Source organism: Hordeum vulgare, chromosome 2H (assembly GCF_904849725.1).
Source record: "Hordeum vulgare subsp. vulgare chromosome 2H, MorexV3_pseudomolecules_assembly, whole genome shotgun sequence".
Taxonomy (NCBI): domain Eukaryota; kingdom Viridiplantae; phylum Streptophyta; class Magnoliopsida; order Poales; family Poaceae; genus Hordeum; species Hordeum vulgare.
In genome coordinates this window covers 40,228,791-40,300,879 of record NC_058519.1, presented here as the reverse complement: position 1 = coordinate 40,300,879, position 72,089 = coordinate 40,228,791, and positions in this window count along the sequence as shown.

Sequence of the window (72,089 nt, the reverse complement as noted above, 5' to 3'; positions counted from 1 at the left end):
TTGCTGTAACCCTCTCAACTTTCGCGCACATGCTATGTGGGTGAAATGATGATACCATGCCAACTTGGAACCTTTTTAGAGTTCATTTCAAATGGTTTTCAATTTCATGGTCTTATAGCTCAAAATAATCAGTAAATGCATGAAAAATAACAAATGAAGTCAGAAAGGGTTGTAAATTTATGATGTGGCTTTGAATGGTGCATTTTGAACACAGAAAAACTATGGAGTTCAAATAAGTTCAAAAAATGAAATCCCTTTGTAACACACGAGTTTCGGTATGAAACCCTGATACTTCGAAAGAGATTGTCCGTTTTGTACACGAAGTGCATCAAGTTTTTGCCGTAACCCTCTCAACTTTCTCGCACATGCTATGTGGGTGGGTGAAATGATGATACCATGCCAACTTGGAACCTTTTTAGAGTTCATTTCAAATGCTTTTCAATTTCATGGTCTTATAGCTCAAAATAATCAGTAAATGCATGAAAAATAACAAATGAAGTCAGAAAGGGTTGTAAATTGATGATGTGGCTTTGAATGGTCCATTTTGAACAGAGAAAAACTATGGATTTCAAATAAGTTCAAAAAATGAAATCCCTTAGTAACAGACGAGTTTCCGTATGAAACCCTGATACTTCGAAATAGATTGTCCGTTTTGTACACGAAATGCATCCAGTTTTTGCCGTAACCCTCTCAACTTTCTTGCACATGCTATGTGGGTGAAATGATGATACCATGCCAACTTGGAACCTTTTCAGAGTTCATTTGAAATGCTTTTCAATTTCATGGTCTTATAGCTCATAATAATCAGTAAATGCATGAAAAATAACAAATGAAGTCAGAAAGGGTTGTAAATTGATGATGTGGCTTTGAATGGTGCATTTTGAACAGAGAAAAACTATGGAGTTCAAATAAGTTCAAAAAATGAAATCCCTTTGTAACACACGAGTTCCGGTATGAAACCGTGATACTTCGAAAGAGATTGTCCGTTTTGTACACGAAGTGCATCAAGTTCTTGCCGTAACCCTCTCAACTTTCTCGCACATGCTATGTGGGTGAAATGATGATACCATGCCAACTTGGAACCTTTTCATAGTTCATTTCAAATGCTTTTCAATTTCATGGTCTTATAACTCAAAATAATCAGTAAATGCATGAAAAATAACAAATGAAGTTAGAAAGGGTTGTAAATTGATGATGTGGCTTTGAATGGTGCATTTTGAACAGAGAAAAACTATGGATTTCAAATAAGTTCAAAAAATGAAATCCCTTAGTAACAGACGAGTTTCCATACGAAACCCTTATACTTCGAAAGAGATTGTCCGTTTTGTACACGAAGTGCATCCAGTTTTTTCCGTAACACTCTCAACTTTCTCGCACATGCTATGTGGGTGAAATGATGATACCATGCCAACTTGGAACCTTTTCAGAGTTCATTTGAAATGCTTTTCTATTTCATGGTCTTATAGCTCAAAATAATCAGTAAATGCATGAAAAATAACAAACGAAGTCAGAAATGGTTGTAAATTGATGATGTGGCTTTGAATGGTGCATTTTGAACACAGAAAAACTATGGAGTTCAAATAAGTTCAAAAAAATGAAATCCCTTTGTAACACACGAGTTGTCGTATGAAACCCTGATACTTCGAAAGAGATTGTCCGTTTTGTATACGAAGTGCATCAAGTTTTTGCCGTAACCCTCTCAACTTTCTCGCACATGCTATGTGGGTGAAATGATGATACCATGCCAACTTGGAACCTTTTTAGAGTTCATTTCAAATGCTTTTCAATTTCATGGTCTTATAGCTCAAAATAATCAGTAAATGCATGAAAAATAACAAATGAAGTCACAAAAGGTTTTAAATTGATGATGTGGATTTGAATGGTGCATTTTGAACAGAGAAAAACTATGGATTTCAAATAAGTTCAAAAAAATGAAATCCCTTTGTAACAAACGAGTTTCCGTATGAAACCCTGATACTTCGAAAGAGATTGTCCGTTTTGTACACGAAGTGCATCCAGTTTTTGCCGTAACCCTCTTAACTTTCTTGCACATGCTATCTGGGTGAAATGATGATACCATGCCAACTTGGAACCTTTTCATAGTTCATTTCAAATGCCTTTCAATTTCATGGTCTTATAGCTCATAATAATCAGTAAATGCATGAAAAATAACAAACGAAGTCAGAGAGGGTTGTAAATTGATGATGTGGCTTTGAATGGTGCATTTTGAACAGAGAAAAACTATGGATTTCAAATAAGTTCAGAAAAATGAAATCCCTTTGTAACAGACGAGTTTCCGTATGAAACCCTGATACTTCGAAAGAGATTGTCCGTTTTGTACACGAAGTGCATCCAGTTTTTGCTGTAACCCTCTCAACTTTCGCGCACATGCTATGTGGGTGAAATGATGATACCATGCCAACTTGGAACCTTTTTAGAGTTCATTTCAAATGGTTTTCAATTTCATGGTCTTATAGCTCAAAATAATCAGTAAATGCATGAAAAATAACAAATGAAGTCAGAAAGGGTTGTAAATTGATGATGTGGCTTTGAATGGTACATTTTGAACACAAAAAAACTATGGAGTTCAAATAAGTTCAAAAAAATGAAATCCCTTTGTAACAGACGAGTTTCCGTATGAAACCCTCATACTTCGAAATAGATTGTCCGTTTTGTACACGAAGTGCATCCATTTTTTGTCGTAACCCTCTGAACTTTCTCGCACATGCTATGTGGGTGAAATGATGATACCATGCCAACTTGGAACCTTTTGAGAGTTCATTTCAAATGCTTTTCAATTTCATGGCCTTATAGCTCAAAATAATCAGTAAATGCATGAAAAATAACAAATGAAGTCAGAAAGGGTTGTAAATTGTTGATGTGGCTTTGAATGGTGCATTTTGAACACAGAAAAACTATGGAGTTCAAATAAGTTCAAAAAAATGAAATCCCTTTGTAACATACGAGTTTCTGTATGAAACCTTGATACTTCGAAAGAGATTGTCCATTTTGTACACGAAGTGCATCCAATTTTGCCGTAACCCTTTCAACTTTCTCGCACATGCTATGTGGGTGAAATGATGATACCATGCCAACTTGGAACCTTTTCAGATTTCATTTCAAATGCTTTTGAATTTCATGGTCTTATAGCTCATAATAATCAGTAAATGCATGAAAAATAACAAATGAAGTTAGAAAGGGTTGTAAATTGATGATGTGGCTTTGAATGTTGCATTTTGAACACAGAAAAACTATGCAGTTCAAATAAGTTCAAAAAATGAAATCCCTTTGTAACACACGAGTTTCGGTATGAAACCCTGATACTTCGAAAGAGATTGTCCGTTTTGTACACGAAGTGCATCAAGTTTTTGCGGTAACCCTCTCAACTTTCTCGCACATGCTATGTGGGTGAAATGATGATAACATGCCAACTTGGAACCTTTTCATAGTTCATTTCAAATGCTTTTCAATTTCATGGTCTTATAACTCAAAATAATCAGTAAATGCATGAAAAATAACAAATGAAGTCAGAAAGGGTTGTAAATTGATGATGTGGCTTTGAATGGTGCATTTTGAACAGAGAAAAACTATGGATTTCAAATAAGTTCAAAAAATGAAATCCCTTAGTAACAGACGAGTTTCCATACGAAACCCTTATACTTCGAAAGAGATTGTCCGTTTTGTACACGAAGTGCATCCAGTTTTTTCCGTAACACTCTCAACTTTCTCGCACATGCTATGTGGGTGAAATGATGATACCATGCCAACTTGGAACCTTTTCAGAGTTCATTTGAAATGCTTTTCTATTTCATGGTCTTATAGCTCAAAATAATCAGTAAATGCATGAAAAATAACAAACGAAGTCAGAAATGGTTGTAAATTGATGATGTGGCTTTGAATGGTGCATTTTGAACACAGAAAAACTATGGAGTTCAAATAAGTTCAAAAAAATGAAATCCCTTTGTAACACACGAGTTGTCGTATGAAACCCTGATACTTCGAAAGAGATTGTCCGTTTTGTATACGAAGTGCATCAAGTTTTTGCCGTAACCCTCTCAACTTTCTCGCACATGCTATGTGGGTGAAATGATGATACCATGCCAACTTGGAACCTTTTTAGAGTTCATTTCAAATGCTTTTCAATTTCATGGTCTTATAGCTCAAAATAATCAGTAAATGCATGAAAAATAACAAATGAAGTCACAAAAGGTTTTAAATTGATGATGTGGATTTGAATGGTGCATTTTGAACAGAGAAAAACTATGGATTTCAAATAAGTTCAAAAAAATGAAATCCCTTTGTAACAAACGAGTTTCCGTATGAAACCCTGATACTTCGAAAGAGATTGTCCGTTTTGTACACGAAGTGCATCCAGTTTTTGCCGTAACCCTCTTAACTTTCTTGCACATGCTATCTGGGTGAAATGATGATACCATGCCAACTTGGAACCTTTTCATAGTTCATTTCAAATGCCTTTCAATTTCATGGTCTTATAGCTCATAATAATCAGTAAATGCATGAAAAATAACAAACGAAGTCAGAGAGGGTTGTAAATTGATGATGTGGCTTTGAATGGTGCATTTTGAACAGAGAAAAACTATGGATTTCAAATAAGTTCAGAAAAATGAAATCCCTTTGTAACAGACGAGTTTCCGTATGAAACCCTGATACTTCGAAAGAGATTGTCCGTTTTGTACACGAAGTGCATCCAGTTTTTGCTGTAACCCTCTCAACTTTCGCGCACATGCTATGTGGGTGAAATGATGATACCATGCCAACTTGGAACCTTTTTAGAGTTCATTTCAAATGGTTTTCAATTTCATGGTCTTATAGCTCAAAATAATCAGTAAATGCATGAAAAATAACAAATGAAGTCAGAAAGGGTTGTAAATTGATGATGTGGCTTTGAATGGTACATTTTGAACACAAAAAAACTATGGAGTTCAAATAAGTTCAAAAAAATGAAATCCCTTTGTAACAGACGAGTTTCCGTATGAAACCCTCATACTTCGAAATAGATTGTCCGTTTTGTACACGAAGTGCATCCATTTTTTGTCGTAACCCTCTGAACTTTCTCGCACATGCTATGTGGGTGAAATGATGATACCATGCCAACTTGGAACCTTTTGAGAGTTCATTTCAAATGCTTTTCAATTTCATGGCCTTATAGCTCAAAATAATCAGTAAATGCATGAAAAATAACAAATGAAGTCAGAAAGGGTTGTAAATTGTTGATGTGGCTTTGAATGGTGCATTTTGAACACAGAAAAACTATGGAGTTCAAATAAGTTCAAAAAAATGAAATCCCTTTGTAACATACGAGTTTCTGTATGAAACCTTGATACTTCGAAAGAGATTGTCCATTTTGTACACGAAGTGCATCCAATTTTGCCGTAACCCTTTCAACTTTCTCGCACATGCTATGTGGGTGAAATGATGATACCATGCCAACTTGGAACCTTTTCAGATTTCATTTCAAATGCTTTTGAATTTCATGGTCTTATAGCTCATAATAATCAGTAAATGCATGAAAAATAACAAATGAAGTTAGAAAGGGTTGTAAATTGATGATGTGGCTTTGAATGTTGCATTTTGAACACAGAAAAACTATGCAGTTCAAATAAGTTCAAAAAATGAAATCCCTTTGTAACACACGAGTTTCGGTATGAAACCCTGATACTTCGAAAGAGATTGTCCGTTTTGTACACGAAGTGCATCAAGTTTTTGCGGTAACCCTCTCAACTTTCTCGCACATGCTATGTGGGTGAAATGATGATAACATGCCAACTTGGAACCTTTTCATAGTTCATTTCAAATGCTTTTCAATTTCATGGTCTTATAACTCAAAATAATCAGTAAATGCATGAAAAATAACAAATGAAGTCAGAAAGGGTTGTAAATTGATGATGTGGCTTTGAATGGTGCATTTTGAACAGAGAAAAACTATGGATTTCAAATAAGTTCAAAAAATGAAATCCCTTAGTAACAGACGAGTTTCCATACGAAACCCTTATACTTCGAAAGAGATTGTCCGTTTTGTACACGAAGTGCATCAAGTTTTTTCCGTAACACTCTCAACTTTCTCGCACATGCTATGTGGGTGAAATGATGATACCATGCCAACTTGGAACCTTTTCAGAGTTCATTTGAAATGCTTTTCAATTTCATGGTCTTATAGCTCAAAATAATCAGTAAATGCATGAAAAATAACAAACGAAGTCAGAAATGGTTGTAAATTGATGATGTGGCTTTGAATGGTGCATTTTGAACACAGAAAAACTATGGAGTTCAAATAAGTTCAAAAAAATGAAATCCCTTTGTAATAGACGAGTTTCCGTATGAAACCCTGATACTTCGAAAGAGATTGTCCGTTTTGTACACGAAGTGCATCCAGTTTTTGCCGTAACCCTCTCAACTTTCTCGCACATGCTATGTGGCTGAAATGATGATACCATGCCAACTTGGAACCTTTTTAGAGTTCATTTCAAATGCTTTTCAATTTCATGGTCTTATAGCTCAAAATAATCAGTAAATGCATGAAAAATAAGAAATGAAGTCAGAAAGCGTTGTAAATTGATGATGTGGCTTTGAATGGTGCATTTTGAACAAAGAAAAACTATGGAGTTCAAATAAGTTCAAAAATATGAAATCCCTTTGTAATAGACGAGTTTCCGTATGAAACCCTGATACTTCGAAATAGATTGTCCATTTTGTACACGAAGAGCATCCAGTTTTTGCCGTAACCCTCTCAACTTTCTCGCACATGCTATGTGGGTGAAATGATGATACCATGCCAACTTGGAACCTTTTCAGATTTCATTTCAAATGCTTTTCAATTTCATGGTCTTATAGCTCATAATAATCAGTAAATGCATGAAAAATAACAAATGAAGTCAGAAAGGGTTGTAAATTGATGATGTGGATTTGAATGGTGTATTTTGAACATAGAAAAACTATGGAGTTCAAATAAGTTCAAAAAATGAAATCCCTTTGTAACACACGAGTTTCCGTATGAAACCGTGATACTTCGAAAGAGATTGTCCGTTTTGTACACGAAGTGCATCCAGTTTTTGCCGTAACCCTCTCAACTTTCTCGCACATGCTATGTGGGTGAAATGATGATACCATGCCAACTTGGAACCTTTTCAGATTTCATTTGAAATGCTTTTCAATTTCATGGTCTTATAGCTCATAATAATCAGTAAATGCATGAAAAATAACAAATGAAGTTGGAAAGGGTTGTAAATTGATGACGTGGCTTTGAATGGTGCATTTCGAACACAGAAAAACTATGGAGTTCAAATAAGTTCAAAAAATAAAATCCCTTTGTAACACACGAGTTCCGGTATGAAACCGTGATACTTCAAAAGAGATTGTCCGTTTTCTACACGAAGTGCATCAAGTTTTTGCCGGAACCCTCTCAACATTCTCGCACATGCTATGTGGGTGAAATGATGATAACATGCCAACTTGGAACCTTTTCATAGTTCATTTCAAATGCTTTTCAATTTCATGGTCTTATAGCTCAAAATAATCATTAAATGCATGAAAAATAACAAATGAAGTCAGAAAGGGTTGTAAATTGATGAAGTGGCTTTGAATGGTGCATTTTGAACACAGAAAAACTATGGATTTCAAATAAGTTCAAAAAAATGAAATCCCTTTGTAACAGACGAGTTTCCGTATAAAACCGTGATACTTCGAAAGAGATTGTCCGTTTTGTACACGAAGTGCATCGAGTTTTTGTTGTAACCCTCTTAACTTTCTGCACATGCTATGTGGGTGAAATGATGATACCACGCCAACTTGGAACCTTTTCAGAGTTCTTTTGAAATGCTTTTCAATTTCATGGTCTTATAGCTACAAATAATCGGTAAATGCATGAAAATTAAAAAATGAAGTCAGAAAGGGTTGTAAATTGATGATCTGGCTTTGAATGGTGCATTTTGAACACAGAAAAACTATGGAGTTCAAATAAGTTCAAAAAAATGAAATCCCTTTGTAACAGACGAGTTGTCGTATGAAACCGTGATACTTCGAAAGAGATTGTCCGTTTTGTACACGAAGGGCATCCAGTTTTTGCCGTAACCCTCTCAACTTTCTCGCACATGCTATGTGTGTGAAATGATGATACCATGCCAACTTGGAACCTTTTTAGAGTTCATTTCAAATGCTTTTCAATTTCATGGTCTTATAGCTCAAAATAATCAGTAAATGCTTGAAAAATAACAAATGAAGTCACAAAGGGTTGTAAATTGATGATGTGGCTTTGAGTGGTGCATTTTGAACACAGAAAAACTATGGAGTTCAAATAAGTTCAAAAAAATGAAATCCCTTTATAACAGACGAGTTTCCGTATGAAACCTTGATACTTCGAAACATATTGTCCATTTTGTACACGAAGTGCATCCAGTTTTTGCCGTAACCCTCTCAACTTTCTCGCACATGCTATGTGGTTGAAATGATGATACCATGCCAACTTGGAACCTTTTCAGATTTCATTTCAAATGCTTTTCAATTTCATGGTCTTATAGCTCATAATAATCAGTAAATGCATGAAAAATAACAAATGAAGTCAGAAAGGGTTGTAAATTGATGATGTGGATTTGAATGGTGTTTTTTGAACACAGAAAAACTATGGAGTTCAAATAAGTTCAAAAAATGAAATCCCTTTGTAACACACGAGTTTCCGTATGAAACCGTGATACTTCGAAAGAGATTGTCCGTTTTGTACACGAAGTGCATCCAGTTTTTGCCGTAACCCTCTCAACTTTCTCGCACATGCTATGTGGGTGAAATGATGATACCATGCCAACTTGGAACCTTTTCAGATTTCATTTGAAATGCTTTTCAATTTCATGGTCTTATAGCTCATAATAATCGGTAAATGCATGAAAAATAACAAATGAAGTTGGAAAGGGTTGTAAATTGATGATGTGGCTTTGAATGGTGCATTTCGAACACAGAAAAACTATGGAGTTCAAATAAGTTCAAAAAATGAAATCCCTTTGTAACACACGAGTTCCAGTATGAAACCGTGATACTTCGAAAGAGATTGTCCGTTTTCTACACGAAGTGCATCAAGTTTTTGCCGGAACCCTCTCAACTTTCTCGCACATGCTATGTGGGTGAAATGATGATAACATGCGAACTTGGAACCTTTTCATAGTTCATTTCAAATGCTTTTCAATTTCATGGTCTTATAGCTCAAAATAATCATTAAATGCATGAAAATAAAAAATTGAAGTCAGAAAGGGTTGTAAATTGATGAAGTGGCTTTGAATGGTGCATTTTGAACACAGAAAAACTATGGATTTCAAATAAGTTCAAAAAAATGAAATCCCTTTGTAACAGATGAGTTTCCGTATAAAACCGTGATACTTCGAAAGAGATTGTCCGTTTTGTACACGAAGTGCATCGAGTTTTTGTTGTAACCCTCTTAACTTTCTGCACATGCTATGTGGGTGAAATGATGATACCACGCCAACTTGGAACCTTTTCAGAGTTCTTTTGAAATGCTTTTCAATTTCATGGTCTTATAGCTACAAATAATCGGTAAATGCATGAAAAATAACAAATGAAGTCAGAAAGGGTTGTAAATTGATGATCTGGCTTTGAATGGTGCATTTTGAACACAGAAAAACTATGGAGTTCAAATAAGTTCAAAAAAATGAAATCCCTTTGTAACACACGAGTTGTCGTATGAAACCCTGATACTTCGAAAGAGATTGTCCGTTTTGTACTCGAAGGGCATCCAGTTTTTGCCGTAACCCTCTCAACTTTCTCGCACATGCTATGTGGGTGAAATGATGATACCATGCCAACTTGGAACCTTTTTAGAGTTCATTTCAAATGCTTTTCAATTTCATGGTCTTATAGCTCAAAATAATCAGTAAATGCTTGAAAAATAACAAATGAAGTCAGAAAGGGTTGTAAATTGATGATGTGGCTTTGAATGGTGCATTTTGAACACAGAAAAACTATGGAGTTCAAATAAGTTCAAAAAAATGAAATCCCTTTGTAACAGACGAGTTTCCGTATGAAACCTTGATACTTCGAAACATATTGTCCATTTTGTACACGAAGTGCATCCAGTTTTTGCCGTAACCCTCTCAACTTTCTCGCACATGCTATGTGGGTGAAATGATGATACCATGCCAACTTGGAACCTTTTGAGATTTCATTTGAAATGCTTTTCAATTTCATGGTCTTATAGCTCATAATAATCAGTAAATGCATGAAAAATAACAAATGAAGTTGGAAAGGGTTATAAATTGATGATGTGGCTTTGAATGGTGCATTTTCAACACAGAAAAACTATGGAGTTCAAATAAGTTCAAAAAAATAAAATCCCTTTGTAAAAGACGAGTTTTCGCATGAAACCGAGATACTTCGAAAGAGATTGTCCGTTTTGTACACGAAGTGCATCCAATTTTTGCTGTAACCCTCTCAACTTTCTCGCACATGCTATGTGGGTGAAATGATGATACCATGCCAACTTGGAACCTTTTCAGAGTTCATTTCAAATGCTTTTCAATTTCATGGTCTTATAGCTCAAAATAATCAGTAAATGCATGAAAAATAACAAATGAAGTCAGAAAGGGTTGTAAATTGATGATGTGGCTTTGAATGGTGCATTTTGAACACAGAAAAACTATGGAGTTCAAATAAGTTCAAAAAAATGAAATCCCTTTGTAATAGACGAGTTTCCGTATGAAACCCTGATTCTTCAAAAGAGATTGTCCGTTTTGTACACGAAGTGCATCCAGTTTTTGCCATAACCCTCTCAACTTTCTCGCACATGCTATGGGGTGAAATGATGATACCATGCCAACTTGGAACCTTTTCAGAGTTCATTTCAAATGCTTTTCAATTTCATGGTCTTATAGCTCATAATAATCCGTAAATGCATGAAAAATAACAAATAAAGTTAGAAAGGGTTGTAAACTGATGATGTGGCTTTAATGGTGCATTTTGAACAGATAAAAACTATGGAGTTCAAATAAGTTCAAAAAAATGAAATCCCTTTGTAACAGACGAGTTTCCGTATGAAACCCTAATACTTCGAAAGAGATTGCCCGTTTTGTACACGAAGGGCATCCAGTTTTTGCCGTAACCCTCTCAACTTTCTCGCACATGCTATGTGGGTGAAATGATGATACCATGCCAACTTGGAACCTTTTCAGAGTTCATTTGAAATGCTTTTCAAGTTCATGGTCTTATAGCTCATAATAATCAGTAAATGCATGAAAATAACAAATGAAGTTAGAAAGGGTTGTAAATTGATGATGTGGCTTTGAATGGTGCATTTTTAACACAGAAAAACTAAGGAGTTCAAATAAGTTCAAAAAAATAAAATCCCTTTGTAACAGACGAGTTTTCGCATGAAACCGAGATACTTCGAAAGAGAGTGTCCGTTTTGTACACGAAGTGCATCCAGTTTTTGCTGTAACCCTCTCAACTTTCTCGCACATGCTATGTGGGTGAAATGATGATACCATGCCAACTTGGAACCTTTTCAGAGTTCATTTGAAATGCTTTTCTATTTCATGGTCTTATAGCTCAAAATAATCAGTAAATGCATGAAAAATAACAAACGAAGTCAGAAATGGTTGTAAATTGATGATGTGGCTTTGAATGGTGCATTTTGAACACAGAAAAACTATGGAGTTCAAATAAGTTCAAAAAAATGAAATCCCTTTGTAACACACGAGTTGTCGTATGAAACCCTGATACTTCGAAAGAGATTGTCCGTTTTGTATACGAAGTGCATCAAGTTTTTGCCGTAACCCTCTCAACTTTCTCGCACATGCTATGTGGGTGAAATGATGATACCATGCCAACTTGGAACCTTTTTAGAGTTCATTTCAAATGCTTTTCAATTTCATGGTCTTATAGCTCAAAATAATCAGTAAATGCATGAAAAATAACAAATGAAGTCACAAAAGGTTTTAAATTGATGATGTGGATTTGAATGGTGCATTTTGAACAGAGAAAAACTATGGATTTCAAATAAGTTCAAAAAAATGAAATCCCTTTGTAACAAACGAGTTTCCGTATGAAACCCTGATACTTCGAAAGAGATTGTCCGTTTTGTACACGAAGTGCATCCAGTTTTTGCCGTAACCCTCTTAACTTTCTTGCACATGCTATCTGGGTGAAATGATGATACCATGCCAACTTGGAACCTTTTCATAGTTCATTTCAAATGCCTTTCAATTTCATGGTCTTATAGCTCATAATAATCAGTAAATGCATGAAAAATAACAAACGAAGTCAGAGAGGGTTGTAAATTGATGATGTGGCTTTGAATGGTGCATTTTGAACAGAGAAAAACTATGGATTTCAAATAAGTTCAGAAAAATGAAATCCCTTTGTAACAGACGAGTTTCCGTATGAAACCCTGATACTTCGAAAGAGATTGTCCGTTTTGTACACGAAGTGCATCCAGTTTTTGCTGTAACCCTCTCAACTTTCGCGCACATGCTATGTGGGTGAAATGATGATACCATGCCAACTTGGAACCTTTTTAGAGTTCATTTCAAATGGTTTTCAATTTCATGGTCTTATAGCTCAAAATAATCAGTAAATGCATGAAAAATAACAAATGAAGTCAGAAAGGGTTGTAAATTGATGATGTGGCTTTGAATGGTACATTTTGAACACAAAAAAACTATGGAGTTCAAATAAGTTCAAAAAAATGAAATCCCTTTGTAACAGACGAGTTTCCGTATGAAACCCTCATACTTCGAAATAGATTGTCCGTTTTGTACACGAAGTGCATCCATTTTTTGTCGTAACCCTCTGAACTTTCTCGCACATGCTATGTGGGTGAAATGATGATACCATGCCAACTTGGAACCTTTTGAGAGTTCATTTCAAATGCTTTTCAATTTCATGGCCTTATAGCTCAAAATAATCAGTAAATGCATGAAAAATAACAAATGAAGTCAGAAAGGGTTGTATATTGTTGATGTGGCTTTGAATGGTGCATTTTGAACACAGAAAAACTATGGAGTTCAAATAAGTTCAAAAAAATGAAATCCCTTTGTAACATACGAGTTTCTGTATGAAACCTTGATACTTCGAAAGAGATTGTCCATTTTGTACACGAAGTGCATCCAATTTTGCCGTAACCCTTTCAACTTTCTCGCACATGCTATGTGGGTGAAATGATGATACCATGCCAACTTGGAACCTTTTCAGATTTCATTTCAAATGCTTTTGAATTTCATGGTCTTATAGCTCATAATAATCAGTAAATGCATGAAAAATAACAAATGAAGTTAGAAAGGGTTGTAAATTGATGATGTGGCTTTGAATGTTGCATTTTGAACACAGAAAAACTATGCAGTTCAAATAAGTTCAAAAAATGAAATCCCTTTGTAACACACGAGTTTCGGTATGAAACCCTGATACTTCGAAAGAGATTGTCCGTTTTGTACACGAAGTGCATCAAGTTTTTGCGGTAACCCTCTCAACTTTCTCGCACATGCTATGTGGGTGAAATGATGATAACATGCCAACTTGGAACCTTTTCATAGTTCATTTCAAATGCTTTTCAATTTCATGGTCTTATAACTCAAAATAATCAGTAAATGCATGAAAAATAACAAATGAAGTCAGAAAGGGTTGTAAATTGATGATGTGGCTTTGAATGGTGCATTTTGAACAGAGAAAAACTATGGATTTCAAATAAGTTCAAAAAATGAAATCCCTTAGTAACAGACGAGTTTCCATACGAAACCCTTATACTTCGAAAGAGATTGTCCGTTTTGTACACGAAGTGCATCCAGTTTTTTCCGTAACACTCTCAACTTTCTCGCACATGCTATGTGGGTGAAATGATGATACCATGCCAACTTGGAACCTTTTCAGAGTTCATTTGAAATGCTTTTCAATTTCATGGTCTTATAGCTCAAAATAATCAGTAAATGCATGAAAAATAACAAACGAAGTCAGAAATGGTTGTAAATTGATGATGTGGCTTTGAATGGTGCATTTTGAACACAGAAAAACTATGGAGTTCAAATAAGTTCAAAAAAATGAAATCCCTTTGTAATAGACGAGTTTCCGTATGAAACCCTGATACTTCGAAAGAGATTGTCCGTTTTGTACACGAAGTGCATCCAGTTTTTGCCGTAACCCTCTCAACTTTCTCGCACATGCTATGTGGCTGAAATGATGATACCATGCCAACTTGGAACCTTTTTAGAGTTCATTTCAAATGCTTTTCAATTTCATGGTCTTATAGCTCAAAATAATCAGTAAATGCATGAAAAATAAGAAATGAAGTCAGAAAGGGTTGTAAATTGATGATGTGGCTTTGAATGGTGCATTTTGAACAAAGAAAAACTATGGAGTTCAAATAAGTTCAAAAATATGAAATCCCTTTGTAATAGACGAGTTTCCGTATGAAACCCTGATACTTCGAAATAGATTGTCCATTTTGTACACGAAGAGCATCCAGTTTTTGCCGTAACCCTCTCAACTTTCTCGCACATGCTATGTGGGTGAAATGATGATACCATGCCAACTTGGAACCTTTTCAGATTTCATTTCAAATGCTTTTCAATTTCATGGTCTTATAGCTCATAATAATCAGTAAATGCATGAAAAATAACAAATGAAGTCAGAAAGGGTTGTAAATTGATGATGTGGATTTGAATGGTGTATTTTGAACATAGAAAAACTATGGAGTTCAAATAAGTTCAAAAAATGAAATCCCTTTGTAACACACGAGTTTCCGTATGAAACCGTGATACTTCGAAAGAGATTGTCCGTTTTGTACACGAAGTGCATCCAGTTTTTGCCGTAACCCTCTCAACTTTCTCGCACATGCTATGTGGGTGAAATGATGATACCATGCCAACTTGGAACCTTTTCAGATTTCATTTGAAATGCTTTTCAATTTCATGGTCTTATAGCTCATAATAATCAGTAAATGCATGAAAAATAACAAATGAAGTTGGAAAGGGTTGTAAATTGATGACGTGGCTTTGAATGGTGCATTTCGAACACAGAAAAACTATGGAGTTCAAATAAGTTCAAAAAATAAAATCCCTTTGTAACACACGAGTTCCGGTATGAAACCGTGATACTTCGAAAGAGATTGTCCGTTTTCTACACGAAGTGCATCAAGTTTTTGCCGGAACCCTCTCAACATGCTCGCACATGCTATGTGGGTGAAATGATGATAACATGCCAACTTGGAACCTTTTCATAGTTCATTTCAAATGCTTTTCAATTTCATGGTCTTATAGCTCAAAATAATCATTAAATGCATGAAAAATAACAAATGAAGTCAGAAAGGGTTGTAAATTGATGAAGTGGCTTTGAATGGTGCATTTTGAACACAGAAAAACTATGGATTTCAAATAAGTTCAAAAAAATGAAATCCCTTTGTAACAGACGAGTTTCCGTATAAAACCGTGATACTTCGAAAGAGATTGTCCGTTTTGTACACGAAGTGCATCGAGTTTTTGTTGTAACCCTCTTAACTTTCTGCACATGCTATGTGGGTGAAATGATGATACCACGCCAACTTGGAACCTTTTCAGAGTTCTTTTGAAATGCTTTTCAATTTCATGGTCTTATAGCTACAAATAATCGGTAAATGCATGAAAATTAAAAAATGAAGTCAGAAAGGGTTGTAAATTGATGATCTGGCTTTGAATGGTGCATTTTGAACACAGAAAAACTATGGAGTTCAAATAAGTTCAAAAAAATGAAATCCCTTTGTAACAGACGAGTTGTCGTATGAAACCGTGATACTTCGAAAGAGATTGTCCGTTTTGTACACGAAGGGCATCCAGTTTTTGCCGTAACCCTCTCAACTTTCTCGCACATGCTATGTGTGTGAAATGATGATACCATGCCAACTTGGAACCTTTTTAGAGTTCATTTCAAATGCTTTTCAATTTCATGGTCTTATAGCTCAAAATAATCAGTAAATGCTTGAAAAATAACAAATGAAGTCACAAAGGGTTGTAAATTGATGATGTGGCTTTGAGTGGTGCATTTTGAACACAGAAAAACTATGGAGTTCAAATAAGTTCAAAAAAATGAAATCCCTTTATAACAGACGAGTTTCCGTATGAAACCTTGATACTTCGAAACATATTGTCCATTTTGTACACGAAGTGCATCCAGTTTTTGCCGTAACCCTCTCAACTTTCTCGCACATGCTATGTGGGTGAAATGATGATACCATGCCAACTTGGAACCTTTTCAGATTTCATTTCAAATGCTTTTCAATTTCATGGTCTTATAGCTCATAATAATCAATAAATGCATGAAAAATAACAAATGAAGTCAGAAAGGGTTGTAAATTGATGATGTGGATTTGAATGGTGTTTTTTGAACACAGAAAAACTATGGAGTTCAAATAAGTTCAAAAAATGAAATCCCTTTGTAACACACGAGTTTCCGTACGAAACCGTGATACTTCGAAAGAGATTGTCCGTTTTGTACACGAAGTGCATCCAGTTTTTTCCGTAACCCTCTCAACTTTCTCGCACATGCTATGTGGGTGAAATGATGATACCATGCCAACTTGGAACCTTTTCAGATTTCATTTGAAATGCTTTTCAATTTCATGGTCTTATAGCTCATAATAATCGGTAAATGCATGAAAAATAACAAATGAAGTTGGAAAGGGTTGTAAATTGATGATGTGGCTTTGAATGGTGCATTTCGAACACAGAAAAACTATGGAGTTCAAATAAGTTCAAAAAATGAAATCCCTTTGTAACACACGAGTTCCAGTATGAAACCGTGATACTTCGAAAGAGATTGTCCGTTTTCTACACGAAGTGCATCAAGTTTTTGCCGGAACCCTCTCAACTTTCTCGCACATGCTATGTGGGTGAAATGATGATAACATGCGAACTTGGAACCTTTTCATAGTTCATTTCAAATGCTTTTCAATTTCATGGTCTTATAGCTCAAAATAATCATTAAATGCATGAAAATAAAAAATTGAAGTCAGAAAGGGTTGTAAATTGATGAAGTGGCTTTGAATGGTGCATTTTGAACACAGAAAAACTATGGATTTCAAATAAGTTCAAAAAAATGAAATCCCTTTGTAACAGATGAGTTTCCGTATAAAACCGTGATACTTCGAAAGAGATTGTCCGTTTTGTACACGAAGTGCATCGAGTTTTTGTTGTAACCCTCTTAACTTTCTGCACATGCTATGTGGGTGAAATGATGATACCACGCCAACTTGGAACCTTTTCAGAGTTCTTTTGAAATGCTTTTCAATTTCATGGTCTTATAGCTACAAATAATCGGTAAATGCATGAAAAATAACAAATGAAGTCAGAAAGGGTTGTAAATTGATGATCTGGCTTTGAATGGTGCATTTTGAACACAGAAAAACTATGGAGTTCAAATAAGTTCAAAAAAATGAAATCCCTTTGTAACACACGAGTTGTCGTATGAAACCCTGATACTTCGAAAGAGATTGTCCGTTTTGTACTCGAAGGGCATCCAGTTTTTGCCGTAACCCTCTCAACTTTCTCGCACATGCTATGTGGGTGAAATGATGATACCATGCCAACTTGGAACCTTTTTAGAGTTCATTTCAAATGCTTTTCAATTTCATGGTCTTATAGCTCAAAATAATCAGTAAATGCTTGAAAAATAACAAATGAAGTCAGAAAGGGTTGTAAATTGATGATGTGGCTTTGAATGGTGCATTTTGAACACAGAAAAACTATGGAGTTCAAATAAGTTCAAAAAAATGAAATCCCTTTGTAACAGACGAGTTTCCGTATGAAACCTTGATACTTCGAAACATATTGTCCATTTTGTACACGAAGTGCATCTAGTTTTTGCCGTAACCCTCTCAACTTTCTCGCACATGCTATGTGGGTGAAATGATGATACCATGCCAACTTGGAACCTTTTGAGATTTCATTTGAAATGCTTTTCAATTTCATGGTCTTATAGCTCATAATAATCAGTAAATGCATGAAAAATAACAAATGAAGTTGGAAAGGGTTATAAATTGATGATGTGGCTTTGAATGGTGCATTTTCAACACAGAAAAACTATGGAGTTCAAATAAGTTCAAAAAAATAAAATCCCTTTGTAAAAGACGAGTTTTCGCATGAAACCGAGATACTTCAAAAGAGATTGTCCGTTTTGTACACGAAGTGCATCCAATTTTTGCTGTAACCCTCTCAACTTTCTCGCACATGCTATGTGGGTGAAATGATGATACCATGCCAACTTGGAACCTTTTCAGAGTTCATTTCAAATGCTTTTCAATTTCATGGTCTTATAGCTCAAAATAATCAGTAAATGCATGAAAAATAACAAATGAAGTCAGAAAGGGTTGTAAATTGATGATGTGGCTTTGAATGGTGCATTTTGAACACAGAAAAACTATGGAGTTCAAATAAGTTCAAAAAAATGAAATCCCTTTGTAATAGACGAGTTTCCGTATGAAACCCTGATTCTTCGAAAGAGATTGTCCGTTTTGTACACGAAGTGCATCCAGTTTTTGCCATAACCCTCTCAACTTTCTCGCACATGCTATGTGGGTGAAATGATGATACCATGCCAACTTGGAACCTTTTCAGAGTTCATTTCAAATGCTTTTCAATTTCATGGTCTTATAGCTCATAATAATCCGTAAATGCATGAAAAATAACAAATGAAGTTAGAAAGGGTTGTAAACTGATGATGTGGCTTTAATGGTGCATTTTGAACAGATAAAAACTATGGAGTTCAAATAAGTTCAAAAAATGAAATCCCTTTGTAACAGACGAGTTTCCGTATGAAACCCTAATACTTCGAAAGAGATTGCCCGTTTTGTACACGAAGGGCATCCAGTTTTTGCCGTAACCCTCTCAACTTTCTCGCACATGCTATGTGGGTGAAATGATGATACCATGCCAACTTGGAACCTTTTCAGAGTTCATTTGAAATGCTTTTCAAGTTCATGGTCTTATAGCTCATAATAATCAGTAAATGCATGAAAATAACAAATGAAGTTAGAAAGGGTTGTAAATTGATGATGTGGCTTTGAATGGTGCATTTTTAACACAGAAAAACTAAGGAGTTCAAATAAGTTCAAAAAAATAAAATCCCTTTGTAACAGACGAGTTTTCGCATGAAACCGAGATACTTCGAAAGAGAGTGTCCGTTTTGTACACGAAGTGCATCCAGTTTTTGCTGTAACCCTCTCAACTTTCTCGCACATGCTATGTGGGTGAAATGATGATACCATGCCAACTTGGAACCTTCTCAGACTTCATTTGAAATGCTTTTCAATTTCATGGTCTTATAGCTCATAATAATCAGTAAATGCATGAAAATAACAAATGAAGTTAGAAAGGGCTGTAAATTGATGATGTGGCTTTGAATGGTGCATTTTGAACACAGAAAAACTATGGAGTTCAAATAAGTTCAAAAAAATGAAATCCCTTTGTAATAGACGAGTTTCCGTATGAAACCCTGATTCTTCGAAAGAGATTGTCCGTTTTGTACACGAGGTGCATCCAGTTTTTGCCATAACCCTCTCAACTTTCTCGCACATGCTATGTGGGTGAAATGATGATACCATGCCAACTTGGAACCTTTTCAGAGTTCATTTCAAATGCTTTTCAATTTCATGGTCTTATAGCTCATAATAATCCGTAAATGCATGAAAAATAACAAATGAAGTTAGAAAGGGTTGTAAACTGATGATGTGGCTTTAATGGTGCATTTTGAACAGATAAAAACTATGGAGTTCAAATAAGTTCAAAAAAATGAAATCCCTTTGTAACAGACGAGTTTCCGTATGAAACCCTAATACTTCGAAAGAGATTGCCCGTTTTGTACACGAAGGGCATCCAGTTTTTGCCGTAACCCTCTCAACTTTCTCGCACATGCTATGTGGGTGAAATGATGATACCATGCCAACTTGGAACCTTTTCAGAGTTCATTTGAAATGCTTTTCAAGTTCATGGTCTTATAGCTCATAATAATCAGTAAATGCATGAAAATAACAAATGAAGTTAGAAAGGGTTGTAAATTGATGATGTGGCTTTGAATGGTGCATTTTTAACACAGAAAAACTAAGGAGTTCAAATAAGTTCAAAAAAATAAAATCCCTTTGTAACAGACGAGTTTTCGCATGAAACCGAGATACTTCGAAAGAGAGTGTCCGTTTTGTACACGAAGTGCATCCAGTTTTTGCTGTAACCCTCTCAACTTTCTCGCACATGCTATGTGGGTGAAATGATGATACCATGCCAACTTGGAACCTTCTCAGACTTCATTTGAAATGCTTTTCAATTTCATGGTCTTATAGCTCATAATAATCAGTAAATGCATGAAAATAACAAATGAAGTTAGAAAGGGCTGTAAATTGATGATGTGGCTTTGAATGGTGCATTTTCAACACAGAAAAACTATGGAGTTCAAATAAGTTCAAACAAATAAAATCCCTTTGTAACAGACGAGTATTCGCATGAAACCGAGATATTTCGAAAGAGATTGTCCGTTTTGTACACGAAGTGCATCCAGTTTTTGTTGTAACCCTCTCAACTTTCTCGCACATGCTACGTGGGTGAAATGATGATACCATGCCAACTTGGAACCTTTTCAGAGTTCATTTCAAATGCTTTTCAATTTCATGGTCTTATAGCTCAAAATAATCAGTAAATGCATGAAAAATAACAAATGAAGTCAGAAAGGGTTGTAAATTGATGATGTGGCTTTGAATGGTGCATTTTGAACACAGAAAAACTATGGAGTTCAAATAAGTTCAAAAAAATGAAATCCCTTTGTAACAGACGAGTTTCCGTATGAAACCGTGATTCTTCGAAAGAGATTGTCCGTTTTGTACACGAAGTGCATCGAGTTTTTGTTGTAACCCTCTTAACTTTCTGCACATGCTATGTGGGTGAAATGATGATACCACGCCAACTTGGAACCTTTTCAGAGTTCTTTTGAAATGCTTTTCAATTTCATGGTCTTATAGCTACAAATAATCGGTAAATGCATGAAAATTAAAAAATGAAGTCAGAAAGGGTTGTAAATTGATGATCTGGCTTTGAATGGTGCATTTTGAACACAGAAAAACTATGGAGTTCAAATAAGTTCAAAAAAATGAAATCCCTTTGTAACAGACGAGTTGTCGTATGAAACCGTGATACTTCGAAAGAGATTGTCCGTTTTGTACACGAAGGGCATCCAGTTTTTGCCGTAACCCTCTCAACTTTCTCGCACATGCTATGTGTGTGAAATGATGATACCATGCCAACTTGGAACCTTTTTAGAGTTCATTTCAAATGCTTTTCAATTTCATGGTCTTATAGCTCAAAATAATCAGTAAATGCTTGAAAAATAACAAATGAAGTCACAAAGGGTTGTAAATTGATGATGTGGCTTTGAGTGGTGCATTTTGAACACAGAAAAACTATGGAGTTCAAATAAGTTCAAAAAAATGAAATCCCTTTATAACAGACGAGTTTCCGTATGAAACCTTGATACTTCGAAACATATTGTCCATTTTGTACACGAAGTGCATCCAGTTTTTGCCGTAACCCTCTCAACTTTCTCGCACATGCTATGTGGGTGAAATGATGATACCATGCCAACTTGGAACCTTTTCAGATTTCATTTCAAATGCTTTTCAATTTCATGGTCTTATAGCTCATAATAATCAGTAAATGCATGAAAAATAACAAATGAAGTCAGAAAGGGTTGTAAATTGATGATGTGGATTTGAATGGTGTTTTTTGAACACAGAAAAACTATGGAGTTCAAATAAGTTCAAAAAATGAAATCCCTTTGTAACACACGAGTTTCCGTATGAAACCGTGATACTTCGAAAGAGATTGTCCGTTTTGTACACGAAGTGCATCCAGTTTTTGCCGTAACCCTCTCAACTTTCTCGCACATGCTATGTGGGGGAAATGATGATACCATGCCAACTTGGAACCTTTTCAGATTTCATTTGAAATGCTTTTCAATTTCATGGTCTTATAGCTCATAATAATCGGTAAATGCATGAAAAATAACAAATGAAGTTGGAAAGGGTTGTAAATTGATGATGTGGCTTTGAATGGTGCATTTCGAACACAGAAAAACTATGGAGTTCAAATAAGTTCAAAAAATGAAATCCCTTTGTAACACACGAGTTCCAGTATGAAACCGTGATACTTCGAAAGAGATTGTCCGTTTTCTACACGAAGTGCATCAAGTTTTTGCCGGAACCCTCTCAACTTTCTCGCACATGCTATGTGGGTGAAATGATGATAACATGCGAACTTGGAACCTTTTCATAGTTCATTTCAAATGCTTTTCAATTTCATGGTCTTATAGCTCAAAATAATCATTAAATGCATGAAAATAAAAAATTGAAGTCAGAAAGGGTTGTAAATTGATGAAGTGGCTTTGAATGGTGCATTTTGAACACAGAAAAACTATGGATTTCAAATAAGTTCAAAAAAATGAAATCCCTTTGTAACAGATGAGTTTCCGTATAAAACCGTGATACTTCGAAAGAGATTGTCCGTTTTGTACACGAAGTGCATCGAGTTTTTGTTGTAACCCTCTTAACTTTCTGCACATGCTATGTGGGTGAAATGATGATACCACGCCAACTTGGAACCTTTTCAGAGTTCTTTTGAAATGCTTTTCAATTTCATGGTCTTATAGCTACAAATAATCGGTAAATGCATGAAAAATAACAAATGAAGTCAGAAAGGGTTGTAAATTGATGATCTGGCTTTGAATGGTGCATTTTGAACACAGAAAAACTATGGAGTTCAAATAAGTTCAAAAAAATGAAATCCCTTTGTAACACACGAGTTGTCGTATGAAACCCTGATACTTCGAAAGAGATTGTCCGTTTTGTACTCGAAGGGCATCCAGTTTTTGCCGTAACCCTCTCAACTTTCTCGCACATGCTATGTGGGTGAAATGATGATACCATGCCAACTTGGAACCTTTTTAGAGTTCATTTCAAATGCTTTTCAATTTCATGGTCTTATAGCTCAAAATAATCAGTAAATGCTTGAAAAATAACAAATGAAGTCAGAAAGGGTTGTAAATTGATGATGTGGCTTTGAATGGTGCATTTTGAACACAGAAAAACTATGGAGTTCAAATAAGTTCAAAAAAATGAAATCCCTTTGTAACAGACGAGTTTCCGTATGAAACCTTGATACTTCGAAACATATTGTCCATTTTGTACACGAAGTGCATCCAGTTTTTGCCGTAACCCTCTCAACTTTCTCGCACATGCTATGTGGGTGAAATGATGATACCATGCCAACTTGGAACCTTTTGAGATTTCATTTGAAATGCTTTTCAATTTCATGGTCTTATAGCTCATAATAATCAGTAAATGCATGAAAAATAACAAATGAAGTTGGAAAGGGTTATAAATTGATGATGTGGCTTTGAATGGTGCATTTTCAACACAGAAAAACTATGGAGTTCAAATAAGTTCAAAAAAATAAAATCCCTTTGTAAAAGACGAGTTTTCGCATGAAACCGAGATACTTCGAAAGAGATTGTCCGTTTTGTACACGAAGTGCATCCAATTTTTGCTGTAACCCTCTCAACTTTCTCGCACATGCTATGTGGGTGAAATGATGATACCATGCCAACTTGGAACCTTTTCAGAGTTCATTTCAAATGCTTTTCAATTTCATGGTCTTATAGCTCAAAATAATCAGTAAATGCATGAAAAATAACAAATGAAGTCAGAAAGGGTTGTAAATTGATGATGTGGCTTTGAATGGTGCATTTTGAACACAGAAAAACTATGGAGTTCAAATAAGTTCAAAAAAATGAAATCCCTTTGTAATAGACGAGTTTCCGTATGAAACCCTGATTCTTCGAAAGAGATTGTCCGTTTTGTACACGAAGTGCATCCAGTTTTTGCCATAACCCTCTCAACTTTCTCGCACATGCTATGTGGGTGAAATGATGATACCATGCCAACTTGGAACCTTTTCAGAGTTCATTTCAAATGCTTTTCAATTTCATGGTCTTATAGCTCATAATAATCCGTAAATGCATGAAAAATAACAAATGAAGTTAGAAAGGGTTGTAAACTGATGATGTGGCTTTAATGGTGCATTTTGAACAGATAAAAACTATGGAGTTCAAATAAGTTCAAAAAAATGAAATCCCTTTGTAACAGACGAGTTTCCGTATGAAACCCTAATACTTCGAAAGAGATTGCCCGTTTTGTACACGAAGGGCATCCAGTTTTTGCCGTAACCCTCTCAACTTTCTCGCACATGCTATGTGGGTGAAATGATGATACCATGCCAACTTGGAACCTTTTCAGAGTTCATTTGAAATGCTTTTCAAGTTCATGGTCTTATAGCTCATAATAATCAGTAAATGCATGAAAATAACAAATGAAGTTAGAAAGGGTTGTAAATTGATGATGTGGCTTTGAATGGTGCATTTTTAACACAGAAAAACTAAGGAGTTCAAATAAGTTCAAAAAAATAAAATCCCTTTGTAACAGACGAGTTTTCGCATGAAACCGAGATACTTCGAAAGAGAGTGTCCGTTTTGTACACGAAGTGCATCCAGTTTTTGCTATAACCCTCTCAACTTTCTCGCACATGCTATGTGGGTGAAATGATGATACCATGCCAACTTGGAACCTTCTCAGACTTCATTTGAAATGCTTTTCAATTTCATGGTCTTATAGCTCATAATAATCAGTAAATGCATGAAAATAACAAATGAAGTTAGAAAGGGCTGTAAATTGATGATGTGGCTTTGAATGGTGCATTTTGAACACAGAAAAACTATGGAGTTCAAATAAGTTCAAAAAAATGAAATCCCTTTGTAATAGACGAGTTTCCGTATGAAACCCTGATTCTTCGAAAGAGATTGTCCGTTTTGTACACGAAGTGCATCCAGTTTTTGCCATAACCCTCTCAACTTTCTCGCACATGCTATGTGGGTGAAATGATGATACCATGCCAACTTGGAACCTTTTCAGAGTTCATTTCAAATGCTTTTCAATTTCATGGTCTTATAGCTAATAATAATCCGTAAATGCATGAAAAATAACAAATGAAGTTAGAAAGGGTTGTAAACTGATGATGTGGCTTTAATGGTGCATTTTGAACAGATAAAAACTATGGAGTTCAAATAAGTTCAAAAAAATGAAATCCCTTTGTAACAGACGAGTTTCCGTATGAAACCCTAATACTTCGAAAGAGATTGCCCGTTTTGTACACGAAGGGCATCCAGTTTTTGCCGTAACCCTCTCAACTTTCTCGCACATGCTATGTGGGTGAAATGATGATACCATGCCAACTTGGAACCTTTTCAGAGTTCATTTGAAATGCTTTTCAAGTTCATGGTCTTATAGCTCATAATAATCAGTAAATGCATGAAAATAACAAATGAAGTTAGAAAGGGTTGTAAATTGATGATGTGGCTTTGAATGGTGCATTTTTAACACAGAAAAACTAAGGAGTTCAAATAAGTTCAAAAAAATAAAATCCCTTTGTAACAGACGAGTTTTCGCATGAAACCGAGATACTTCGAAAGAGAGTGTCCGTTTTGTACACGAAGTGCATCCAGTTTTTGCTGTAACCCTCTCAACTTTCTCGCACATGCTATGTGGGTGAAATGATGATACCATGCCAACTTGGAACCTTCTCAGACTTCATTTGAAATGCTTTTCAATTTCATGGTCTTATAGCTCATAATAATCAGTAAATGCATGAAAATAACAAATGAAGTTAGAAAGGGCTGTAAATTGATGATGTGGCTTTGAATGGTGCATTTTCAACACAGAAAAACTATGGAGTTCAAATAAGTTCAAACAAATAAAATCCCTTTGTAACAGACGAGTATTCGCATGAAACCGAGATATTTCGAAAGAGATTGTCCGTTTTGTACACGAAGTGCATCCAGTTTTTGTTGTAACCCTCTCAACTTTCTCGCACATGCTACGTGGGTGAAATGATGATACCATGCCAACTTGGAACCTTTTCAGAGTTCATTTCAAATGCTTTTCAATTTCATGGTCTTATAGCTCAAAATAATCAGTAAATGCATGAAAAATAACAAATGAAGTCAGAAAGGGTTGTAAATTGATGATGTGGCTTTGAATGGTGCATTTTGAACACAGAAAAACTATGGAGTTCAAATAAGTTCAAAAAAATGAAATCCCTTTGTAATAGACGAGTTTCCGTATGAAACCGTGATTCTTCGAAAGAGATTGTCCGTTTTGTACACGAAGTGCATCCAGTTTTTTCCATAACCCTCTCAACTTTCTCGCACATGCTATGTGGGTGAAATGATGATACCATGCCAACTTGGAATCTTTTCAGAGTTTATTTCAAATGCTTTTCAATTTCATGGTCTTATAGCTCAAAATAATCAGTAAATGCATGAAAAATAACAAATGAAGTCAGAAAGGGTTGTAAATTGATGATGTGGCTTTGAATGGTGCATTTTGAACACAGAAAAACTATGGAGTTCAAATAAGTTCAAAAAAATGAAATCCCTTTGTAATAGACGAGTTTCCGTATGAAACCGAGATACTTCGAAAGAGAGTGTCCGTTTTGTACACGAAGTGCATCCAGTTTTTGCTGTAACCCTCTCAACTTTCTCGCACATGCTATGTGGGTGAAATGATGATACCATGCCAACTTGGAACCTTCTCAGACTTCATTTGAAATGCTTTTCAATTTCATGGTCTTATAGCTCATAATAATCAGTAAATGCATGAAAATAACAAATGAAGTTAGAAAGGGCTGTAAATTGATGATGTGGCTTTGAATGGTGCATTTTCAACACAGAAAAACTATGGAGTTCAAATAAGTTCAAACAAATAAAATCCCTTTGTAACAGACGAGTATTCGCATGAAACCGAGATATTTCGAAAGAGATTGTCCGTTTTGTACACGAAGTGCATCCAGTTTTTGTTGTAACCCTCTCAACTTTCTCGCACATGCTACGTGGGTGAAATGATGATACCATGCCAACTTGGAACCTTTTCAGAGTTCATTTCAAATGCTTTTCAATTTCATGGTCTTATAGCTCAAAATAATCAGTAAATGCATGAAAAATAACAAATGAAGTCAGAAAGGGTTGTAAATTGATGATGTGGCTTTGAATGGTGCATTTTGAACACAGAAAAACTATGGAGTTCAAATAAGTTCAAAAAAATGAAATCCCTTTGTAATAGACGAGTTTTCGTATGAAACCGTGATTCTTCGAAAGAGATTGTCCGTTTTGTACACGAAGTGCATCCAGTTTTTTCCATAACCCTCTCAACTTTCTCGCACATGCTATGTGGGTGAAATGATGATACCATGCCAACTTGGAATCTTTTCAGAGTTTATTTCAAATGCTTTTCAATTTCATGGTCTTATAGCTCAAAATAATCAGTAAATGCATGAAAAATAACAAATGAAGTCAGAAAGGGTTGTAAATTGATGATGTGGCTTTGAATGGTGCATTTTGAACACAGAAAAACTATGGAGTTCAAATAAGTTCAAAAAAATGAAATCCCTTTGTAATAGACGAGTTTCCGTATGAAACCCTGATTCTTCGAAAGAGATTGCCCGTTTTGTACACGAAGTGCATCCAGTTTTTGCCGTAACCCTCTCAACTTTCTCGCACATGCTATGTGGGTGAAATGGTGATACCATGCCAACTTGGAACTTTTTCAGAGTTCATTTGAAATGCTTTTCAATTTCATGGTCTTATAGCTCATAATAATCAGTAAATGCATGAAAAATAACAAATGAAGTTAGAAAGGGCTGTAAATTGATGATGTGGCTTTGAATGGTGCATTTTGAACACAGAAAAACTATGGAGTTCAAATAAGTTCAAAAAAATTAAATCCCTTTGTAACAGACGAGTTTCCGTATGAAACCCTAATACTTTGAAAGAGATTGTCCAATTTGTACACGAAGTGCATCCAGTTTTTGCCGCAACTCTCTCAACTTTCTCGCACATGCTATGTGGGTGAAATGATGATACCATGCTAACTTGGAACCTTTTCGGTGTTCATTTGAAATGCTTTTCAATTTCATGGTCTTATAGCTCAAAATAATGAGTAAATGCATGAAAAACAACAAATGAAGTTAGAAAGGGTCATCATCGACGATCGAAAAATCAGGTGAGGGAGTGTCCACCATATATGAGAGAAACTTTAATAGCAAAAATAATTATCATAAAATAAAATTAATAAGTAATTATAAACAAAATAAAATAAAATAAATAAGTATTTTGTTGTAAGTAGAAACAAAACAAAATAAGCTAACTAGCACTTTGAATTTAAGTAGAAACAAAACAAAATAAACACAACAAAAAATAAAAAAAATTTGTAAATGCAACTCAAATTATCAAAGGATTTTCTGTTAAATATCATTAAAGCAAAAAAGAATTGTCATAAAGAACTTTTTTTGTTAGAAACTTCAATGGCAAAAAAATTATCACAAAATAAAATAAATAAGTAATTAGAAACAAAAAAAAGTATTTTGTTGTAAGGAGAAACAAGACAAAATAAGCTAACTAAAAAATAAAAAAAACAAAAATAAAGCAAAAAGAAAAAAATTTAAAAAATAGATGTTCCTCTCCACGTTGCACCCGCGGCGGAGCTTATAAAGAGGCTCGGAAGCCCTTCGCTTGGTGAGGTGGGACTAAACATTCAACCGCACCACGGCTATGGCACGCAACCGGTACCAATGCAAAAAAGAAATAAAGCAAAAAAGAAAACAAAAAAAACTGGGAAAAAATAAAAAAAATCCACCAACTGGGCCACCACGGCGTGAATACGACTAGAAACCCATCCATGGGCCAGGATTCAGGCCCGCAGTAGGCCGAGAAGGCCCATCAGGCAAAGCATTAGCAAGTAGGCCCGTAAGCGTGCAGTGGAGAGGAGCTTGAAAGGGGTGCGTTAGTGGGGCTTATAAACCACTGCGCACCCCTCTCAACTAGCGAGGTGGGACTAAACTTTGGTCGCGACGCGGGCAACATAGGGGCCTTTGGTACCAGTTCGTGGCACCCACCGGTACCAATGCCCACCCTTTAGTCCCGGTTGGTGCCACCAACCGGGACCAAAGGCCGCCGCTTCCCGCCCTTTGGGCTGCTGAAAAGTGACCTTTGGTCCCGGTTGGTGGCACCAACCGGGACTAAAGGGGGCATTGGTACCGGTTGGTGCCACGAACCGGTACCAATGGCTTTGCTATATAAGCCAGCAGTTGTGAAAATTTCGTTAGTTTTTTCGATTCCTCCAACGACGCCGCCAGGCTGCCCGAGCTCGCCGTCGTCGCCCCTGCCCCCGACCACGCCGTCGTTGCCCGGCCCGACCACGCCGTCGTCGCCCCTGCCCGAACACGAGGGGGGGTACCGATATACCCCCTCCACGATAACATTATTTTCCCATGTATATGTATGTCGCGTCGTTGTCGATATAACCCCCTCCCGGATAACTTCGACATGAGGGGCGGTCGATATATATACCCACTCTCTACCGTGATAACTTATACCACGGGAGCACCCCCCTCGACCCTCTCGCTCGACCAAAACTCTCGAGGACACCCAAACCCTAGAGAAAAAACGATGTTGGTCTCCTACCCCCTCCCGCCGTGCCCCTACCCGACAAACTCTCTCGAGGCCACCCAAATTTACAAAGTTAAAAGAGTGTTGTCGTCGAAGCCACCCCAAACCCTTGAAGCCTTGTGTCGAGGCCACCCCAAACCCTTGAAGCGTTGTCTAGGCCACCCCAAACCCTAGAGAACCAGCGTCGAGGCCACTAACATGATTCCTTATTGTGATTAGCTAGCTAGTTCTACGTTTGCCACTAATATATATCCATCTGTACCCTGTTTGAATAATAATTGACATGTTGTAAATATTTGCAGAAACTATGGATCACTCCCGAGACGAAGAGGAAGAAGCGATGTTGGGGGGGATAATCGCACAAGGAAGTGATGTCATTGCGTCGTTTCTCAGAGACACCGATGGTCTGGAAGGACCGGGTGAAGAAGAGGGCTATGTTCATGATGATCTGGAAGGAACGGGTGAAGAAGAGGGCGTTCATGATGATCTGGAAGGACCGGGTGAAGAAGAGGGCGTTCATGACGGCTTCGTTGACCGAACCGAGTCCGGTCAGGTATATATATATTAGTCAAGCCCGTGCTGACTAGTTAATTGATGCATTCATTGTTTTCATATATACACATATTAATTAACTCTCGTCTTTCTTCTTTTTTCTCTAGCCCTTCGGATCGACCTCAACTTCGGTAAAGAAACGAGGCCCGAAGAAAAAGTTGCGCTCGGATGAAAGGTTTGAGATCACAGCAACCGCGCGTGATGGCAAGCCGATTGAACCCATCCGGAAAAGGGATGCATTTCGTGCTCAGTGCGGGGTTCTTGTTAGGGACAAGATCCCGATCAGTATCCAGCAATGGTTAAAGCCAAAGAAGGAAGACCCTGAGGTGCCGACGTCTTATGGCTCCGATAAACAGAAAGAAGATCTTTGGACAACGCTTAAGGAAAATTTCACCCTACCACCAGAGGAGGATCCAGAGAAGCCAGTTAAAGAGGAATTGATCAAGTCTCATGCTCTTAAGAAGATGGCAGAACTATTCAGGAGTTGCAAGAATGAGCTGAAAACGTTTGTCGACAAAGAAGAGACACCAGAATTCACCGACCGGTTTGAGAAGATCAGAGATAATTGGCCCGCATTTGTGGCCCACAAGACATCGGAAAAGAGTAAGAAGATGTCAGCGACAAACAAGAAAAATGCTGCGAAGAAGAAGCATCACCATCGCACGGGGTCAGGTGGTTACCTCAAAGCCCGACCTTTGTGGGACAAGGCTGAGAATGACCTGATTGCTAAAGGGGTCGAACCAGAGACATTGAGATGGCCAGACCATTGCTGGACTTGGTTCTTCGGGGTTGGCGGAACCTTGGACCCTATATCAGGGGAGTGCGTTTGGATGGAAGAGCAACTGCGAATACCCATCAGGAAGCTTCAGCACTATATCGCCGCAGCACAGGAAGGGGCGTTCATTCCAGACAAAGAGAATGACAAGCTCACAATGGCCCTCGGGAATCCTGAGCACCCTGGACGGACACGAGGCACGCCAGGCTCCCTTCCGTGGAAGGCTGGGTTTCTGGACGCAAGGGGTTACAAAACCCAGGAGAGGAGGAAGAAAGCAGAGCATAGCCAACTGCAGGCGTTGCACGAAAGGGTACAAGGGCTAGAGGAACGAGAAGCATATCGCAACAAACGACCTGTCGAAGCTTCCCCTGAAGCTACCCCGCCATCTCAGCGGAGAAGCAGCGTGGCTTCCAGCGAGCAGACTCAGCAGCTGGAGCCTGTCTTCACGTGCTACCCCGTGGATGCTATCACAGAGTCTCAACATTGCCACCTTATGACGCAATGGATGACATTCAAAATCAAGGCGGCTGTTGGCTCTATTATACCTAATGAACCTGGCTCAACCTACCACGGCCAGCCGATTCCAGAAGGATATGCTAGGGTGATGGTGGATCAAATAACGGAAGGATTTGAGGACCTTGAGCTTGACCACCCTACGGGTGAAGGGGAGATTCGGCTGGGTTCTTCTCTGAAGACTCCATGCCTATGGCGGAAGGAGCTCATCCACCTTCCGAACTGGACGCCTCCGCCTCCTCCTCCTCCTCCGGCGAGTCAGGGCCCGCCTCCTCCTCTGCCTCCTCCGACGAGTGATCAGGGCACTTAGCCTCCTTCTCCGGCGCGTGACGGCACTCCGCCTCCTTCTCCGCCTGCGCCGGCGCGCCCGAGCAGCCAGCTGCCTCCTCCTTCTCCGCCTCGTCAAAAAGGGCTGAAGAGACCCGCCGCCGCTCCAGCTCCTCTGGCACGTAGTCCTTCTCCTCCGCCTGGTAAGAAAGGAAAGATAGTCGCAGCCGCTCCGTCTGCTCCGACGAGTAGCAGTACAGCCAGAGGCAGGCAATACAAATACGGTCCTTCTCTGAAGCCTCTAGAGAAGTTACCATATGAGAAGAGCCCGGAGGAAAAGGAGAAGATCGTGGAAGCCGAAGTGAAGAACTTCTTTGAAGGGGTGAAAGCAAAAAAACATCCACCTCCGGAGGAGAAGATAGATCCGGTAAAAGCAAAGCGTACTCTGGCTGCCCTGAAGAAACCACCAAAGTCTCCGACGAAAGGCAACTATGAGTGCATTATTACAAAGTCATTTATTGAAGCGCAGTGGTCGGGAAGTACTGTGAGTGATCAAAGGTTAGCAGAACGACAAGCTGGGAAAAAGGTTGCCCAGCTCGGCGAACAAGCGAACCAATCCTTCCCCCCGCTCAAGGTGTCTAGTGATATCGTCGCTAATCATCTGGGGATCTTGTTGCCCGGTACCAATCGTGCAGATTACCTGCCCGATGATGCACATTTTGATTTATTGGAGGTGGACGAACACAAATACGTGTACGGGAAGCCTCTCGTCAAAGATGAAAGATCTCTAACAACGATGATGTGAAGATTCCATGATTGGTACATGAAAACTTGCAAAGAGTCTGGGGGGAGTAATATTTTGATGCTGGGAGTTAGAAAGATGCATGACCTCGTTGGACTTGAACTGTTGATGGTTCCATTTGAGGAGTTCTTCCCGTTTTTCAATCTAAAGGCCCTCGATAAATTAATGATCACTTGCTACTGCCTGTAATTAGTACTACTTCTGTCATTAAGTCTCTATATATAGGTCAGCTCTTTCATTGCATGTATTTTTAATTATCCTCACTATATTATTTGCAGATTGAAGATCGTCGAATTGAAGAAAAGACAAATTGGTGATGTTGGCTTCATTAACACAAATCTCGTAGATGCATTTATGATTAAATCTCTCGAGAAGGAGAGGTGTGTTGGGGAACGTCGCATGGGAAACAAAAATTTTCCTACGCGCACGAAGACCTATCATGGTGATGTCCATCTACGAGAGGGGATGAGTGATCTACGTACCCTTGTAGATCGTACAGCAGAAGCGTTAGAGAACGCGGATGATGTAGTGGAACATCCTCACGTCCCTCGATCCGCCCCGCGAACAATCCCGCGATCAGTCCCACGATCTAGTACCGAACGGACGGCACCTCCGCGTTCAGCACACGTACAGCTCGACGATGATCTCGGCCTTCTTGATCCAGCAAGAGAGATGGAGAGGTAGAAGAGTTCTCCGGCAGCGTGACGGCGCTCCGGAGGTTGGTGATGATCTCGTCTCAGCAGGGCTCCGCCCGAGCTCCGCAGAAACGCGATCTAGAGGAAAAACTATGGAGGTATGTGGTCGGGCTGCCGTGGCAAAAGTTGTCTCAAATCAGCCCTAATACCTTAGTATATATAGGAGGGAGGGGGAGGGAAGAGGCAGCCTCAAACCCTCAAGGTTTGGCCGAAATTGGAGGTGGAGGAGTCCTACTCCAATCCTACTTGGAGTAGGATTCCACCTTCCCACTTGGAAACTCTTTCCACCTTGTGTTTTTTCCTTCTCAAACCTTATGGGCCTTAGTGGGAACTTATTCCAGCCCACTAGGGGCTGGTTTATCTCTTCCCATAGCCCATGAGACCCCTTGGGGCGTGACACCCCTCCCGATGGTCCCCGGCACCCCTCCCGGCACTCCCGGTACACTACCGATGAGCCCGAAACTTTTCCGGTAATGCACGAAAACCTTCCGGTAACCAAATGGGGTCATCCTATATATCAATCTTCGTTTTCGGACCATTCCGGAAACCCTCGTGACGTCCGTGATCTCATCCGGGACTCCGAACAACATTCGGTAACCAACCATATAACTCAAATACGCATAAAACAACGTCGAACCTTAAGTGTGCAGACCCTGCGGGTTCGAGAACTATGTAGACATGACCCGAGAGACTCCTCGGTCAATATCCAATAGCGGGACCTGGATGCCCATATTAGATCCTACATATTCTACGAAGATCTTATCGTTTGAACCTCAGTGCCAAGGATTCGTATAATCCCGTATGTCATTCCCTTTGTCCTTCGGTATGTTACTTGCCCGAGATTCGATCGTCAGTATCCGCATACCTATTTCAATCTCGTTTACCGGCAAGTCTCTTTACTCGTTCCGTAATACAAGATCCCGCAACTTACACTAAGTTACATTGCTTGCAAGGCTTGTGTGTGATGTTGTATTACCGAGTGGGCCCCGAGATACCTCTCCGTCACACGGAGTGACAATTCCCAGTCTTGATCCATACTAACTCAACTAACACCTTCGGAGATACCTGTAGAGCATCTTTATAGTCACCCAGTTACGTTGCGACGTTTGATACACACAAAGCATTCCTCCGGTGTCAGTGAGTTATATGATCTCATGGTCATAGGAATAAATACTTGACACGCAGAAAACAGTAGCAACAAAATGACACGATCAACATGCTACGTCTATTAGTTTGGGTCTAGTCCATCACGTGATTCTCCCAATGACGTGATCCAGTTATCAAGCAACAACACCTTGTTCATAATCAGAAGACACTGACTATCATCGATCAACTGGCTAGCCAACTAGAGGCATGCTAGGGATGGTGTTTTGTCTATGTATCCACACATGTAAATGAGTCTTCATTCAATACAATTATAGCATGGATAATAAACTATTATCTTGATACAGGAATTATAATAATAACTATACATTTATTATTGCCTCTAGGGCATAATTCCAACAGTCTCCCACTTGCACTAGAGTCAATAATCTAGCCCTCACATCACCATGTGAATTACATTGTAATAAATCTAACACCCATACAGTTCTGGTGTCGATCATGTTTTGGCCGTGGAAGAGGTTTAGTCAGCGGGTCTGCTACATTCAGATCCGTGTGCACCTTGCATATATTTACGTCCTCCTCCTCGACGTAGTCGCGGATAAGGTTGAAGCGTCGTTTGATGTGTCTGGTCTTCTTGTGAAACCTTGGTTCCTTTGCTAAGGCAATGGCACCAGTGTTGTCACAGAACAAGGTTATTGGATCCAGTGCACTTGGCACCACTCCAAGATCCGTCATGAACTGTTTCATCCAGACACCTTCCTTAGCCGCCTCCGAGGCAGCCATGTACTCTGCTTCACATGTAGAATCTGCTACGACGCTTTGCTTGGAACTGCACCAGCTTACTGCACCCCCATTAAGAATAAATACGTATCCGGTTTGTGACTAGAGTCGTCCGGATCTGTGTCAAAGCTTGCATCGACGTAACCTTTTACGGCGAGCTCTTCGTCACCTCCATACACGAGAAACATCTCCTTAGTCCTTTTCAGGTACTTCAGGATATTCTTGACCGCCGTCCAGTGATCCACTCCTGGATTACTCTGGAACCTGCCTGCCATACTTATGGCCAGGCTAACATCCGGTCTAGTGCACAGCATCGCATACATGATAGAACCTATGGCTGAAGCATAGGGGACGGAGCGCATATGCTCTCTATCTTCATCAGTTGCTGGGCACTGAGTCTTACTCAATCTCGTACCTTGTAACACCGGCAAGAACCCTTTCTTGGACTGTTCCATTTTGAACCTCTTCAAAACTTTATCAAGGTATGTGCTTTGTGAAAGTCCTATCAGGCGTTTTGATCTATCCCTATAGATCTTAATGCCTAGAATGTAAGCAGCTTCTCCTAGGTCCTTCATAGAGAAACTTTTATTCAAGTAACCTTTTATGCTCTCCAAAAGCTCTATGTTGTTTCCAATCAGTAATATGTCATCCACATATAATATTAGAAACGCCACAGAGCTCCCACTCACTTTCTTGTAAATACAAGATTCTCCAACCACTTGTATAAACCCAAATGCTTTGATCACCTCATCAAAGCGTTTGTTCCAACTCCGAGATGCTTGCACCAGTCCATAAATGGATCGCTGGAGTTTGCACACTTTGTCAGCATTTTTAGGATCGACAAAACCTTCGGGTTGCATCATATACAACACTTCCTTAAGGAAACCGTTAAGGAACGCCGTTTTGACATCCATCTGCCAGATTTCATAATCGAAAAATGCAGCTATTGCTAACATGATTCTGACGGACTTAAGCATCGCTACAGGAGAGAAAGTCTCATCGTAGTCAATTCCTGGAACTTGTGAAAAACCCTTTGCCACAAGTCGAGCTTTATAAACGGTCACATTACCGTCAGCGTCCGTCTTCTTCTTAAAGATCCATTTGTTCTGAATAGCCTTGCGGCCCTCAGGCAGTATCTCCAAAGTCCATACTTTGTTCTCATACATGGATCCTATCTCGGATTTCATGGCTTCTAGCCATTTGTTGGAATCTGGGCCCACCATCGCTTCTTCATAATTTGCAGGTTCATTGTTGTCTAACAACATGATTGATAAGACGGGATTACCGTACCACTCTGGAGCAGCGCGTGATCTCGTCGACCTGCGTGGTTCAACAGAAACTTGAACTGGAGTTTCATGATCATCATAATTAACTTCCTCCTCAACCGGCGTCGCAACTACAGAGGTTTCCCCTTGCCCTGCGCCACCATCCAGAGGGATGAGAGGTTCGACAACCTCGTCAAGTTCTATCTTCCTCCCACTCAATTCTCTCGAGAGAAACTCCTTCTCGAGAAAAGTTCCGTTCTTAGCAACAAACACTTTGCCCTCGGATTTGAGATAGAAGGTGTACCCAACTGTCTCTTTTGGGTAACCTATGAAGACGCACTTTTCCGCTTTGGGTTCCAGCTTTTCAGGCTGAAGCTTTTTGACATAAGCATCACATCCCCAAACTTTAAGAAACGACAACTTTGGCCTTTTGCCATACCACAGTTCGTATGGTGTCGTCTCAACGGATTTTGATGGTGCCCTATTTAAAGTGAATGCAGCTGTTTCTAATGCATAACCCCAAAATGATAACGGCAAATCAGTAAGAGACATCATAGATCGCACCATTTCTAATAAAGTACGATTACGACGTTCGGACACACCATTACGCTGTGGTGTTCCGGGCGGTGTTAACTGCGAAACAATTCCACATTGTCTTAAGTGAGTACCAAACTCGAAACTCAGATATTCACCCCCACGATCAGACCGTAGGAACTTGATCTTCTTGTTACGATGATTTTCCACTTCACTCTGAAATTGCTTGAACTTTTCAAATGCTTCAGACTTGTGCTTCATCAAGTAGACATAACCATATCTACTTAGATCGTCAGTGAAGGTGAGAAAATAACGATATCCGCCGCGTGCCTCCACGCTCATTGGACCACACACATCGGTATGTATGATTTCCAACAAGTCACTTGCACGCTCCATTGTTCCGGAGAACGGAGTCTTAGTCATCTTGCCCATGAGGCATGGTTCGCACGTGTCAAGTGAATCAAAGTCAAGTGACTCCAAAAGTCCATCAGCATGGAGTTTCTTCATGCGCTTTACACCAATATGACCCAAGCGGCAGTGCCACAAAAATATGGCGCTATCATTGTTTACTCTAACTCTTTTGGTCTCAATGTTATGTATATGCGTATCTCTATCAAGATTCAATATGAACAATCCTCTCACATTCGGTGCATGACCATAAAAGATGTTACTCATAGTAATAGAACAACCATTATTCTCAGACTTAAAAGAGTAACCGTCTCACAATAAACAAGATCCAGATATAATGTTCATGCTCAACGCAGGCACTAAATAACAATGATTTAAGTTCATCACTAATCCCGATGGTAGTTGAAGTGACACTGTGCCGACGGCGATTGCATCAACCTTGGAACCGTTTCCTACGCGCATCGTCACTTCGTCTTTCGCCAGCCTTCGTCTATTCCGCAGTTCCTGCTTCGAGTTGCAAATGTGAGCAACAGAACCGGTATCGAATACCCAGGCACTACTACGAGAGCTGGTTAAGTACACATCAATAACATGTATATCAAATATACCTGATTTTTCTTTGCCCGCCTTCTTATCTGCCAGATACTTGGGGCAATTGCGCTTCCAGTGACCCATACCCTTGCAATAGAAGCACTCTGTTTCAGGCTTAGGTCCAGCCTTGGGTTTCTTCGGCGGATTGGCAACAGGCTTGCCGCTCTTCTTCGAATTGCCCTTCTTGCCTTTGTCGTTTCTCTTGAAACTAGTGGTCTTGCTCACCATCAACACTTGATGTTCTTTACGGAGTTCAGACTCTGCGACTTTCAGCATCGCAAACAACTCGCCGGGAGACTTGTTCATCCCTTGCATGTTGTAGTTCAACACAAAGCCTTTATAGCTTGGCGGCAGTGATTGAAGGATTCTGTCAGTGATAGCTTCTTGCGGGAGTTCAATCCCCAGTTCAGCTAGACGGTTTGAGTACCCAGACATTTTGAGCACATGTTCACTGACAGACGAGTTTTCCTCCATCTTGCAAGCATAGAATTTATCGGAGGTCTCATACCTCTCGATCCGGGCGTTCTTCTGAAAGATGAACTTCAACTCCTGGAACATCTCAAATGCTCCATGACGCTCAAAGCGACGTTGAAGTCCCGGTTCTAAGCCATACAAGACTGCACATTGAACTATTGAGTAGTCCTCCTTACGCGCTAACCAAGCGTTCTTAACATCCTGATCAGCCGTAGCGGGTGGTTCATCTCCTAGCGCAGCATTAAGGACATAATCCTTCTTTCCAGCTTGTAAGATTAGCTTAAGATTACGAGCCCAGTCTACAAAGTTGCTTCCATCATCTTTCAACTTAGCTTTCTCTAGGAACGTATTAAAATTGAGGATGACATTTGCGTGAGCCATGATCTACAACACAAATATATTCAAAGTGGACTTAGACTATGTTCAAGATAATTAGAGTTCAACTTAATCAAATTAGATGCTAAACTCCCACTCAAAAAGTACATCTCTCTAGTCATTTGAGTGGTTCATGATCCACCTACACTATCCCAAGCCCGATCATCACGTGAGTCGGGAGTAGTTTCAGTGGTAAGCATCCCTATGCTAATCATATCATCTATATGATTCATGATCGACCTTTCGGTCTCATGTGTTCCGAGGCCATGTCTGCACATGCTAGGCTCGTCAAGCTTAACCCGAGTGTTCCGCGTGCGCAACTGTTTTGCACCCGTTGTATGTGAACGTTGAGTCTATCACACCCGATCATCACGTGGTGTCTCGAAACGACGAACTGTAGCAACGGTGCACAGTCGGGGAGAACACAATTTCGTCTTGAAATTTTAGTGAGAGATCACCTCATAATGCTACCGTCGTTCTAAGCAAAATAAGGTGCATAAAAGGATTAACATCACATGCAATTCATAAGTGACATGATATGGCCATCATCACGTGCTTCTTGATCTCCATCACCAAAGCACCGGCACGATCTTCTTGTCACCGGCGCCACACCATGATCATCCATCAACGTGTCGCCATCGGGGTTGTTGTGCTACTTATGCTATCACTACTAAAGCTACATCCTAGCAAAATAGTAAACGCATCTGCAAGCACATATGTTAGTATAAAGACAACCCTATGGCTCCTGCCGGTTGCCGTACCATCGACGTGCAAGTCGATATTTCTATTACAACATGATCATCTCATACATCCAATATATCACATCACATCATTGGCCATATCACATCACAATCATACCCTGCAAAAACAAGTTAGACGTCCTCTAATTTTGTTGTTGCAAGTTTTACGTGGTGACCAAGGGTATCTAGTAGGATCGCATCTTACTTACGCAAACACCACAACGGAGATGTATGAGTTGCTATTTAACCTCATCCAAGGACCTCCTCGGTCAAATCCGATTCAACTAAAGTTGGAGAAACCGTCACTTGCCAGTCATCTTTGAGCAAAGGGGGTTACTCGTAACGATGAAACCAGTCTCTCGTAAGCGTACGAGTAATGTCGGTCCAAGCCGCTTCAATCCAACAATGCCGCGGAATCAAGAACAGACTATGGAGGGCAGCAAAACGCACATCACCGCCCACAAAACCTTTTGTGTTCTACTCGAGAAGACATCTACGCATGAACCTAGCTCTGATACCACTGTTGGGGAACGTCGCATGGGAAACAAAAATTTTCCTACGCGCACGAAGACCTATCATGGTGATGTCCATCTACGAGAGGGGATGAGTGATCTACGTACCCTTGTAGATCGTACAGCAGAAGCGTTAGAGAACGCGGTTGATGTAGTGGAACGTCCTCACGTCCCTCGATCCGCCCCGCGAACAATCCCGCGATCAGTCCCACGATCTAGTACCGAACGGACGGCACCTCCGCGTTCAGCACACGTACAGCTCGACGATGATCTCGGCCTTCTTGATCCAGCAAGAGAGACGGAGAGGTAGAAGAGTTCTCCGGCAGCGTGACGGCGCTCCGGAGGTTGGTGATGATCTCGTCTCAGCAGGGCTCCGCCCGAGCTCCGCAGAAACGCGATCTAGAGGAAAAACTATGGAGGTATGTGGTCGGGCTGCCGTGGCAAAAGTTGTCTCAAATCAGCCCTAATACCTTAGTATATATAGGAGGGAGGGGGAGGGAAGAGGCAGCCTCAAACCCTCAAGGTTTGGCCGAAATTGGAGGTGGAGGAGTCCTACTCCAATCCTACTTGGAGTAGGATTCCACCTTCCCACTTGGAAACTCTTTCCACCTTGTGTTTTTTCCTTCTCAAACCTTATGGGCCTTAGTGGGAACTTATTCCAGCCCACTAGGGGCTGGTTTATCTCTTCCCATAGCCCATGAGACCCCTTGGGGCGTGACACCCCTCCCGATGGTCCCCGGCACCCCTCCCGGCACTCCCGGTACACTACCGATGAGCCCGAAACTTTTCCGGTAATGCACGAAAACCTTCCGGTAACCAAATGGGGTCATCCTATATATCAATCTTCGTTTTCGGACCATTCCGGAAACCCTCGTGACGTCCGTGATCTCATCCGGGACTCCGAACAACATTCGGTAACCAACCATATAACTCAAATACGCATAAAACAACGTCGAACCTTAAGTGTGCAGACCCTGCGGGTTCGAGAACTATGTAGACATGACCCGAGAGACTCCTCGGTCAATATCCAATAGCGGGACCTGGATGCCCATATTGGATCCTACATATTCTACGAAGATCTTATCGTTTGAACCTCAGTGCCAAGGATTCGTATAATCCCGTATGTCATTCCCTTTGTCCTTCGGTATGTTACTTGCCCGAGATTCGATCGTCAGTATCCGCATACCTATTTCAATCTCGTTTACCGGCAAGTCTCTTTACTCGTTCCGTAATACAAGATCCCGCAACTTACACTAAGTTACATTGCTTGCAAGGCTTGTGTGTGATGTTGCATTACCGAGTGGGCCCCGAGATACCTCTCCGTCACACGGAGTGACAATTCCCAGTCTTGATCCATACTAACTCAACTAACACCTTCAGAGATACCTGTAGAGCATCTTTATAGTCACCCAGTTACGTTGCGACGTTTGATACACACAAAGCATTCCTCCGGTGTCAGTGAGTTATATGATCTCATGGTCATAGGAATAAATACTTGACACGCAGAAAACAGTAGCAACAAAATGACACGATCAACATGCTACGTCTATTAGTTTGGGTCTAGTCCATCACGTGATTCTCCCAATGACGTGATCCAGTTATCAAGCAACAACACCTTGTTCATAATCAGAAGACACTGACTATCATCGATCAACTGGCTAGCCAACTAGAGGCATGCTAGGGATGGTGTTTTGTCTATGTATCCACACATGTAAATGAGTCTTCATTCAATACAATTATAGCATGGATAATAAACTATTATCTTGATACAGGAATTATAATAATAACTATACATTTATTATTGCCTCTAGGGCATAATTCCAACAAGGTGGTCGATATCACTTCTCTTTGTATGCATATGTTCATGACGATCTTCTGTTTCCTTCATTTACTTACTAGCTAGCGTGTCTAGTCCTCTCTATACGTATAGTATGCAGCATCGACCAAGCACAGAGATAAGAGAGGACACTTCTCTCTATTCATTAGCTAGCTAACACAATATATGAAACACCTAAATTAACCCCCCAAAACCCCTAAACCCACCTTTCAAAAAAAACCATCACCTGAAATGCTGACGCGTGGATGCCTTTTGGTCCTGGTTGGTGTCACCAACCGGGACAAAAGGCCCCCTTGCCCGGGCTCGCCGCACCGGCCACATGGAGGCCCATCTGTCTCGGTTTGTGTAAGAACCGGGACTAAAGGCCAAGGGCATTAGTAATGACCTTTTAGTCCCGGTTCCGAAACCGGGACAAAAGGCCCTTTTTCTACTAGTGGGTATGGTTAAGTGGTGAGGTTGCAGCAGCGGCTAAGCATATATTTGGTGGCTAAACTTACGAGTACCAGAAATAAGAGGGGGAAGATCTACGCATAGCGGACGCGAACTACTGTTGATCAAATAAATGATCCTGAACACCTACCTACGTCAGACATTACCCCACCGTGTCCTCGATCGGAGAAGGAACTCGCGAAAGAGACAGTCACGGTTACGCACACAGTTGGCAAGTTTTAATTAAGTTAACTTCAAGTTAACTAGAACCAGTGTTAAACAAAGTTTCCACGTTGCCACATAACCGCGGGCACGGCTTTCCGAAAAGATTTAACCCTACAGGGGTGCTCCAACTAGTCCATCACAAATTACCACAAGCCGCATAGAAATCCTCAATCACGAAGCTCGCGATATCGTCGGATTCCCTAGTGGAAAACCTCAACTCTGAGATTACCCAAAGCATCACCGGAATCCCGATGCACAAGATATCTCGTCAAAGGTAAAACTAATCCAGCAAGGCCACCCGGTGTGTCGACGAACCCGATAGGAGCCGCGTATCTCGTTCTCAGGACACACCGTCTATGCATAGTGGACGGTAGCCAAACCTCGAGTTGCCCCGAGGTGGCACCGCCGACTGCTAGGTGGGTGGACCAACACTCATGCGGAGCACTGACCCGGGGGGTTGATTAAATTATCCTCGGGGTCCGGAAAGTCCCTATGCAATTTTATTAGGTTATTAGGCAAATGTAGTACCAATGTTGGGCCTTGCCAGACCAGCTTTAATCTAAAATGAATTGTCAAGGGGGTCCCCATAACAACCCCGATCGTGTTAGGAGCGCTCAATTATGGAACATAACACCGGTAGCCGAAAACTAAGGGGGCAAAGGTGGAACAAAACACCAGGCTAGAAAGGCCGAGCCTTCGACCTTTTACCAAGTATATAGGTGCATTAAATTAAATAGCATTTAATATGGTGGTATGACAAGGGACCCATGTTATCACATGGAAGCGACTACACCTGCAACTAGCAACGCTAACACAGGGTTAAGGAAGCAGTAACATAGCCAATCAGTGGTTTGCTAGGTTGAACAGGTTGAAGGTTTTCATGGCATTGTTGAGAGGCTGGTATTTAACATGTGGTAGGCAACGAGACATAATCGATAGAAGCAATAAAACTAGCATGGCAATGATAGTAATGGTATCTGGGGAAATGGTCATCTTGCCTGAGATCCCGCTTGGAAGAAGGATGTCTCCGTGAAGCAGACGAACCAACATAGTCGAACGGGTCCTCACATCTGACACGCTTGCAGAACTCTATCGAGATAGAGGAAACTAGAAACAAGCATCAACACAAATATTCACCACACGATGCACAACACAAATGATGCATGAGCAGCTGAAGCATGCAAGACACGGCATGACAATTCACACAAACAAACACTACACCTTAAGTGAAGTTCAATATGCAACGGGTTGCATATTGACGAAACTCCACATACGAGTTATTTAGTTCTATCCCGATTAGGTACATGGAAATATTAAATGTGATTAAACATGACAAGAGGTGAAGCGTAATTAATCTACCTATCTAGGCATTTTAAATGAGGTCGGAAATGACATATAGCACCTCCGAGACGACCTCACATGTTAATTTACAGTTCTGTCCAGATCTGAACTAACACATTTAATTAGTTGTTAAACAGCAAAAAAAATAGGTTCACGTGATGCTACGCGTCGTTACAAGCAATTAACACATAGAGAACATCTCCAACGGAGCTACGGATCAAAAGTTACAAGCACCGCAAGATATGATGGCATGAATGCAATATGCGTGCCACGATGTCACGAGCACTTCAAAACATACAACCAGCAAAAGAAAATGAAACTACACGAGATTCGAAGCAAGTTTCATGTAGGACACGATCAAATCGGAGCTACGGATCAAAAACTACGAGCAAAACAAGAAAACACTACAATCTGCCAAAATCAGCCACATAGCATTTTCTACGCCCCACAACTACGAGCTACACAACTCCAATTACTCAACCAAGGCACGGAACGAAAGAGGGCAAAAATCACTACAACAAACAACTAACAACAACTGGCATGGGATCATGGATCACTAGGAAAAGAAGTCACAAAATGGCTTCTCACACACTATTTCAGACTTAGTGAAAATAACACCTCATGAAAGTGCAGTTTTCGATCTGAAGCCATATTGACAGCAGCAAAATCATAAGCTACAGGACTCCAAATGGCATGAAAGTTCATAGCATTCTAGAGAAACACAAGGGCTACAACTAACTTCATTGCACCAACCTTAAAAGAGCTACAGATCACAAGATAGAAGCAAGACAAGGCAGCAACAAAATATAACAGATTCCAGACTTAGAAATATTTCAGCACCTCCAATCAGTACTATTTCTAGCAACTTGATAGCAAGGAAACCACACCTAAACATGCATTTCTATTGCAACCAAAAATACCAGGGGCTAGATGCAATGCCCCAAGTGTAGAACTTTCCCTTCTTGTACCTTCCATGTGGGGCCACCTTGTCAGAGATCTTGATGATATCATTTTTGTGCCATAATTTCATGTGTGTTCCTTAGTGCTTACTTCCCTTGCATGCTTGCATAGCATATCATTCCTTGCCATACTTATGATTGCATGCCATGATCATGTTGCATTTGAGTTCAATAGGAGTAGTGTTGTCGTGTTGAGAGTGCATGTGATCTTGCTAGCGTTAAGTGGTGGTTGTGCACTACCTTGTGATGCATGTGATAATGGTGTGTGTGATGTAGTAGTGAGTGCTAGTCTTTTAAAGCTCTTGCCTTTTAAACTCCTTTTCACTCCTATTTTTATTCTTGTCAAAATTCCTTCTTCCCAAAGATGATTCTAAAATGTCTAGTGGTTAGATAAAATGTGCTTATGAGGGGGTGCAATTTTTTCTGATTTGATTCTTTGATTTTAGTGGTGCAAATAAATTCAAAACAGTAGCGTAATTACTGTTTTGCATTTATTTCAAACATCTCCAACTATTGCATTCCTATTTTTCCCTATTGGGCCAAAATTCCTTAAGTCCAGCAGAATTTTCCTTTTGCATTTTGCCACAGTAGATTATTTTGTGGGTTATTTTCTTGAGTGTGTTTAAATACTAAATAGGAATTCCCTCCCCAATATTTTTTTCCCTTCTTCCTGGACAGCATGGGCCTCTTTCCTCCCTCCTGGCCCAGCTGCTCCCTCCAGAGAGCCCACGCGAGGCCTCTCCTTTCCTCCTTTCCTGACGGCGTCCTCCTCATCCCCTCGTTGTCTGCTTTCCGTCAGCACGTGTGAGAGAGAGAGAGCTGACGGCGCCGTGAGCAGCACGTCGAGGGCCCCCTATAAGATGCGTTGGCGTCCGTGCCCGAAGCCTAGGGTTCCTCTCCTCCCCTCAGCCTCCGCCGCCACCTCTCCCAAACCCATCTCGTTCCCATCTCTCTTCCTTCTTCTCTGTCAGGTAAGATAGCAGAGGGTGCAGAGGGAGAGAGTCGCCGGCGTCTTCCGCGGGCGTCGTCGGGTGGCCCGGCCGCCATGTCCGGGGGCTCGGGGCGGCTCCCCGCGTCCCATTCCCGGCGTTAGGAGCCCCGGGGAGCGACCCTCCCGTCGAGCTCGTCCTCGTCAACGGGGCGAACCGGGCGAACTACGTCCTCTTCTTCGGTCTTCAGCGGAACAACTTCGTCGGCCCGTCTTCTTCCTCTCCGGCGCTCCTCCTCCCCGTTCGACGCCCCCTCTTCTCCCCAAGGTGAGGTTCTTCGCCCTTGCCTCCCCCTCCGCGGTTCGGTCATGGTCTGCAATAGGAGCTTCGGTCCGTCTCTGCTGCTGTTCGTCGTATAGCTAGCGGGCGAGGGTTGTGTGGTGATGTGGTGGGCCTTGCTGCTGGTAGGTAGAGGTTGCAGGAGCAGCGCCTCCACCCAGCGCGAGGGTCCGCTTCGTCAGGAGGACGAGCGCCTCCTTCTCTGACGGGAGTTGCTGTCGTGGGAACCCAAGCCCGAAGCTTTCTTGGGATCCTGCTAGTGCAGTTCATAGGTAGTCTCTTGGTAGTAGGAGGAGGGCTTCCTCCCCCCTCTCGGCAGCAGCCCGTGGTAAGAGGACCCCCCTCGTTGCCGGCAGCGCAGCTTAGCAACGCCGGCAAGCGCGTAGCTGGCAGTTCTCTGTCGCTGTTATTCTCGCTGTAGACAGGAGTCGGTTTCTGTAGCTTTACCTTCGTGTGTATCCCCCCTCTGTCAGTAATGACATCGTAGCCTGATGGTAGTATCTCTCTGTCATATGCATGCGCCTGATGAGAGGTCCAGGGTTTGTTAACATCAGTAACAGCAGCGCAGTGGTAGATGTGTGTTTGTGTTATCGTCAGGTGCAGGGTTCGAATCCCATGCGTTGCACCCCCCCTTTTAATCTTGCCTGTTTCCTTCCTGATTTGCAGTAGGACATCACAACAGAGTTTAACCTCTATTTGGGTCCTTCTCTGTCGAGCCCCATGGGCATAGCAGAGTGGGTGGGTGCAGTAGAGAGCATGAGGAGGTTCAGGGTTCAAATCCTGACCCCTCTTGCTATTGTGTTCTTTCCCTGTTGTTTTTTTTTCTTCCGCTACATTTTTTTTAAACACCCTTCTTACTATTGCTGATCTTGTGCCTACCAAAGGTGGCCAGGGAATTGTGTATTTTTTCCCCTTGCTGTTATAGTTGTGCTAGGTGATGTAGTGTGTGTGGTTGTGCTTGTGAGAGATGTGCATGTGAGTGTGTTTCCCTTGTGCTTGGAGTGGGCTCTTGCACCATGTGGGGCTAGTAGGTTGTGATGTGTGTGCATTAGCTTGTGGTAGCTCTAGTATAGATATGTGTGTGAAAGCCTCACCCATGGCAAGGCATGAAGAGCATTGATGTGCTCATGTGTAGTAGTGTGTGGTTGTGTTGGATTCATTTAGGGAGTGTAGCTATTGTATGCTCTAACTAGTTCTAGTAGGACTAGATTTGTGTCATGCTAGATATGTGGGTGGTGTGGACCTCCCCACCTTTACAAGTGGTGCACCTCCTCATGTTTAATATGAGAGAGGGCATATTGTGTGTGTGGGGTTGGCTCATGCGTGTTGGTGTTGTTGATGTGTATGACACAAACATGGGGTTCAAACCCCCATGTCACTTTGTCATTGTGCACATAAGATTCTCCTATGTAGTTGTCATCTTAAAAGCATACCTTATGGATTTGCATTTTCATTTTGTTGAAAGTTTGGGCTTTGTTTCCATGATATAGATGGAGCCCAAAGGCATGGATCTTGGTGTGTTAGTTGTAGGGGTTTGTGCTCAATACCGTAGTGGTGTCAAACACCTCTTGGGAACTTGTGTGTGCAAACTATGCCTAGACAAAGTGGGCATGTGGTTGGGAAATTCCAGGTTTTTGAACTCTGAAAATTTCACCAAGTCTGGAATGCTGAAAACATTTTCTTCCCCTGTAGATAAAGTTGTTCTGGTCATTATGTTGAGAACTGGACTTAGTGCAGTGCTAGTGTTTTGAACCTGGGATGTTTGTGAAGCTTCCTGTCAATTTTAAAGTCATTTGGAGTCCAGTAACTTGTGTTTTGGTTGCTGTCAAAAAGGTTCAGAACAGAAACAGAAACTCAGGTGCAGGAATTTTCCCTAAGTCCCTGAGAACTGATGGTTTTGGGAAAGTTTGTGGCCTTGTATCTTATAGAGTTTAATTCCTTTTGCTGTGATTCTTGCTGGAGATTGTAGTGTTCTTGGTTGGCAACAGCCACATATATTATTTGTCATATTTGAAGACCTGTAGCTATGTTGCATGTGGCTCACAAACAGGTAGGATGCAGAAACTGGCAGATTACGTAGTTTTGCCATTTTGTTCAAAGTTTGTGTTTAATTGTTGTTGGGGTGTTCTACCTTGCTCCATTTCATTCATGTTGGGGTAATATATGTCTTGGCAACCTGGGAACACCAGATTTGTGCCAATTGTGTGTGTGGTGATGAATCTTTCACGTAGGGCTTCATATCGTGTTTCGTTGATTCCCGTTGATCCGTAGCTCCGTTTGCAAAGTTCTTTATATGGTTTTGTACCGTTTTTACGATATGCATCTGTTCATATCATTCCCATGCATGTCCAAATAGTTTAGTGCAAAGTTCTGTCCAGGAACTTGTTGTAGTTTATCTTGCTTGTGCTAGTGTTAGAAATAGTGGTGCATGCTCAACTTTCATCTCATGCATCATGTGATTGTTGCATTTAGTGGTGCTGCTGTTCATTGGCTGTTATTTTGTGTTGGGTAGCACCGGGAGCGGAGACCGATTACGTGGAGTCAGGAGAGTACGTGCAGGACGATCCAGAACCATTCCAAGCTGAGGATATCACAGGCAAGATGACATGACCTTGATCCCATATCTAGACTTGTTATGTTAGTTTCGACTCCACGTTATTGCTCGCTGCCTACCACTGAAAATATATTGCCTCTTCATATGCCATGAGCCTAAACACCTTACTCTTTCCTAGCAAACTTGCATGGCTAGGTAGGCTTGCTCAGCTACTAATGTTAGCATTGTTAGTTGCAGGGGTTTATAACTCATGAGTTGCCATGAGCTTGATTTCATTATCTTAATTTCTGTTATTTAATTAATGTATCTATATATTTGGTAAATGACGGGAGGCCTAGCCTTTTGCCGGGTGACTTGTTCCGTTATTGCCGCCTTAGTTACCGGTTACCGGTGTTTGATTCCATAATGATCGCTCCTAACACGTTCGGGGTTGTTATGGGGACCCCCTTGATAAATCGCGTGGTGCTAAGGCTTGTCCGGCAGGACCCAACTTTGGTTTTAATCTGCTAATCACATAATAATCTGCATAGGGAATAGCTACCCCGAGGAATTTAATCAACAACCCGGGCCAGTGCTCCCCATGAGTGTTGGTCCCACCTGAGCGATGTCCGGGGCCCCACTGGTCACCCAGAGGTTTAGCCATCCCGACGTCTAGCTCATCTGTCGTGTCCTGAGACTGAGATACGCGACTCTTATCAGGGTCGTCGACACGATGGGAGGTCCTGCTAGCCTTGTCTTGCCTTAGCGGCATATCTTGCGTATAGGAATCCCGGTGAGGCTTTGGTTTTCCCCAGAGTTGAGGTTTTCCTCGAAGGAATCCGATGAGATCACGAGATTCGTGATAGAGGATGCCTTTGCGGCCTGTGTTCGTTTGTGATGGACTAGTTGGAGCACCCCTGCAGGGTTTAATCTTTCGGAAAGCCGTGCCCGCGGTTATGTGGCAACTTGGAATATTTTTGTTAACATCCGGTATTAGAAAACTTAAACATAAACTAATAAAACATGCCAACAATGTGCGTAACCGTGACTGTCCCTTCGAAGATCTCTCTTCGATCGGGAACACGGTGGGGTTATGAATGCCGTAGGTAGGTGTTCAGGATCACTTTCTGATCAAGTATTCACGATCGATAGTATAGAACACTGTCACTTCTCCTTTGCGTAAGCTAGCCACTTATTCAACCTTAGGATGCAGCAGCCTGAAACACTTCACCCCTTCCTTACCCAATAACATGACTAGTTCTGGCACCAAGGTCTTAGACTGCTGAGTCCCCGTGGCTCACGGATTCCTCCGAAACTTCCAGCAGGTACAGGTACCCCAGAGGCAGATGATCCCGACAGCACCCAGCTGGCGTGGCAGTACGACGAGGAGACAAATCGCCTTTACGTGAACTCTCCAGAGGACTGAGCCGTGGTCGTGATCGTGGGCCTGCAGCGGGTAGCATAGCATTTTCCTTGTTTTGTAGTCTGTACCGGAACTACATTGATTGTATCTGCGTTGTACTCTGTATTATTAATAAGAAGACACTTGAATCCCAGATTGTCTACTTTATTTATTATTATGTGCTATGTTTACTTGCTTGCAAAACACTTAGATGCTCTTCTTTCCTATTCGGGGCCTCGACCCCCAGATCGGAAAGGACCGCATCTTGGTCGTTACAAGTTGGTAATCAGAGCCTTACGACCATAAGAGCCTTTGTGTGATCGTATTTGGCCAAGTCGAGTCTAGTAAATGTTTTGAGTCTTAGTTATATCGGAGAGTAGGTTTCATTTTTCTCCTCTTCTTTGCTCTGGTGAGGCTTCCGTCTTAGGAAATCTTTAACTCTACTCCTTTTCCCGCTCAAATTTTTTTAGGATCACGCGGGTGTTTGCGAAATCTATATGATTTCGATGTGACGGAATTGTGTCCTGGTGCCTCCTATCTGCTCTAAGTATCAGGGGAGTTGAGCTCCAGGGATTATCGCGCACATCGCCATCATTCAGATTTCTGAGCACCTAAGAACGGAGGGTGTTCGTTGTTACTTCAATACGGGTAGTGGTGAGATAACCCCGACGTCCCCAGTACTGCTGTAGATTGTTCGGGGGTACTACCACACTTTGTATCGTTGTGATCACGAGGATCTGTTGTAGACGAAGGTCCGAGATGCTGGTTGTGTGTTGAAGGATGTGATACAGGTGACGGTTTAGATTAGGAGTTGTGTGAAATACTCCTTGTATCCGTGTGCCTGATTGCATGACCAGTTATTTCGGGAATTCATAGGTGGGATATCTGGTAGTATCTTATAGGACTATCTTCCTACAGACGCTTGATTGAGGTTTGGGAAATCTCGATCTTATGTTTGTTCCGAGCAGTTCTAGCTCACACTTGTTTGCTGTGGCCCCTTATCGGAATTTTGTCGTCTGTTACTTTGAGAATGCACTCTTGCTATGTTGTTCGAGTGCAATGCTAAGTTCTATTCAGATATTCTGTCTTTTGATTCAGCTTATCTTCAAATATTCTGTGGACTAATATGTTGTCCGTCTTCAGGATGGCTCCACCAACTCGTCAGACCCCAGCGCGTGAGGATATGCCGCCTCCACCTCCTCCTCCGCCACCGCCGCCGCCTCCTCCTGCAGAGGCCTCGCAGGCGATGATGGCAGATACCAATGCAAATACTCAGATGTTGTTGCAGTTGATCCAGGAGAGAGCCAATCATCAGCAAGGCAATTTCCAGCAGGGTGGCAATCACTTCGCCAGTCTGAGTCAGTTCCTGTCAAACCAGCCTAGGACGTTCACTTCTTGCGACCAGCCGTTTGACGGGGAAGATTGGATCCGTGATATGAACAAGCATTTCGAGTGTAGCAATGTGCGTCCAGAGGATTATGTCAAGTTTGCAACATTCAAGTTGAAGGGGCAGGCTTCTATTTGGTGGCAGCAGCTTAAGGACTCCAGAGGTGGCAGGGTGATGTCTTGGGACGAGTTCTGTCGTGACTTCAGGTCCCACTACATTCCTTCCAGTTTTGTTGAGGAGATGCGTGAGAAGTTCAGGCGCTTGAAGCAGGGCAGCAATTCTGTGTACAAGTACAATGTTGAGTTCCACGAGCTGGCCCGGTATGCGTTGCAGGATGTTCCGGATCAGAAGAGCAAGATATACCAATTCAGGGGTGGCTTGAAGGAGGATTTGCAGTTAGCACTCGCCTTGCACGACCCTGAGGAGTTTGACAAATTCTATAACTTAGCTCTCAGAGCAGAGGCAACCTTGCTCAGGGTGGAGAACTCCAGGAAACGTTTCAGAGATTCCAGCTCTTCCTCGACTCAGGTGGTTCAGAAGCAACAGAGGTTTTGGGTTTCTCCTCCTCCTCCTCCTCGGCACTCTCAGCAGCCGAAGCACTCAGGTGGACGTGGTTCTTCCCGCCCACCCAACCCTGGATTCCAGCAGAGATATCAGCAGCAGAAGCAAGGGCCTCCTCAGATTCAGTTCCGGCAGCCAGCAGACGTCACTTGTCACAAATGTGGGCAGAAGGGTCACTATGCCAACCAATGCACTTCTCAGCTCCGTCTGCCGCCTCCTCCTCCAGGAAAACCTCCTAGCAACGCTCTTGTGAAGTTCAACCCCAGATCAGCTCGAGTCAACATGGTGAATGCAGCTGAGGCAGAAAATTCTTCGGATGTGATCATGGGTAATCTCTTAGTCAATGATTTTCCTGCGAAAGTCTTGTTTGATTCTGGTGCTTCGCATTCTTTCCTCTCCATTCCATTTGCATCCAAGCATAGTGTTCCTGTTGAAGAGCTTCCTAGTCCGTTGTCAGTAGTTTCTCCAGGCAAGTTCATGCATGCTAGTACCCGTGCTCCGGATGTTTCTATCAAGTTGGACAATTATGCTTTTCTGGCCTCTCCGTATGTCTTGGGCAAGTCCGACATCCATTTGATCCTTGGTATGGACTGGTTGGCCATGAACAAAGCATCAATTGATTGCGCAGCTAAAGAAGTGAAGCTGACCCACTCTTCGGAGGATGTGATTATATTCGCGGCGGGCGATGACACAGTCCGCTTGTTCTCCTTGAATGAAAAGGGTGAGATCAATCCCATTGAGCAAGTTCCGGTAGTCTGCGAATATCAGGACGTGTTTCCTGAAGAGTTGCCAGGGACGCCTCCGCACCGTGAAGTGGAGTTCGTCATTGAGCTTGAGCCAGGCACAGAGCCAGTGTGCAAGCGGTCGTACAAGCTGGGTCCAGAAGAGTTGAAGAAACTCAAGAGACAACTCGATGAGCAGGAGCGTTTGGGTTTGATCAGACCAAGCTCGTCTCCGTGGGGATGTGGTGTTTGTTTGTCAAGAAGAAGGATGGCACGGAACGGCTGTGTGTCGATTACCGCCCATTGAACAAGAAGACAATCAAGAACAAATATCCGCTTCCGAACATAAATGAGTTGTTCGAGCAGCTGAAAGGTGCTAAAGTATTCTCCAAGCTTGATCTCAGAATGGGCTATCATCAGATTCGCATTCGTGAGGAAGTCATTCCAAAGACGGCTTTCAGGACCAGTTTTGGCTCATATGAGTATACGGTCATGTCTTTTGGTCTGGCTAATGCTCCTCCGACTTTTTGCCGATTGATGAACTATATTTTCTCGCCATTCAAGAATGAGTTTGTCTTGCTTTATCTCGATGACATTCTGGTCTTTTCTGAGGATGAGGAAGAACATGAGAAACATCTCAGGTTGGTGCTTGATAAACTGAGAGAATACAAGCTTTATGCCAAGTTTTCCAAGTGCGAGTTCTGGCTGAAAGAAGTGGTGTATCTTGGGCATATTATCACTGCCGAGGGCATTAAGGTTGATCCGTCCAAGGTTCAGGCCATTGTTGAATGGGAACCTCCGCAGAATGTGAAGCAGCTTCGAAGCTTTCTCGGTCTTGCCGGATATTGCAGAAGATTCGTTGAGAACTTATCTAAAATCGCCAAGCCGCTCTCTAGTCTTCTTCAGAAGGGTGTCAAGTATGTGTGGGCTCCAGAGTGTCAACTGGCTTTTGATACACTCAAAGAGAAGCTTACCTCCACTCCGGTATTGGCTCCTCCGGATGATTCCAAGCCGTACCAGGTCTTTTGCGATGCTTCTCTTCAGGGTTTTGGTGCAGTCTTGATGCAAGATAGGAAGGTGGTTGCTTATACCTCCAGGCAGCTGAAGCCTGCAGAGAAGAACTATCCTGTGCACGATCTCGAGCTAGCAGCTGTTGTGCACGCCTTGATGACGTGGAGACATCTCTTGTTGGAACGTAAGGTTGAAGTGTTCACCGATCACAAGAGCCTCAAGTATATCTTCACTCAGCCTAACTTGAATCTTCGGCAAACACGTTGGGTGGAAATGCTCCAGGATTTTAATCCGAGTGTTGAGTATACGCCAGGCAAGGCAAATGTTGTGGCAGATGCATTGAGCAGGAAAGCATATTGCAACAGTCTGATTCTGCAACCTCTCCAGCCGGGTCTTTCTGAGTCTTTCAGGAAGCTCAATCTTCAGCTGGTTCCTCAGGGTTTTCTTGCGAACCTTCAGATCTCTCCTACCTTGGAAGATTAGGTCAGAGCAGCTCAGCTACTTGATACTATGGTGAAGAAGGTCAAGATTGGTGTAGGAAAGAGCCTTCCCAAGTATAAGTGTTTCACTGTGGATGCCAGGGACACTTTGTTTCTCGAGGACCGTCTTGTCGTCCCGAAAGGCGATCTCAGGAAGGTGATCATGGAAGAAGCTCACAATTCTCTGCTTTCTATTCATCCGGGAAGTTCTAAGATGTACCATGACTTGAAGCAGTCGTTCTCGTGGACCCGTATGAAGCGTGAAATTGCACAATTCGTCAATGAGTGTGATGTTTGTCGAAGGGTGAAAGCAGAACATCAAAGACCAGCGGGCCTCTTGCAGCCTTTACCGATTCCCGAGTGGAAGTTCGATCACATTGAGATGGACTTCGTCACAGGGTTTCCGAAGTCCAAGAAGGGCAATGACGCTATCTTCGTTGTCATCGACAAATTGAGTAAAGTGGCGCATTCCTTCCAGTCATGGAGTCCATTTCAGCAGCTCAGCTGGCAGAGTTGTACACCTCGAGGGTTGTCTCGTTGCACGTGTACCTATGATGATCTCATCAGATCGCGGGAGTATCTTCACTTCCAAGTTCTAGGACTCGTTTCAGTCTGCTATGGGCACGAAGATCCGCTTCAGCACAGCGTTCCATCCTCAGACTAGTGGTCAAGTGGAGAGAGTGAATCAAGTTCTTGAGGACATGCTGAGAGCCTGCGTTATCTCGTTTGGCATGAAGTGGGAGGATTGTCTGCCTTTCGCGGAGTTCTCGTATAACAACAGTTATCAAGCTAGCTCTGGCAAGGCTCCGTTCGAAATTCTCTATGGCAGGAAGTGCCGTACTCCGCTCAACTGGTCCCAGACAGGTGAGCGTCAGATCCTTGGCAATGATATGATAGAAGAGGCTGAGGAGATGTGTCGGATCATTCGCGAAAACCTCAGAGCAGCGCAGTCCCGTCAGAAGAGCTATTACGATAGCAAGCACCGTGACATGTCGTATGAGCTTGATGATTTTGTCTACCTCAAGGTGTCGCCTATGAAGGGTATGCAGCGTTTTGGCATCAAAGGCAAGCTTGCGCCTCGTTTCGTGGGTCTGTTCAGAGTGGTTGGCAAGAGGGGCGACCTCGCGTACGAGCTCGAGCTTCCGTCAACCTTTGCAAATGTCCATGATGTGTTCCATGTTTCTCAGCTTCGGAGGTGTTTCAAGAACCCCGAGCGCACTGTGCATCTTCAGGATATCGATATCTAGCCTGACCTCTCTTATCGCGAGCATCCAGTTGCGGTTCTCGAGGCGACTGAGCGCAAGACCCGTAACAAGTCTGTCAAGTTTCTCAAAGTGCAGTGCTCATACCATTTTGATAAAGAGGCTACGTGGGAACGCGAGGATCACCTCCGTTCCGAATTTCCCGATTTCTTTCAGTCTTAGATCTCGGGGTCGAGATCTTCTTTGTAGTGTGGGAGAGTTTGTAATGCCCCAAGTGTAGAACTTTCCCTTCTTGTACCTTCCATGTGGGGCCACCTTGTGAGAGATCTTGATGATATCATTTTTGTGCCATAATTTCATGTGTGTTCCTTAGTGCTTACTTCCCTTGCATGCTTGCATAGCATATCATTCCTTGCCATACTTATGATTGCATGCCATGATCATGTTGCATTTGAGTTCAATAGGAGTAGTGTTGTGGTGTTGAGAGTGCATGTGATCTTGCTAGCGTTAAGTGGTGGTTGTGCACTACCTTGTGATGCATGTGATAATGGTGTGTGTGATGTATTAGTGAGTGCTAGTCTTTTAAAGCTCTTGCCTTTTAAACTCCTTTTCACTCCTATTTTTATTCTTGTCAAAATTCCTTCTTCCCAAAGATGATTCAAAAATGTCTAGTGGTTAGATAAAATGTTCTTATGAGGGGGTGCAATTTTTTCTGATTTGATTCTTTGATTTTAGTGGTGCAAATAAATTCAAAACAGTAGCGTAATTACTGTTTTGCATTTATTTCAAACATCTCCAAATATTGCATTCCTATTTTTCCCTATTGGGCCAAAATTCCTTAAGTCCAGCAGAATTTTCCTTTTGCATTTTGCCACAGTAGATTATTTTGTGGGTTATTTTCTTGAGTGTGTTTAAATACTAAATAGGAATTCCCTCCCCAGTATTTTTTTCCCTTCTTCCTGGACAGCATGGGCCTCTTTCCTCCCTCCTGGCCCAGCTGCTCCCTCCAGAGAGCCCACGCGAGGCCTCTCCTTTCCTCCTTTCCTGACGGCGTCCTCCTCATCCCCTCGCTGTCTGCTTTCTGTCAGCACGTGTGAGAGAGAGAGAGCTGACGGCGCCGTGAGCAGCACGTCGAGGGCCCCCTATAAGATGCGTTGGCGTCTGTGCCCGAAGCCTAGGGTTCCTCTCCTCCCCTCAGCCTCCGCCGCCACCTCTCCCAAACCCATCTCGTTCCCATCTCTCTTCCTTCTTCTCTGTCAGGTAAGATAGCAGAGGGTGCAGAGGGAGAGAGTCGTCGGCGTCTTCCGCGGGCGTCGTCGGGTGGCCCGGCCGCCATGTCCGGGGGCTCGGGGCGGCTCCCCGCGTCCCATTCCCGGCGTTAGGAGCCCCGGGGAGCGACCCTCCCGTCGAGCTCGTCCTCGTCAACGGAGCGAACCGGGCGAACTACGTCCTCTTCTTCGGTCTTCGGCGGAACGACTTCGTCGGCCCGTATTCTTCCTCTCCGGCGCTCCTCCTCCCCGTTCGGCGCCCCCTCTTCTCCCCAAGGTGAGGTTCTTCGCCCTTGCCTCCCCCTCCACGGTTCGGTCATGGTCTGCAGTAGGAGCTTCGGTCCTTCTCTGCTGCTGTTCGTCGTACAGCTAGCGGGCGAGGGTTGTGTGGTGATGTGGTGGGCCTTGCTGCTGGTAGGTAGAGGTTGCAAGAGCAGCGCCTCCACCCAGCGCGAGGGTCCGCTTCGTCAGGAGGACGAGCGCCTCCTTCTCTGACGGGAGTTGCTGCCGTGGGAACCCAAGCCCGAAGCTTTCTTGGGATCCTGCTAGTGCAGTTCATAGGTAGTCTCGTGGTAGTAGGAGGAGGGCTTCCTCCCCCCTCTCGGCAGCAGCCCCGTGGTAAGAGGACCCTCCCTCGTTGCCGGCAGTGCAGCTTAGCAACGCCGGCAAGCGCGTAGCTGGCAGTTCTCTGTCGCTGTTATTCTCGCTGTAGACAGGAGTCGGTTTCTGTAGCTTTACCTTCGTGTGTATCCCCCCTCTGTCAGTAATGACATCGTAGCCTGATGGTAATATCTCTCTGTCATATGCATGCGCCTGATGAGAGGTCCAGGGTTCGAGTCCCCCCCTCGGCGCCTTTTGTTCCTTTGTTTTGATTTATTCCTGCAGGTAGCTTATCTTGCCTTTCCCTTCTCCTGTTAACATCAGTAACAGCAACGCAGTGGTAGATGTGTGTTTGTGTTATCGTCAGGTGCAGGGTTCGAATCCCATGCGTTGCACCCCCCCCTTTTTATCTTGCTTGTTTCCTTCCTGATTTGCAGTAGGGCAGCACAACAGAGTTTAACCTCTGTTTGGGTCCTTCTCTGTCGAGCCCCATGGGCATAGCAGAGTGGGTGGGTGCAGTAGAGAGCATCAGGAGGTTCAGGGTTCAAATCCTGACCCCTCTTGCTATTGTGTTCTTTCCCTGTTGTTTTTTTCTTCTGCTACATTTTTTTTAAACACCCTTCTTACTATTGCTGATCTTGTGCCTACCAAAGGTGGCCAGGGAATTGTGTATTTTTCCCCTTGCTGTTATAGTTGTGCTAGGTGATGTAGTGTGTGTGGTTGTGCTTGTGAGAGATGTGCATGTGAGTGTGTTTCCCTTGTGCTTGGAGTGGGCTCTTGCACCATGTGGGGCTAGTAGGTTGTGATGTGTGTGCATTAGCTTGTGGTAGCTCTAGTATAGATATGTGTGTGAAAGCCTCACCCATGGCAAGGCATGAAGAGCATTGATGTGCTCATGAGTAGTAGTGTGTGGTGGTGTTGGATTCATTTTGGGAGTGTAGCTATTGTATGCTCTAACTAGTTCTAGTAGGACTAGATTTGTGTCATGCTAGATATGTGGGTGGTGTGGACCTCCCCACCTTTACAAGTGGTGCACCTCCTCATGTTTAATATGAGAGAGGGCATATTGTGTGTGTGGGGTTGGCTCATGCGTGTTGGTGTTGTTGATGTGTATGACACAAACATGGGGTTCAAACCCCCATGTCACTTTGTCATTGTGCACATAAGATTCTCCTATGTAGTTGTCATCTTAAAAGCATACCTTATGGATTTGCATTTTCATTTTGTTGAAAGTTTGGGCTTTGTTTCCATGATATAGATGGAGCCCAAAGGCATGGATCTTGGTGTGTTAGTTGTAGGGGTTTGTGCTCAATACCGTAGTGGTGTCAAACACCTCTTGGGAACTTGTGTGTGCAAACTATGCCTAGACAAAGTGGGCATGTGGTTGGGAAATTCCAGATTTTTGAACTCTGAAAATTTCACCAAGTCTGGAATGCTGAAAACATTTTCTTCCCCTGTAGATAAAGTTGTTCTGGTCATTATGTTGAGAACTGGACTTAGTGCAGTGCTAGTGTTTTGAACCTGGGATGTTTGTGAAGCTTCCTGTCAATGTTCAAGTCATTTGGAGTCCAGTAACTTGTGTTTTGGTTGCTGTCAAAAAGCTTCAGAACAGAAACAGAAAATCAGGTGCAGGAATTTTCCCTAAGTCCCTGAGAACTGATGGTTTTGGGAAAGTTTGTGGCCTTGTATCTTCTAGAGTATAATTCCTTTTGCTGTGATTCTTGCTGGAGATTGTAGTGTTCTTGGTTGGCAACAGCCACATATATTATTTGTCATATTTGAAGACCTCTAGCTATGTTGCATGTGGCTCACAAACAGCTAGGATGCAGAAACTGGCAGATTGCGTAGTTTTGCCATTTTGTTCAAAGTTTGTGTTTAATTGTTGTTGGGGTGTTCTAACTTGCTCCATTTCATTCATGTTGGGGTAATATATGTCTTGGCAACCTGGGAACACCAGATTTGTGCCAATTGTGTGTGTGGTGATGAATCTTTCACGTAGGGCTTCATATCGTGTTTCGTTGATTCCCGTTGATCCGTAGCTCCGTTTGCAAAGTTCTTTATATGGTTTTGCACCGTTTTTACGATATGCATCTGTTCATATCATTCCCATGCATGTCCAAATAATTTAGTGCAAAGTTCTGTCCAGGAACTTGTTGTAGTTTATCTTGCTTGTGCTAGTGTTAGAAATAGTGGTGCATGCTCAACTTTCATCTCATGCATCATGTGATTGTTGCATTTAGTGGTGCTGCTGTTCATTGGCTGTTATTTTGTGTTGGGTAGCACCGGGAGCGGAGACCGATTACGTGGAGTCAGGAGAGTACGTGCAGGACGATCCAGAACCATTCCAAGCTGAGGATATCACAGGCAAGATGACATGACCTTGATCCCATATCTAGACTTGTTATGTTAGTTTCGACTCCACGTTATTGCTCGCTGCCTACCACTGAAAATATATTGCCTCTTCATATGCCATGAGCCTAAACACCTTACTCTTTCCTAGCAAACTTGCATGGCTAGGTAGGCTTGCTCAGCTACTAATGTTAGCATTGTTAGTTGCAGGGGTTTATAACTCATGAGTTGCCATGAGCTTGATTTCATTATCTTAATTTCTGTTATTTAATTAATGTATCTATATATTTGGTAAATGACGGGAGGCCTAGCCTTTTGCCGGGTGACTTGTTCCGTTATTGCCGCCTTAGTTACCGGTTACCGGTGTTTGATTCCATAATGATCGCTCCTAACACGTTCGGGGTTGTTATGGGGACCCCCTTGATAAATAGCGTGGTGCTAAGGCTTGTCCGGCAGGACCCAACTTTGGTTTTAATCTGCTAATCACATAATAATCTGCATAGGGAATAGCTACCCCGAGGAATTTAATCAACAACCCGGGCCAGTGCTCCCCATGAGTGTTGGTCCCACCTGAGCGATGTCCGGGGCCCCACTGGTCACCCAGAGGTTTAGCCATCCCGACGTCTAGCTCATCTGTCGTGTCCTGAGACTGAGATACGCGGCTCTTATCAGGGTCGTCGACACGACGGGAGGTCCTGCTAGCCTTGTCTTGCCTTAGCGGCATATCTTGCGTATAGGAATCCCGGTGAGGCTTTGGTTTTCCCCAGAGTTGAGGTTTTCCTCTAAGGAATCCGACGAGATCACGAGATTCGTGATAGAGGATGCCTTTGCGGCCTGTGTTCGTTTGTGATGGACTAGTTGGAGCACCCCTGCAGGGTTTAATCTTTCGGAAAGCCGTGCCCGCGGTTATGTGGCAACTTGGAATATTTTGTTAACATCCGGTATTAGAAAACTTAAACATAAACTAATAAAACATGCCAACTGTGTGCGTAACCGTGACTGTCCCTTCGAAGATCTCTCTTCGATCGGGAACACGGTGGGGTTATGAATGCCGTAGGTAGGTGTTCAGGATCACTTTCTGATCAAGTATTCACGATCGATAGTATAGAACACTGTCACTTCTCCTTTGCGTAAGCTAGCCACTTATTCAACCTTAGGATGCAGCAGCCTGAAACACTTCACCCCTTCCTTACCCAATAACATGACTAGTTCTGGCACCAAGGTCTTAGATTGCTGAGTCCCCGTGGCTCACGGATTCCTCCGAAACTCCCAGCAGGTACAGGTACCCCAGAGGCAGATGATCCCGACAGCACCCAGTTGGCGTGGCAGTACGACGAGGAGACAGATCACCTTTACGTGAACTATCCAGAGGACTGAGCCGTGGTCGTGATCGTGGGCCTGCAGCGGGTAGCATAGCATTTTCCTTGTTTTGTAGTCCGTACCGGAACTACATTGATTGTATCTGCGTTGTACTCTGTATTATTAATAAGAAGACACTTGAATCCCGATTGTCTACTTTATTTATTATTATGTGCTATGTTTACTTGCTTGCAAAACACTTAGATGCGCTTCTTTCCTATTCGGGGCCTCGACCCCCAGATCGGAAAGGACCGCATCTTGGGTCACGCCCAAGATGCGACCCTATCCTCAATTTGGCACAAGGGCCTCGTCAGGGATAGAAGCGCATCTCGTCGTGTCGCAAGAATGGATATCGTTACAAGTACATGTTCTGAAAAGATGAGATATATAAAGGGTTGGCTTACACTCGCCACAAGCTACATCAGAGTCACATCAGTGCTTTACATAATCATCAAGAGTAAGAGCAGGGTCCGTCTACGGACGAAAACAAACGACAAAAGAAGAACGACGTCCATCCTTGCTATCCCAGGCTGCCGGCCTGGAACCCATCCTAGATCGATGAAGAAGAAGAAGAAGAAGCAACTCCAAATGAACAGTCAACGCGCTCGCGTCAAGTAACCTTTACCTGTACCTGCAACTGGTGTTGTGGTAATCTGTGAGCCACAGGGGACTCAGCAATCTCATTTCCAAAGGTATCAAGACTAGCAAAGCTTGTTAGGTGAGGCATGGTTAAGTGGTGAGGTTACAGCAGCGGCTAAGCATATATATGGTGGCTAACTTACGAGTACAAGAAATCAGAGGGGGAAGATCTACGCATGGCGGACGTGACTACTGATGATCAAATGAATGATCCTGAACACCTACCTACGTCAGACATAACCCCACCGTGTCCTCGATCGGAGAAGGAACTCACGAAAGAGACAACCACGGTTACGCACGCAGTTGGCATATTTTAATTAAGTTAACTTCAAGTTATCTAGAACCAGTGTTAAACAAAGTATCCACGTTGCCACATAACCGCGGGCACGGCTTTCCGAAAGATTTAACCCTGCAGGGGTGCTCCAACTAGTCCATCACAAATTACCACAAGCCGCAAAGAAATCCTCAATCACGAAGCTCGCGATCTCGTCGGATTCCCTAGTGGAAAACCTCAACTCTGAGATTACCCAAAGCATCACCGGAATCCCGGTGCACAAGATATCTCGTCAAAGGTAAAACTAATCTAGCAAGGCCGCCCGACGTGTCGACGATCCCGATAGGAGTCGCGTACCTCGTTCTCAGGACACGGCGGATGAGCTAGACGTCGGGATCGCTAAACCTCCGGGTGACCAGAGGGACGCCGGACATCGCTCAGGTGGGGCCAACACTCATGAGGAGTACTGGCCTGGGGGTTGATTAAATTTCCTCGGGTTAATTACTCCCTATGCAGTCCATTAGTTATTAGGCAAATGTAGTACCAAAGTTGGGCCCTGCCAGACCAGCTTTAATCTAAAACGAATTATCAAGGGGGTCCCCATAACAACCCCGATCGTGTTAGGAACGCTCGTTTATGGAACATAACACCGGTAGCCGAAACTAAGGGGGCAAAGGTGGAATAAAACACCAGGCTAGAAAGGCCGAGCCTTCCACCTTTTACCAAGTATATAGGTGCATTAAATTAAATAGCATTAATAGGGTGATATGACAAGGAACCCATGTTTTCACATGGAAGCAACTGCACCTGCAACTAGCAATGCTAACAACAGGGTTAAGCAAGCAGTAACATAGCCAATCAGTGGTTTGCTAGGTCGAACAGGTTGAAGGTAATCATGGCATTGTTGAGAGGCTGATATGGAAACATGTGGTAGGCAACGAGACATAAACGGTAGCAACGAGATAACTAGCATGGCAATGATAGTAATGGTATCTGGGGAAATGATCATCTTGCCTGAGATCCCGCTTAGAAGAAGAACAACTCGGTGAAGTCAACGAACCGACGTAGTCGAACGGTCCTCACATTCCGACACGCTTGCGGAACTCTATCGAGACGGAGGAAACCGGAAACAACATCAACACAAGTATTCACCACCACAAGGCAAGACATGATGCAACCCTAATATGATGCATGAACAGGTCATCGATGCACGGGATGGCACGACAAAACACCTCACACATACACTACACATTATATGAAGCTCGATATGCAACGGGTTGCATATCGACGAAACTCCATGTTTAAATATTTAATTCACTCCCGTTATTTATCACGGCAATATTAAATGTTGTTATCATGGTGCGGGTGAAGCGATGAACCTACATGTCAACCTAGTCGACAGCACGTCGGACTTTGAACGGGGCTACGGCGCAAGAACAAGCAACACAAACTAAATATGCCATGAATGCATTATGCATGCGAGTTCAACACATCACGACAAAGAGGGAAATAAGCATGGTGTCGCCATGGCGAGCGAGAGGAAACCATGGCGGCAAATCGGAAACGATGCCACGGCAACGTTCCGGTCCCGATAACTCGAGGAGAAACCGGTGTCAACGTATACGAACGCGTGCGGGAACGGTAAATAAAGCTGGGGTGATCCCGTTTCTCGGGTTCCCATGTGTCGAGGACTCGACGAAAAGGAAGACGACGTACACGGCAAATAAACGGTGCAAACAAACGGTGCATAAATACGGTGCATACATGCATTCAACTTGTACAACACACACATCCGTACAACACTAGCACACGGTACACGACATGTCCCATCGGTATACCTTCGACGCGTGCGAATCGGAGGGGTTCGGTCGAAGCGGACGTCGTGGTCGTCGTGGAAGTAGTCGTTCACGCGCCGGTAGTTGAAGTAGTGGTACACGGTCTCGTCGACGGTAGTCGTACTCTCGGCGTCGGCAGACGGTCTTCGACGTCGGTAGACGTTCACGAATCCGTGGATGTCCGGGGTCGTCGGGGCGTCGTGGTACTCGCGGCGAACTTGTCGAGGACCCACGAAGGCGGTGATCATGCACGCAGCGACGGCACGCGACATGACAGCAACTACAACGGCAAAGCGGTACTAGCACTAGCATGCCGCAACCTACCACTAGCAGCAATGCAAACTAGCAGCAGCAAAGCCAGCTACAACAGCAATCGCACGGCAGCGGCGCAAGCACGGCAACAGCAACTATAGGCAAGCTAACAGCAGCAAGAGCAAGCTAGCAGCATCCTACCTAGCAACGTTAGCATCAGCAGCTAGCTACAACCAGCAGATACGACATGCATCTAGCAAAATGGCAAGCGCATCCAGTAGCATCGGCAGGGCAACGGCCAGCAACACGCTACGTCACAACATGGCGACAGGGAGCGGCTAACAGCAAGCACAGGCACGCGACAGCAAGCAGCACCGGCGTCAGCAGACTACGCAGCACAAGCACGCAACAACGACAGGTAACGGCAGCAGGCAAACACAGCAGCAGCAGGCAGCTACTAGCATCGGCGCACAACGGTGCACGCAAGCTGACGGGCAGCAACGGCAAAACGGCGCTAGCCACAGGAGGATGGCGGCAGGCGGGTCCGAAGGTGCTGGCGACGAGGAGGCGGCGAGGCACGGCGCTCGGGGAGGTGCAGCACACCTGCGACGTGGCCAGCTCGGGCAGGGCAAGCCGGCAACGGCCACGGCGGCGGCGCGGGCAGGCGGTCCGAGGGGCGGCGCGCGCAGCTCTGCGCGGGAGGCCAGCACGGCGGCCACGGTGACGCGGAGAACTCGGGGCGGCTCGAGGGGAAGGAGGCGGCCATGGCGACGCGGACGCGCGGCTCGGGAGGAGGGCGCGCGGCGGCGGGCATGGCGCGGCCAGAGGCGACGGCGCTGCAGGGCGAGGGCGAGCGCAGGCGGCGGCAGGGCGGAGCTACTGGCGCGCAGGGGGGGAGAGGAAGCGACGGCAGGAGGGGCGAGCGCGGCGGGGCGAGGGAGGCAGGGAGGCGGCGGCGCGACGCGGGAGGAGGAGGCGGCGGCGCGTCGCGGGAGGAGGATGCGGCGGCAAAGGGGCTGCTGGCGGCGCGGGGAAGAGGAGCGCTCGGGAGGACGCGCGCTAGGTCTCGGGGGAGGGAAGCTCGTCCTTGGGCCGCTTGGCCTGGGCTGGCTCCTCCCCCAAATGTTTTTTTAAACACTTTTTAAAACAACATCCCTTTTTTTATAAGACTAAAGAAAAAGAAAAGAAAAAATGCTTTTAACAAAATAAAATAAAATAAAAAAATGTTTCACTCCTTTTGTAAATTATACCCCAACTCTAAAGTAGCTTGGGCTTTTTTTAAAACAAAAAAATGAAACCCCTTTTACGAATTAAAATAAAACCCTACTTAAAAGAATTTAAAAGAATTCAAAACCCCTTTTTTTTAAAGAATTAAAATCACAACCCTTTTAAAAAGAATTAAAATAAAGCTCTTTTAACAAGAAGATAAAAATAACCCCTTTTCGAAAGAATTAATTAAAACCTCTTTATTCAAAGAATAAGGAAAAGCCTTTTAAAAGAGAAAATAAAATGGGAGGGTTTTAAAAATGAAACAACCGGAGAGTAAAATTAAAACCTAAGGGTTGCCCCTACGTTTAATAAAAGGATTTTTTTTTTTAAAGAAGACGAATATTTTGGAAGAGGGATAAAGTTAGAAATCTTTAGCAACCACAAAACAACTTAGGAGGGGAGAAGAGGGGAGAAGGTCTGCGGTGCAACGGGGTTTAACGGCGGCTCTCACGCTCCCTCTCTCATCGCGCCAACAAACGACGCCACTCACGAAACACTAACACCCAACAACACGAAGCAACAAGCAACACCGACAAAACACCGATGACATGATGCCATGCATGATGCGATGATGCAACTACATGACGATGCAACGAATAATTCTAATCACACGACGAAAACGGAAAAGAAAGGGGAATCTTCTGGAACGTCGGTCTCGGGCTGTCACAACTCAGCTCGATATGCAACGGTCTAAGTGGTCCTATGTTTGGTTCCGAATTTCCCGATTTCTTTCAGTCTTAGATCTCGGGGTCGAGATCTTCTTTGTAGTGTGGGAGAGTTTGTAATGCCCCAAGTGTAGAACTTTCCCTTCTTGTACCTTCCATGTGGGGCCACCTTGTGAGAGATCTTGATGATATCATTTTTGTGCCATAATTTCATGTGTGTTCCTTAGTGCTTACTTCCCTTGCATGCTTGCATAGCATATCATTCCTTGCCATACTTATGATTGCATGCCATGATCATGTTGCATTTGAGTTCAATAGGAGTAGTGTTGTGGTGTTGAGAGTGCATGTGATCTTGCTAGGGTTAAGTGGTGGTTGTGCACTACCTTGTGATGCATGTGATAATGGTGTGTGTGATGTAGTAGTGAGTGCTAGTCTTTTAAAGCTCTTGCCTTATAAACTCCTTTTCACTCCTATTTTTATTCTTGTCAAAATTCCTTCTTCCCAAAGATGATTCAAAAATGTCTAGTGGTTAGATAAAATGTGCTTATGAGGGGGTGCAATTTTTTCTGATTTGATTCTTTGATTTTAGTGGTGCAACTAAATTCAAAACAGTAGCGTAATTACTGTTTTGCATTTATTTCAAACATCTCCAAATATTGCATTCCTATTTTTCCCTATTGGGCCAAAATTCCTTAAGTCCAGCAGAATTTTCCTTTTGCATTTTGCCACAGTAGATTATTTTGTGGGTTATTTTCTTGAGTGTGTTTAAATACTAAATAGGAATTCCCTCCCCAATATTTTTTTCCCTTCTTCCTAGACAGCATGGGCCTCTTTCCTCCCTCCTGGCCCAGCTGCTCCCTCCAGAGAGCCCACGCGAGGCCTCTCCTTTCCTCCTTTCCTGACGGCGTCCTCCTCATCCCCTCGCTGTCTGCTTTCCGTCAGCACGTGTGAGAGAGAGAGAGCTGACGGCGCCGTGAGAAGCACGTCGAGGGCCCCCTATAAGATGCGTTGGCGTCCGTGCCCGAAGCCTAGGGTTCCTCTCCTCCCCTCAGCCGCCGCCGCCACCTCTCCCAAACCCATCTCGTTCCCATCTCTCTTCCTTCTTCTTTGTCAGGTAAGATAGCAGAGGGTGCAGAGGGAGAGAGTCACCAGCGTCTTCCGCGGGCATCGTCGGGCGGCCCGGCCGCCATGTCCGGGGGCTCGGGGCGGCTCCCCGCGTCCCATTCCCGGCGTTAGGAGCCCCGGGGAGCGACCCTCCCGTCGAGCTCGTCCTCGTCAACGGGGCGAACCGGGCGAACTACGTCCTCTTCTTCGGTCTTCGGCGGAACGACTTCGTCGGCCCGTCTTCTTCCTCTCCGGCGCTCCTCCTCCCCGTTCGGCGCCCCCTCTTCTCCCCAAGGTGAGGTTCTTCGCCCTTGCCTCCCCCTCTGCGGTTCGGTCATGGTCTGCAGTAGGAGCTTCGGTCCATCTCTGCTGCTGTTCGTCGTATAGCTAGCGGGCGAGGGTTGTGTGGTGATGTGGTCGGCCTTGCTGCTGGTAGGTAGAGGTTGCAGGAGCAGCGCCTCCACCCAGCGCGAGGGTCCGCTTCGTCAGGAGGACGAGCGCCTCCTTCTCTGACGGGAGTTGCTGCCGTGGGAACCCAAGCCCGAAGCTTTCTTGGGATCCTGCTAGTGCAGTTCATAGGTAGTCTCGTGGTAGTAGGAGGAGGGCTTCCTCCCCCCTCTCGGCAGCAGCCCCGTGGTAAGAGGACCCCCCCTCGTTGCCGGCAGCGCAGCTTAGCAACGCCGGCAAGCGCGTAGCTGGAAGTTCTCTGTCGCTGTTATTCTCATTGTAGACAGGAGTCGGTTTCTGTAGCTTTACCTTCGTGTGTATCCCCCCTCTGTCAGTAATGACATCGTAGCCTGATGGTAGTATCTCTCTGTCATATGCATGCGCCTGATGAGAGGTCCAGGGTTCGAGTCCCCCCGTCGGCGCCTTTTGTTCCTTTGTTTTGATTTATTCCTGCAGGTATCTTACCTTGCCTTTCCCTTCTCCTATTAACATTAGTAACAGCAGCGCAGTGGTAGATGTGTGTTTGTGTTATCGTTAGCTGCAGGGTTCGAATCCCATGCGTTGCACCCCCCCCCCCTTTTTATCTTGCATGTTTCCTTCCTGATTTGCAGTAGGGCAGCACAACAGAGTTTAACCTCTGTTTGGGTCCTTCTCTGTCGAGCCCCATGGGCATAGCAGAGTGGGTGGGTGCAGTAGAGAGCATCAGGAGGTTCGGGGTTCAAATCCTGACCCCTCTTGCTATTGTGTTCTTTCCTTGTTGTTTTTTTTATCTTCTGCTACATTTTTTTTAAACACCCTTCTTACTATTGCTGATCTTGTGCCTACCAAAGGTGGCCAGGGAATTGTGTATTTTTTCCCCTTGCTGTTATAGTTGTGCTAGGTGATGTAGTGTGTGTGGTTGTGCTTGTGAGAGATGTGCATGTGAGTGTGTTTCCCTTGTGCTTGGAGTGGGCTCTTGCACCATGTGGGGCTAGTAGGTTGTGATGTGTGTGCATTAGCTTGTGGTAGCTCTAGTATACATATGTGTGTGAAAGCCTCACCCATGGCAAGGCATGAAGAGCATTGATGTGCTCATGAGTAGTAGTGTGTGGTGGTGTTGGATTCATTTTGGGAGTGTAGCTATTGTATGCTCTAACTAGTTCTAGTAGGACTAGATTTGTGTCATGCTAGATATGTGGGTGGTGTGGACCTCCCCACCTTTACAAGTGGTGCACCTCCTCATGTTTAATATGAGAGAGGGCATATTGTGTGTGTGGGGTTGGCTCATGCGTGTTGGTGTTGTTGATGTGTATGACACAAACATGGGGTTCAAACCCCCATGTCACTTTGTCATTGTGCACATAAGATTCTCCTATGTAGTTGTCATCTTAAAAGCATACCTTATGGATTTGCATTTTCATTTTGTTGAAAGTTTGGGCTTTGTTTCCATGATATAGATGGAGCCCAAAGGCATGGATCTTGGTGTGTTAGTTGTAGGGGTTTGTGCTCAATACCATAGTGGTGTCAAACACCTCTTGGGAACTTGTGTGTGCAAACTATGCCTAGACAAAGTGGGCATGTGGTTGGGAAATTCCAGATTTTTGAACTCTGAAAATTTCACTAAGTCTGGAATGCTGAAAACATTTTCTTCCCCTGTAGATAAGGTTGTTCTGGTCATTATGTTGAGACTCAGGTGCAGGAATTTTCCCTAAGTCCCTGAGAACTGATGGTTTTGGGAACGTTTGTGGCCTTGTATCTTCTAGAGTTTAATTTCTTTTGCTGTGATTCTTGCTGGAGATTGTAGTGTTCTTGGTTGGCAACAGCCACATATATTATTTGTCATATTTGAAGACCCGTAGTTATGTTGCATGTGGCTCACAAACAGCTAGGATGCAGAAACTGGCAGATTGCGTAGTTTTGCCATTTTGTTCAATGTTTGTGTTTAATTGTTGTTGGGGTGTTCTACCTTGCTCCATTTCATTCTTGTTGGGGTAATATATGTCTTGGCAACCTGGGAACACCATATTTGTGCCAATTGTGTGTGTGGTGATGAATCTTTCACGTAGGGCTTCATATCGTGTTTCGTTGATTCCCGTTGATCCGTAGCTCCGTTTGCAAAGTTCTTTATATGGTTTTGCACCGTTTTTGCGAGATGCATATGTTCATATCATTCCCATGCATGTCCAAATAGTTTAGTGCAAAGTTCTGTCCAGGAACTTGTTGTAGTTTATCTTGCTTGTGCTAGTGTTAGAAATAGTGGTGCATGCTCAACTTTCATCTCATGCATCATGTGATTGTTGCATTTAGTGGTGCTGCTGTTCATTGGCTGTTATTTTGTGTTGGGTAGCACCGGGAGCGGAGACCGATTACGTGGAGTCAGGAGAGTGCGTGCAGGACGATCCAGAACCATTCCAAGCTGAGGATATCACAGGCAAGATGACATGACCTTGATCCCATATCTAGAATTGTTATGTTAGTTTCGATTCCACGTTATTGCTCGCTGCCTACCACTGAAAATATATTGCCTCTTCATATGCCATTAGCCTAAACACCTTACTCTTTCCTAGCAAACTTGCATGGCTAGGTAGGCTTGCTCAGCTACTAATGTTAGCATTGTTAGTTGCAGGGGTTTATAACTCATGAGTTGCCATGAGCTTGATTTCGTTATCTTAATTTCTGTTATTTAATTAATGTATCTATATATTTGGTAAATGACGGGAGGCCTAGCCTTTTGCCGGGTGACTTGTTCCGTTATTGCCGCCTTAGTTACCGGTTACCGGTGTTTGATTCCATAATGATCGCTCCTAACACGTTCGGGGTTGTTATGGGGACCCCCTGGATAAATCGCGTGGTGCTAAGGCTTGTCCGGCAGGACCCAACTTTGGTTTTAATCTACTAATCACATAATAATCTGCATAGGGAATAGCTACCCCAAGGAATTTAATCAACAACCCGGGCCAGTGCTCCCCATGAGTGTTGGTCCCACCTGAGCGATGTCCGGGGCCCCATTGGTCACCCAGAGGTTTAGCCATCCCGACGTCTAGCTCATCTGTCGTGTCCTGAGACTGAGATACGCGGCTCTTATCAGGGTCGTCGACACGACGGGAGGTCCTGCTAGCCTTGTCTTGCCTTAGCGGCATATCTTGCGTATAGGAATCCCAGTGAGGCTTTGGTTTTCCCCAGAGTTGAGGTTTTCCTCTAAGGAATCCGACGAGATCACGAGATTCGTGATAGAGGATGCCTTTGCGGCCTGTGTTCGTTTGTGATGGACTAGTTGGAGCACCCCTGCAGGGTTTAATCTTTCGGAAAGCCGTGCCCGCGGTTATGTGGCAACTTGGAATATTTTGTTAACATCCGGTATTAGAAAACTTAAACATAAACTAATAAAACATGCCAACTGTGTGCGTAACCGTGACTGTCCCTTCGAAGATCTCTCTTCGATCGGGAACACGGTGGGGTTATGAATGCCGTAGGTAGGTGTTCAGGATCACTTTCTGATCAAGTATTCACGATCGATAGTATAGAACACTGTCACTTCTCCTTTGCGTAAGCTAGCCACTTATTCAACCTTAGGATGCAGCAGCCTGAAACACTTCACCCCTTCCTTACCCAATAACATGACTAGTTCTGGCACCAAGGTCTTAGATTGCTGAGTCCCCATGGCTCACGGATTCCTCCGAAACTTCCAGCAGGTACAGGTACCCCAGAGGCAGATGATCCCGACAGCACCCAGCTGGCGTGGCAGTACGACGAGGAGACAGATCGCCTTTACGTGAACTATCCAGAGGACTGAGCCGTGGTCGTGGTCGTGGGCCTGCAGCGGATAGCATAGCATTTTCCTTGTTTTGTAGTCCGTACCGGAACTACATTGATTGTATCTGCGTTGTACTCTGTATTACTAATAAGAAGACACTTGAATCCCATATTGTCTACTTTATTTATTATTATGTGCTATGTTTACTTGCTTGCAAAACACTTAGATGCGCTTCTTTCCTATTCGGGGCCTCGACCCCCAGATCGGAAAGGACCGCATCTTGGTCGTTACAAGTTGGTAATCAGAGCCTTACGACCATAGGAGCCTTTGTGTGATCGTATTTGGCCGAGTCGAGTCTAGTAAATGTTTTGAGTCTTAGTTATACCGGAGAGTAGGTTTCATTTTTCTCCTCTTCTTTGCTCTGGTGAGGCTTCCGTCTTAGGAAATCTTTAACTCTACTCCTTTTCCCGCTGAAAAATTTTTTAGGATCATGCGGGTGTTTGCGAAATCTATATGATTTCGATGTGACGGAATTGTGTCCTGGTGCCTCCTATCTGCTCTAAGTATCAGGGGAGTTGAGCTCCAGGGATTATCGCGCACATCGCCATCATTCATATTTCTGAGCACCTAAGAACGGAGGGTGTTCATTGTTACTTCAATACGGGTAGTGGTGAGATAACCCCGACGTCCCCAGTACTGGTGTAGATTGTTCGGGGGTACTACCACACTTTGTATCGTTGTGATCACGAGGATCTGTTGTAGACGAAGGTCCGAGATGCTGGTTGTGTGTTGAAGGATGTGATACAGGTAACGGTTTAGATTAGGAGTTGTGTGAAATACTCCTTGTATCCGTGTGCCTGATTGCATGACCAGTTATTTCGGGAATTCATAGGTGGGATATCTGGTAGTATCTTATAGGACTATCTTCCTACAGACGCTTGATTGAGGTTTGGGAAATCTCGACCTTATGTTTGTTCCGAGCAG